Source organism: Cupressus sempervirens, chromosome 4, assembly GCF_028749045.1.
Source record: "Cupressus sempervirens isolate cs-2001-9-10 chromosome 4, ASM2874904v1, whole genome shotgun sequence".
In the NCBI taxonomy this organism is placed as follows: domain Eukaryota; kingdom Viridiplantae; phylum Streptophyta; class Pinopsida; order Cupressales; family Cupressaceae; genus Cupressus; species Cupressus sempervirens.
The window spans coordinates 515,114,975-515,187,063 of NC_143121.1; the positions used below are offsets into that span (position 1 = coordinate 515,114,975).

Sequence of the window (72,089 nt, forward strand, 5' to 3'; positions counted from 1 at the left end):
AAGAAAGTTGATGAAGTGCTTCCTTCTCCAATTTCCTAATTTCCTAAACTCCTAGTTGTCTCCAAAGTTGGGGAGTGGGTGAAGAACCTTCTAACATCCATAGATCCCTTTAAAAAGGCTCTACATGCTTCCCACAACTCCCTTAGGGAAGGAAATGGGTTCCCATTGGTTGGTCTTCCCAACATCTTACATTTTTAAAAAAATGTAACCTTAAAAAGTGGCTTAGAAAAGGGCATGTCTCTTACACTCTAATAGAGGGTTGTTTACCCAAAGCTTTGCTTCCAAAAGTTGATTTTTGTCCATCTTGTAAAATGAAATTTTGGAAGGCTTCCCAAATAGACTATGAGTTATCTTAGGATAAAAAATAGCCCTTAACTAAAAGGCATACCTAGTGGGCTTGGTACAAATGACCCAAACTCAACCCTAGATGCCCATTTAACACCTCAAAAACTCAACTTAAGTTCTCCTATGGGCCCAAATCACCTAAGGCTCTCTAACCAAGTGGTCTTCATGGGGATTCAAAATGGTACTATCATAGGATTAGGTTAAAATACATACTTCCCCACATTGACATGTCATTGCCACATATGCACAATACAAATGTCAAGTCACACCACATAAAACTCATGGCATGTCCACTTAGGAATAAACACTTTTACAAATAATATTTTATAATTTACCATTAAATCCACATGCAAGCATCCACAATTCCAAAGCATCCACATTTCCAAATAAAAAATACAACTACATACAAGGTTTTCTCTCTTTAATAGACACAACCTTGGTTTAATTGTATCACATAGGTTTGATCCTAGTTCTCCGAATAATTTCCATGGTCATTTTCCTGCACATCTCAATTTGACTATCAATAGTCCAAGAAATCATATACATATAAGCTATTTGAAAACAACATCATTTAGTCATGTACAAATCAATCAACATTTCCACATAATCAATTCATAACTTACTAAATTGAGCAATTCATTACTTTCCAATTGCATTTTCCATACAAGAACACAACCATATACAAGTGGCATTAAAACACCTAATATTCATTTGTAATGATCACATCTCCTCGTAATATGAACTCAATTGCAATTTAAAAAATCGAGCATACCCACATCATCAGAATATTCATACAAGTCAACTAACCATAATGCAACCCCAAATGCATCAAATCACCATCATGAATACAAAGAGTACAATAAAGCAAGGTGTATTATCATAAAATCATTTGAGCTAACCAATCCGAATGCATGCATAATTGTATTGACACAATTCCAGTAATCATTAATAAAATGGAATGCATCACATCCTATGCTATCAAATCCCTATCAATGAAATCTAAATCCATAAAACATCAACATAGTATATCAAATTATGAGTCTATCATGTAAATATATAAAATGCTATGACGAGCTTGGGGTAAGGCCTCACAAAGTATGTACTTTTAGCAATCAAGGAGTTGTTGAAACTGAATGATACTTTATCTTAGAATGTGCTGCTTACCAAGATATTCATGGTCCATATAAGACAACTTCAAGTAGGTTTGTCTACACCAACTTTTCAAAGAAGTGAGGGTTCACAAAATTATTGATTTCCTAATAAAAATTCATAATTAGAGAGTTGACATCGAGAAGAACATATAGATTCTCGCTCTCTTAGATGTTGCTCTCAGGGATGTAAATAAAACTCCTTCATTTCATTCAAATGAATCAATAAATGCATAATTCTAATGATGTTTACAAGACTGATCAGTCTAAGGGACCAAGGGTACACAATATGTTTATACTCCTTTTAATGTTTGTTCTCTTGCTATGGATCCTCATTAACAATTAAATTAGTCTTTATCCTTGTCAAATAAATTATGTATGTTGTCAACCTGATGATTTTGCACTAAGCACAAATATATTCCCACACTGCACATTCTTTAAGAAAATGCTATTTACACTTGGTGTAAAGAACATAAGAATTCTCTTTCTATATCTCTTTGAATTTCTTCCACTATCTCTTTTGTACCTCATAATTGTTCTCAATTGTACCACTAACAACCTAAGATCCTTGCTTTCTCTATGTTCTCAAATCCAATTGAACTCTAAATAAATTCAATTTGTGAAGAGAAGAGGGCATGGAGATGGGCTCTTGTAAAGCACTTGTGGAATCATACCCAAGGCGTGGAATGGAACCCTGAAAAACTCAACCGAGAAAATCGTTTGTTCCATTGGGGGGAATACGAAGCGATATTATAGGGTGAAGCAGCCGCTCATTGACAATATATAAATAGGCATTGCTAGAATCCGACGGCTCTCGTGCTCTATACGCTGCGAAATCTCCAACTTTTATAACCGGCGCATACTTACAAAGCGATTCCCGCAAACGTCACACAGCTCTGGAGTTTCTTTCGACAGAGAGAGTCAAACCACAGCCGAACACACAGGATTACCCAATTTTACCCAGCCGTTTAATACCCGCGCCACATAAAAGGGATGCTTTTTTAATCCATCTGCTCTTTGCGATCGGATCTGCAAGGAGGGTTTTCAAAATGGGGGAACGGAGCGGAAGCAGCGCGGACTCGTACATTGGCAGTCTCATAAGCTTGACTTCAAAAAGTGAAATACGCTACGAAGGCATTCTTTACACCATCGACACAGACAACTCCAACATTGCTTTGCAGGATGGTCAGTTTTTCTCATTTTAACTAATTATTTAACACCTACCTTTTGATGAAATCTAAATTAGGGTTTTTGATATTGTCCCGTAGTAGAGGGTAAATATGTAGGTTTCTCTTTTCAATTCTGAGCAGGAGTAGTTTTCTCTTTGCAATCCTTTGTGTTACCGGCTCAAAGCCTGGGTGGGGAGATGGGATCCGCTTTGTGCACAACCGGTGCAAAAATACCTCCCGACGGCTTGTGTTTCCGTCCTGGAGACACAATTTATTTCCTAGTTTGATTATCATTAAATAATCCGTCGCTTGGGCGTAGGAGTAACCCATCTTCTTTGACGGGATTTTTTATTCTACCAAATCTGCCTGAGCAATAGCCCTTGACAGGGTTTAAAGGCATAGACTAATTTACGTACAATCCTCTGGCCAAGTGCAGCTATGATCTTAGAAGTCTTTTTGAGTATGAGGTGCATAACGGACATGGAAGCGCGCGCTCTCTCCCTCTCTAGTATGCTTACACCGCTACTTGATCGGCTGTTGGCTGAAATGCACTTCTCACAACCAGTAGATTTCTATCCATAACATTATTACACAAAATATGCTGCTTAATACTAAACCCATTCATAATTTCTACAGACTACGGTATATATGTCTTTGTGATAGGAATGTATGTATACTGCTACCAGTACAATTGACGCTGTATATTTTCTGCAATAACAGTGAATATGGATTGATGCTTACAATCAACGTTTCACAGAATATTGATGACATGTTGGCACTTGAGCGGTGTCGGCACTTTCTCTTTATGGTGGAGAGGAGAGTTTAATATATTGAGTCTTGACAACAATTTTGAATTTCAGTTTTTAGCTATTGATGCCTACGGTTCAAATTAATAAAACCAAAATAAGGAGAAACGATTTAGTATACAATACCAATTCATTTTGCAATTAAACATGATATGTCAAAGAGCAGACCATGGATCTCAAAGGAGAGAAAATAGTGGTGGTTGGGCCTATAGTCAAGCATGTCTATTTGGATATGGGCATTTTACTTTCATCAACCAGCTTGGGCTTGCATGCACCTTTAATTGTAGGAGTTTATCTGTTTGATTTTGATGATGTGCTGTGCAGTAAAAAAATGTACATTTAATAAGCTTTTGTAATTTTTATTTATGTTTATTTATTTTCTCTCTTTGCTATTGCAGTGCGATCTTTTGGGACTGAAGGACGAAAGAAAGATGGTCCTCAAATTCCTCCTAGTGACAAAGTGTATGACTACATCATTTTTCGTGGCAGCGATATAAAGGTAAATTGATTTTTGATCCTTGAGTGCTCTAAGTGATTTGGAGAAATCCTTGCAGCCATTTTTATGGACTTAGTTTTTTTTTTTTTTGGCTAGAGTGAAAATTCAATAGGATTGGCTACATTATTGAAGAGCATTTATGCTCAATACTTTGTCAAATTCAAAGATTTTGAGCAATATGTGTTTTCCAAAGGCACATTTATCTGTCACTATTTTTCTCATTAATTAAGAAGATGAAGGATGGAAACAAGAGTATGATAGATAATTGCCTAGTAAATAGGAAGGCTAGAGATGCCTGATTTAATCAAGATTCAAAACCAATCTCCTAGTTAGACTAAGCCTTCCCTTTGTTGAAAATTGGAATGTGCCTGACAATTTTTTTTCAGTTGTATGAGCCGATTTGAAGCTCATATGAACACCCAAATATTTGAAGAGAACAACACCGCCATGTGCAAATTCAAGAATATGGGGAAAACTTCAATTTTGAAAGCAACACTTTATTCTTCCATCATTCAACTCAATAAATAGTTCACACCAACACAAGATCATGCCAACAGTGGACTAGATGTGATTTCATCTAGAACCTTGACTGCATTAATGGTTGAAGCTCCCCTTTCAGCTGATATGGACTGCCCAAGCCTTCTCTAAGATAATGGTTTAATAGGGGGATGAAGGCTACCCTTTGTGCAAGCCTTTCGTTGCTGAAATAATTCTTTTTGGGATCCATTGATGATTGAGGCTACCCAAGGGTAGAGGTTTCATCGAAAGATTTATTTCATGAAGAAAAGAGGAAACTTAAATGCCTACAAGATGTATGTCAAAAATCAACTTACTATGCCAAATGTATAGGCCATGTCAAGTTTTATGGCAAACCTTTTTAAGTCTCATTGCAATAGGTATGCATTGCCTTGTGAACAATCACAATATTGTCATATTTTGGTTTATAAGGAATTAATCTTCTGTGATCCCAAGAGACAATGAGACAAAGTGTTTATTTGCAAGTTTTCATTAAGATGGGGAACTTGGAAACTTGGGTACTTGGGGTACTATGTATTGCAATATAAGATATAAAAATGTAAAAGAGTAAATACTTGAACATTGCATTGAATTGGAACATCAAACATTAAACATATATAGTCAAATCTGCAAATAGTCAACACCGGGATGTCCCCCATCCTCGATGGAAGTGGTGGAATCTGGCGGCGTTGCTGGGGATTGGGGGATGGAGTTACCATGTCCCTGGTGTGTTGAAGTCTTTGAGAAGTGGTGCAAAAAGGAGGGGGACATGTCCCCGTGTTACTATGCAGTTTTATTCCAATATGTATTAATAATTTATAAAAATTCTAAAAAATAGTGGACTTTAAGTGTAACTATAATTTGATGATACTTGAGACCTAAGTCACAAGGTTTGAGTTTGAGTTCGACAACTATGAAGTTTGGATGAAGTTTGACAAGTCAAAAAATAGAAAAAAATTTGATATTAAATTCGCATAATGTAATTTTCAAAAAAATATAAATGTATGCTATTTATTATTATATATTTGAGTTTCATGTAAAGAACTTTTCAATTCAAAACTACGAAAAAAAAATCTCTTCATGTCCAACAATACATCCAATAGTGAATCAAAATAGTTTGACATTACAAATAGATTTGAAATCATTCCAAAAAAAATCACATTTATAAGATATAAGCTATAAGAAACATGTGAAATCATGATTACAAAGTTCTTTTGCTATCCAAAAGAGAGATCAGCATTTTAGAACTTCAAAATAGCTCAAAATTATCAAAAGTACCAAGATAGTTTCTGTCAAAATGTTATAGTCAAAAGTCAAAACTTCAAAAAAGCTCGAAGTCATCAAGAGCACTTGGCTGATCTGTTGTAGTATTATCATCAGTATCACTACTTAGCTCATCATCAAAGAAGTCAGGTTGCTCTGTAGCTCCAGTTTCCATGCCTTTTGCAATTCCTTGTTGTGAAGAAGATGTGGGGTCCTTTGCTGATTTGTTCATGAGCAATTTCAAATTGCTGCGGAACATAGACAAAATCTCCCAACTTTCCGGACAGCAGCTTGTTCCTCGTTTTAGAATGAATGTGGTCAAAGCAACTCTAGTTCCTCTCATAGACTGATGAATTTGCCCCCTAACTCAATACTCTAATGGCAAAGTGCTGTAGTTCAAGAGGTTGTGCCCCATAGCTCATCCACCATCTATACCTAGTTATCTCAGCTCGTGCCATGTTATATTGTGTTGCTTCCATTCCAAACACCCCGTCTGCTTTCTTGTATATCCAACATTGGGCTTTGATCAGAAATGCAATGTCTTGATCTCGCTCATACTTGCTAATGGCATCATAAAGCCCTGTCATAATTTCAGAATCATTTTGTCTATCAATACGAAATAAATTTGGCTCCAAATTACAAGCTGCTGCATGTAAAGATGTGTGTATCATTTTCCACCTAGAGTCAAGTGTCTCCCACATCTCCATGTACTTTGCTTCTACATTTTTAGTGCTCTCTGAATGGACTCTTTACAACAGTCCATGTTTTCATAGAGCATGCCAAGACAAGGAGTGTCACCATCCACCATACGAAGTACATCAACAATTGGCCCACATATATTCAAAACCTTTGCTCCATTTCCCCAAAAATTGCTGTTTAAAATGGTTTGCTATATGTTCCTCCCCTTTGCACTATTAGAAAGTGCTAAATTTTCCCACTGATTAGAACGAATCATAGATCTCAAAGCTGCTTTCTCTTCTACCACTCTCCTCAAAGTGACATAAAATAAAATAGACCTTGTGTCACAAGTCCTCAACAACTCCCTAGATGCATGTTGCCTGTAAATAATCAATGTGAGGTGATGATTTCTAATGAAATTTGCAACTGCTCTCCCTCTATGAATTGCTTCATGTATCCATGGGAACTTGGCCAAGTCATGTAGCAACAAATCCAAACAATGGGCTGCACATGGGCTCCAATAGATCTATGGGTACTTCTCTACAATCAGCTTCCCAGTTCCAGATAATTTGCTGCACTACTAGTAACCACCTGAACCACATTTTCCGCTCCTACCTCAATAATGGCTTCCTCTAATATCTGAAAAACATATACTGAAGTTTTCTTTTTATTCATTGTTTGAATCACTTTCAAGAACACAACAACTTTAGGGGAAGCCACTAAAACATTAATCAATGGCCTCTGACATATATCTGACCATCCATCACTCAATATAGTGCAACTTGTTGACTTCCAAGAGTCTTTGATATCAACTAATTTTCCTATCACTCTATCTTTGGACCTCCACTAAAAGAGATGTTTTGATAGCATATGAAGATAGAGGTGTGTAACCTTTGCCAAACTCTGCGGATTTGGAAATTGCATTATGGAAATGGGGATATCTTATTGAATTGAATGGAGTAGCATTTGTAAAAAAAAGTCGGCCCATGCATCATCTACCTGTTGTTTTTCTATGGGTTTCCAAAAGTTGTTTAATGTTCCACTTTGCTTTATTGCACCTATGGTTGTAGACTTGAGGAAATTGGAAGAAGAGGATATAGATGAGAACCTAGACACATCCTCTTGAATTCCTTGTTTTTTTTGCATCTTATTCAAGTCAGCTTCATTCAAAAGGGACAATTCTTTCTCTATATCAACTCTCATTTCATTGCTCACTTTTCGACATGCTCTAACACCTCCGCTTGTACCCCCACCAATACCAACTAAGTGGTCTCTTGCCCTTGTTAAACTTCCGGTAAAATCTTTTGTACATTTAGTGCAATAGAGTTTAGAACCATCTTTTGTCACATATTTCCATAATTCAGATTTTGATATTTTGGGAGCCATTCAATTACAACCTGCATGATATACAAGAAAATTAATATTTTTAGTTTAACAAAATATCAAAAATAACTATTTGAAATGATATAATGCATAATAAATAAATAGCAAATTCTATTTTAATTAGGGGGAATATAGAATGACCCTTTTATGCTTAATAAAATAATAACTATATTAAACTTTAAAAACAAAACAATACCACTAAATCAAAATGATATATAATAAATGATTTGGCAATAATAAATAGACCTATAAAATATACAATTTTGCACTTCACAAACTAAAAATAAATAAGAAATACGTAAGATAAGATAAATAATATTTATGAAGTCATGATAATATCCATAGTTTACAATTCTTTAATTATGTATAATATTTTAACATAAAAATTTAAAGTTTAATAATTATATATGTGAAAAGTTAACCATTTTAAAATTTACAAAATAAAAAAAATATAAAATTTGTATTATAATATTTTGAAGTTTACAAAATTTAAAATTTGTACCGTGTTAACATAAATTAATCAAAAACAATAAAATAAAATAAATTCTCTACCAAATCCCATAGATATATTTTATATCTAATAACATTAAACAATAATATAAATTAAAATACATTATACTCATACTAAAAACATAAAATAAATTCTTATTAAAAAAACCTAAACCTAAAAACAAAAAATTGAAATCTTAAAAACCCCTAAGTGGTGGTTGTCAGTGGAAGAACAAATGGCTTTTTGTAGATGAATGGTCGTTGTAGATAGGTGGTTGTCAAGTAGCAGATGAATAAAATCCATCGTTGGGTTGTAGAAGACTTGTTGTTGATGATTGATGACATTGGAATCAAATCCCGTGGACAGCTTTGAATTACATCCGGATTCCACTTTGAATCAGCAACCAGATCTGTGTTTTGAATCACAAATCACAATTGCCGTCGATGCTCATAATAACACACATGAAATCTCTTGTAGACGACTCGTAGATGACGAGTGATCCATTGGAATCAAATCCTGTAGACGACTTTGAATCACATTCGGATTCCACCATGAATCAGCAACTAGATCCACGTTTTGAATCACAAATCACAGTTAAAATCTATGCTTAGAATAACACACATGAAATCTCTAGCTGCCAATGGTCACAAAAACGTAGCAAAAGCCCTAGCCACTGATGCTCAAAACTTAGTGTTGTATTCTTAGTATGCGGACGACTGCATTTATAATAAAAAAGTGGCCGAAAACCCTAAAAAATAGCTTCATAAAATACTATTTTTGCTAAACGGCAAGTATTCAACTTTTTGTATGAACTTTTGACGAATTTCAACAATTTTTTTTTGGTTTTTTGAGTTTGCCAGAGTTTGAGTTTGAAGTTGAAAATTCAGCTAACGCTATGACACAGTAACATCAAAATTCCCTACCATTACTAAAATTGCCACTCATTTCGTCTGTTACAGATGCTCTTAAATTAAATAAATTATTAAATTGCAAAATGGTGTCCAAAACCATTAGATATTTCACCACTAAACTAGCAAAGTCTCCTCAGGAGTCTGTTACAGGAGAGTCAGAGATGCATCCCAGCCTTTGGTAAGCATCCTAGGGTGCAACTATGGATTATTGATTTATTGGTCAAGATTTTAGTTATGAACTGATCAGAACACAGTCCAGGAAGATGCAGAGGATGTTGGCACAAGCAAAAATGGGAAAATATCGAAATACATTTTTTCAATATTTTCTATGTTTTAGTATTTTGCATTTTTGGAGGTCTCTGGGGCATTTCTAGGCTTTGGCAGTGGCAAGATGTCGTAGCGCTACGCTTAAGACTTCGAACAATAAATGTAGAACTCTAAAAGATCTTTCCAGAAATTTTGACAGTTCGTGATTTCGAGCTACGAGTAGAAAGTTACGACTTCTACAAGTAGACGCAGATTTTAATATAGTTTTTTATAGTTTTATAGTTGTTAAGAGTTTATTTTGTAATTAATTAGCTTGTGGACTTTTCGTTTTCATAATCAAGGGGTAATAGTGCCCCTTGGGATCCATCGAACTTGTATAAGCTCTATTTTTCGAAATGAATGGATTACTTTTTGGCTTGTAGAACATCTACTGTTGCATTTTAACTGTTTTCAATTTAGTCACAATACCACGAGTTCTACACTAGGTATTGTAACTTGAATTTGTAATTCAGACCAATGGTATCAGAGCTTGTTCGCTCTTGTATGTCCCATCGTATGCGGTCAGCTAATTGAAGGTTGGGATTGGCCACAAGAGATCTCTCGGATTATCTTCCTTTGAGACGCACATGATTGCAGATGGCAAAACAATCATTGGAAGGGATGGATGAATCCTTCAAAACATTGGTAGAATAGGTGTTAAATAAACAATGTGAAGAAATGATGCATCAATTTTCATGGATGCATGAAAAACGAGAGTTACATGCCAGTCCAAGCATTTAAAAATTTGGCGGGCAAACCCCATCCAAGGTGTAGGTAAATTTTGACATTCCAACTTTTCAAGGAAAAATTGATGTTGATGCTATTAAATGACTGGTTGTCAAAATTGGAGAGGTATTTTTGTGTTAATAATTTCTCAGATATTGAAAAGATAACCTTCGCCCTCCTCAAAGTTGAGAATCATGTAAAGTTGGTATGGGAGGTACACTTAAATACTGAAGAAATCCAAGAATCTCAGGATGGACACAAATCCATCTATGTTATTTGATGGAAAACCCAAATGGGAAGAATTTGTAGAGCATATAAAACAAGAATATTACCTCGAGGATATCTATGAACAAAAATATATGCAATGGCAATTAGTCCGACAGAAGAAAGACCAATTAGTTCAAGAGTACACCAACATTTTTCATGCTCTCTCTGCAAAGCTTGACATCAAAGACTTAGAAAAACATCGAGTTCTGAAGTATAAGAGTGGTCTTCATAGACACATTCAGACTGAAATGGATTTCTTGAATATAGAAACATTACCTAGTGCAATATAGAAACATTACCTAGTGCTTTCAAATATGCATCAAAAATTGAGAAGTTAAAACAAAGAGGGAGGAGGGAAAATCCAATGAACAACAAATGGAAAGGTGAAGGTAATAAGCCAATGGGAAAACAAATAGCCAAGGAACCATCTTCAAATTAACTAGCAAAGAAGACATGGGGGGTAAAGAAAATAGGGCAAGAATCAGGTATGTGGTGTGAAGTCCATAAAAGTCCCTCTCATTGTTGTCCTGCATTTTGTCATCACAAAATATTGGTAACAAACGAAACTTTTCCAAGTTAGTTTCATGTTTCTCTAAGCTTGAATTTGATATTTAATTGTTTAATGTTGATCGATTGATTCATTTCAATTCAAATATCAAATTGTTTTGCTGAAGGCCTTAGTCAAGTCTTTTTCGTTTTGCTTTCTCTCGAGCCTTTATTTGATTTTTGAAGCCTTCATCGTCTGTTCTTTGCTTTTGAGTTTGCGTTTGCTTGTTTTTAGTGCTTTGTTTTTGCCCCTTTCGTTTTTCCCTTCGATTCGGTCTAACCAAGAGGTCAATTGGAATGGTCAATCAAGAGTTATGTCCGTTTTAGTGCCTCAAAAGTGGACATTTTAGGTGCAACAATATGAATTAAAAATATGATGTTATATTTTTAAATTGACATCCACTTCTTGAAAAATATAACATTATATTCACTTTTTGTTATGTTTTTAAGTTACTTTTATTTTAAATTTATAACTTAAAGTGACTATAGTGCACTTTATGTTATAATTTTAAGTTGAGTTACTTTTTAATTTTTCACTTAAAATAATTATATAACTATATATTTTCATTTTAATTTTTGATTTTAAAAATCAATGCTTATTTTAATGTTACTTTAAAATGATGTGTATGTATTATATTTCATAATATGATAAATAAATATTGTTGTTTATAACCCATTTTATAACATTTTTATAGTTTTAAGTGAATTAAATAACTTAAAGTCTTCATAAGTGGACATTTTATATGCAATAACATGTAAAATCCATCAAAAATGAACTTTTTACATGTCACTGCATATAAAGTCAGCTACCCTTTTGATGTCATTACATCAAAAGTTCATCATAAGTGGACCTTTTTGATGCTATGACATGAAAAGTGAAGTTTTTATGTCTAAACATCTAAAAAGTGAGATGTAACTTAATATATGCAAGTGATCCCAAAAGGTCTGATTTTGGTGGCTTGCATATTTTAAAACATGCAATGCATCCCAAAAGGTCTGATTTTGATCAAAAGCATGTTTTAAAATGTGTTGTGCCTTCCAAAAAGTTCGATTTTGAAGGAATGCATGCATTTGCTCCTCAAAAACCTGATTTTGCTCATTGTGAGAGATTTATTTGGTGGATTTGTATGAAATCTTCTCCATTCAAGGCATTTTTACTTGGCAGTGAGTTCCCTTGCCTCAAAAATGGATTTAATATGTTGAAAATCGTTTTTGGGAGCTCAATCCTAAGGCACATTTTTGAAGAAAACTCCAAATACCTCCATTTTTGATCAACGTTTTTGCATGAGGATGAATCGATCTGCTTTTATTTGGTGATAACATTGCATATGGGTTAACATTTTGGTGTTTAAACACCAAATCGATTTACCTAAGCTCCTTGGTGAAACACTTTTTTTGCCAAAAATGTCCCATGAATTTCCATTTGCAAAAATGTTGGATCTTGGAGTATTTTTAGGGCATGTTTTGACATCTTCTAACAAGAAATCCTTATTTGCTGCTCTCTCTTATTCAAGTTTGCAATGTTGGAAAAAGTCTTACCATTTTTAGAGAAATTTTCAACATTGGAGCATCTTTTTCCTTAATTTTTGGCACTAATCTTCATTTAAGTGGACTTCTTCTTCCTTGCTATTTAATTCATACTTATCTTGCTGATTTTATGAATAAAATTACTTGATGGTTGCCATTTGTGAAAATCTTTGCCATGCAAAGTGCATTTTTCTTTTAAATATGAAGTTTTTATTCATTTTCATGTTTTTGGTTCTTTCCCAATTCCCAATTTCGAATTTGAGTGTTGAAGTGCATTACATCTTGGCATGTTTGAGTTATTTTGGGAAGGTATGTTGTTTCTTTTGTTTTTTGTGCATTGTGCTTGCTTGTCGGTTTTCTCCACTTGGAAAAATTGCAAGTTCTTTCCCAAGAACTTGTTTTTGCTTCATTACATGCGAAAGCATCGTCATATTCCACATTCCGTTTCCATGTCACAACACTTCCTCTCTTACTCAGCAAAATGTGATTACATGTTTTTCATCCTTTTTGCCATCCGCATATTTATGTAATCCCTTTTTCCACTTCCGTTTTCATCCATCTCACTTTTTGCTTCCATTCGCACGACACGATCACACGAAATGTCTTGTGTGTAATTGCATCAAAAAGGTCCGATTTTGATTAAAAGTCAAAAAGATGTCATTTTCACTTCCCCTGTATTTTGACTTCTCCTTTTCACCAAAAGTGACCTTAAAACTCATTATCTCACTTCCATTTTCCATTTCCATGCTTTCCATCTTGACCTTCATTTGCACATCCATGTGAAGTGTATTCTTCACCCACATTTGTATCTCATTTCACCCTCCATCTCTCGTTACATATTGCATTTAAATGTACTCATTTTTCATGTAATAATGCCTTGAAAACGCTAAGTCACTTTTGAATCAGCAATTTTCATTTGCACACATTTCTATGCGTTTCACCATCACGCAGTCTCATTCCATTCCATTTTCCATTTTCTCACTTTCATTTCATTTCATTTCGCTTTCTGTTCCATTGCATATGCATATGCTTTCTCTTTGAAGTCATTTTGACGGATTTGTGAAGTCTCCAATCCATTTTCGAATCTTCACCGATGATCCGCAATTCACTTGTATAGAGATCTCTTCTGATGATGTATTTATGTTTTGAGATTTTTGTATTGCTGCGCAAGCACAAGACATGTCCTCGCCATCCAAATCCAAAGGCAAAATGAAATATCGATATGATAAAGAATTGACTCATGCAACTCGTTCTTCAGTCATATCTATTTTGGATAACGTGTTGGACACAAAGATTGGTCATGCTGATCTTCTACAAAGAGTTGAGGCTTTGGCTAGTCATGAAATGAAGTGCATTAGGAGAAGCAACATTCACTTGGTATCCACGTTTCTTATGGTGGCTATAGAACCTGACTTTGTTTATGGATGTGCATGGTGGTTTACTCCCAAGACGAAAACTATCAAAGATGCCGACGGCAATGTTATCATTAGCCTAGATCCTGAGATTATAGAACAAATTTTCAATGTTTCGCATAAATTAGAATGTGCTGATTTGACTAAAGGATCATCATTGGCCAGTTGGAATGAGCAAAAGAGTAATTATCAGAAGTATGTCAACTTTTATTGGTTAGACAATAAAAGAAACAATTTCTCCAGATGGCCAAAGATTGTTTATCGGTCAAATTTCAAACAAGAGTATAAGGATCTTATCATCTTTCTTAGTTCAATTTGTGGCCTTAAAGATTCCATTGATTTTGAGTCATGGATGTATAAGTTTATGTTTCAAATTATGGAGAATAAAGAACATATCTTTTGGGGAGAACTTATTAGTACGACACTTTGCCAACAAATATGCAATGTGGGAACATTAGTACCTTTCTACATTAATTCTTATCTAGTTTACATTGTTGCTGCCATGGGATCTTTCTCTAGTCTTTCTACCAAAGGAGATCATCTTCAACTTCTTATTTGGGATTAATGACCAAATCACTTTGGCAAAGAGTAAATTCCACTACAAAAGAGTTCAAGATGCCTTGTTCGGACATTTTCGGTGCTTGTTTGATAAGCAGTTGATTATCAAAAGAGTATCTGACGTAGCATGGGAGAAGGTGAACCAATATGGTTGTATTTTTCTTCAGTTTCCCACTTTCACATACTTGAGAGTTGGATATTTCAAGTGAGAGTTGTATACCTTACTTAGGTATACTATAGATCGAATCATCCTGATGGAGTTAGCTAGATAGCTCATGGACGTGCAGAGTGATTAATGTGCTTCTCATAGGCTTGGTTTTGGCTATTGGCAATTATTCAATTATTTCTGTGCCTAAAGCAAAGAATATGGAAGCAAAGTTGCAGTTGATTACCTTGAAGAAATTCAAGGTCAGATTTGATTTTGACTATCAAGAGATGAATTCTCAGATGAAAAGAGTCTACACTCATGTTCATCGCATCGAAGACATTTGGATAGACATGAGGACAAAACTTGACATCATGAAGATGGATTACTGCAGATTAACCTTGCAGCAGATAATTGATCTTAACATGTTGGAAATCCCTTCAGAATTCCAAGTTGAAGATGATGACGACATTTTTGATCTGGAGTTCCATCAAGCCGACTTTGATAAGAAATGCCCTTTTCCTATCCAATGACAACAAAAGGAAGGTACATCTATCATGGACAAATTTCAATCCATCCTAGTAAACACTAACAAATAGTTGAAAAGTAAAGGCCTTAAAAGAGTAAATCCTAAAATGCGCTTGGAAGTTTTGGTCCTTTTGGCAAGAAATCACAATTGGAAATTACAGGGAAAGATGGTGCCTCATCTTCTGATGCCAAGGGTTCCCTCAAATTCAAATTGAAGGGCGGAAAAGGAACAAAATCATCTCAAGTTCTTGAGCCAATTCAAGAATCAGTAGTAGAATCAGAAGAAGAATTGGAAACAAAACTGATAAAGGAGATTCAGATGAAGGAGGGGAAATCACGATCATATCTCTTCCAAAGCTTGTACAAGCCTATACGTCTTCTATACATGAAGAACCTTTTTTGCGTAAGGTTGATGATGATGTGGATTCATTTTCCACTATTTTCACTCCTTCCATTCTAGTCTCTGAGGTTAATATCATGGCTCTTCCTATTTCTTCTGCTGCTCCTTGCGTCCCTACACATGAACAATATGATTACTTAGCAAATGTGTTTGAAGATTTTTCGACTCTTACTAGTGGTCAAGTTTCCCAACTTGATACATCTTTGACAAGATTTGAACTTTTCATGACGGAGTCTTCTCAACATGTTCCTATGTACTTCAATAGTACAGACTGAATCTTGCTCGGTCACTACCGATATACAATCTGGATCAATGCCAATGGTCTCCACTGTGCCTGCTTCTGCAGATGAAAGTTTCGGCTTGCCTGCATGGTTGAGTAAAATAACAACAAAGAGAAGGAAAGTGGTTGTTCCTCCTGACAATCGTCCTGTTAAGAAAACTAAATCCAAATTTTTGAAAGATAAGATTGTTTCCAGAATTTTGGTTGATTTTGATAAAACCAAATTTGTTGAGGTTGCTGAGCCCTTGGTAGATAAACCTGTTAAGGAACTTACTCGTTTTGACTATAAGTTTACTAAGGTTGAAGTTGGAAAGCAATCACGTTTGGGTTGTTTGCAAGATGCTCAAGATGCATTGGCCAATGTATCAAAAAGCAATCATGAGCTTTGCGAAAAGAAGAGTCGGTTGAAACAAGAGATCTCTCGTTTGAATGAGGTTATTTAGAAACAATCTTCTTAGAGTGTTGTTATATCTCAAACATCTAAAGAGAGAAGATTGATTGAAGCTGCCGAGTCTTGGATACAAGAAATCATTTCTGAAGGAGTTCGAGCCATCATAGAGACATTTGCAGTTCTTAGACGTGTCAAAGAGATGACTGAAATGGAGCAAAACTTAATTTCTTCTTTGACTTTGGAAGTAGATAATTTGAAAGAAATCCTTGATGATTGGGATGAAATGGTGAAATTTGATTTGGATACCTTGGATTCATGTGACATTCTTCTGTCATGTGAAATGTTCTTCAGATTTCAAGGGCTCATTGCTTACAAGGAGGAGACATTAAGGAAGCTGATCACAAAGTTGCAGGTGGTATTTGGAGATTGTCAAACAATCGAAACAAGTGTTACATGTGATTTGGAACAGATGGGATGTCATGTTACTGATGAATTTGGTAATCTTAGTGCAACAGAGAGTAAATTTAGAATATACCCACATGATCAATGCTGATGTAGATTCTGAAGATTTTGGTTCACATACGATAAACAAGTTTGTTTTGTATAAATCTTTGACAAAACACTTGTTAGATACTACAACAACAAATTCCAAAGTTGTGCAATCGGCATATGCAAATGCAATGAGAGTTGAAGCCATATCGAAGACCATGGAAATTGCTGATCGTCCCATAGTGTGTGACATTATTGTCAAATTCAAGGCATTGAGAAACAATCTCTAAGATTGTTGTTTTGTTTTTATTTCATGTTAGTAGTTGTAAAGAACGCATTACATGAAAAAACATAATTACATGTAATGCGAGTGACATGTATGATAAAGGATGTAATGCGAGTTGCATGTAACCCTATATTTTCTCCTGTAGTTAGACGATGTCAAAGTTGGTTGAGCTGCTCCCATTTTTACGTCCATCTTTTTCTCAACTCTTGTGCCTATATAAAGGAGTGCTCCCTCATTGTAAAATTATCATCATCTTTATGCAAGAGAGCTCTGGAGAAATTGTGCCAATAGAACTTTGTTTGTGTAAACACTATTTTGAGAGAAAGTGAATACAAAAGAGCATTTGAGACTTAACTTTGATTAAGTGAGATTGTTATTTGTGTGAATTGTAAGCTTTGTCCATAATTTATCCAAGTTGTCTTTGATTCTTGTTATCTTTTGTTATTGGTAATTGTATCTTGTGAATTGAATAGAAAAGAGTTAAGAAGCAATTGAAGCCAGAGCTTTGACTAGGAGCAATTGTGGAAATATATAGCGAGAAGCTTTCTCTGTAGCTTATATTTTCTTCTTAATTTGTAAAATAGTTAAATATTCTTACTTTTAGGAATCTTTCTGCCCTAATTGTAAAGCTTTTCATATAGAAATACAACCAAACTTAGAGCCAAACCAATACATTTTCAGCTAGCCTTTGAGTTAGTGAAGGTTTATCGGTATCATTGTTTCCAGCGCTTGATAGAAGTGTAGTTAGAAATTCACCTTGCCCATTACTCGTTCCACGAGTAAGTGGATTCTTTCTTGAAAGTTAAGAAGAAAGGATATTGGTAACACCCATTTTATAAAATCTCTCGACTTCTTGCTTACCTTGAGTTGATCCAAGGAACAGTGAGAAGGAGGAGCCTTCCCTTTGAGGTAAGAGAGACTCTGTTTCACACGCTGTTTCTGGTCATCCTATATTTTGCGAGTGGATTTTTACCCAAAACTGTCGGTTGCAAAATATCCGCTCAACACTCATAACACTAAAGACTGTAGAACTATAAAGAATTTAATGATGGAAACCTATGAAGAAGCTATTGAACTTGAGATGATAGAAGTTGGAAAACAGGAGGATGAACAAATCATTGAGGTTGACCCATATGCCACTGTGGCCATTGCAAAGGTATTTGCTCGTGATGATGAAGAGAGATTATTTCATTCACAAATGTGGGTAGGAGGAAAAGCTTTACATTTTATTGTTGATAGTGTTAGTCAAAAGAATTTGATATCTTCCGAGATTGTAAATTGATTGAATCTAAAGACAACATCACACCCACAACCATATTCTCTGGGGTGGGTGAGCCAAGGGCGAGACATTCAAGTAGACAACCAATGTTGTCTTTCATATTCCATAAAACCATTCAAAGATGATGTGATCTGTGATGTAGCTCCTCTTGATGTGTGTGATATTTTGTTGGGGCAGCCACACATGTATCAACGTCATGGAGTGTACGAGTCAAGGCGACGAAGTGTGACAATTAAATTAGGTGGACAAAGTACTGGATTCTAGAGGTAAGTTGTGCACACTCTGCATCTTTGATTAGTGCAAAACAATGTAGAAGGTTAATAGCCCAAACTGGTACATTTGTGTTTTTAATGATTCGTCCAGAGGAACAAAAGAAAAATGTGTGTAATTCCCATTCCATGGTGTCCATCACAACAAAACAAGAAAGATCAATGGATCAGATTTTAACAAAATATCATAATGTGTTTGAGTTACCAATAGGGGTACCCTCACATTGCCAAGTTAGACACTATTGATTTGATACCAGGAACCCCATTGTCTAATGAGCCAATATATAGGAGATTAGTTCTAGAGAATGATGAGATAAAAATGCAAATAAAATAATTAATTCAGAAAGGACATATCTTTCCAAGTGCATCTCCCTGTGGTAGCCCAATTGTTCTTGCAAAGAAAAAGGATGGTACATGGAGGCTTTGTATTGATTACAGATCATCGAATAAGATCACTGTAAAAACTAGATACCCAATTCCTTGGATAGATGATCTCTTAGACCAGCTTAGAGGGGCAAAATCCTTCACAAAAATTGATTTGAAATTTGGGTACCATCAAGTACCAATTGATCCAACAGATGTATGGAAGACTGCCTTTAAATCTAAAGAGAGACTATTTGAATGGTTGGTGATGCCTTTTGGTCTCACAAATGCCCCAGCCACATTTATGAGGATGATGAATGATGTTCTTAGGCCATTCACTGACTTATTCGTAGCTGTATATTTGGATGATATTCTAATTTTTAGTAAAACTTGGGAAGAACATCTGCAACATGTGGAACAAATACTTTCTACATTACAAAACCATGGACTCTATGCAAATTAAAAAAAATGTTATTTTGTTATGCAAACTATTAAGTACTTGGGATATGTTATTGGTAGTGAGGGTGTTCATGTTGATCCTGAAAAGATCCAGGTAATTAAAGATTGGCCTGCTCCAAGGAATCTCACAGAATTGAATAGCTTCTTGGGGTTAGCTAACTTTTTATTGTAGATTTGTGTTTGGATTTTCACATTTGTCTTGGCCTTTGAATCATTCATTATGAGGAGGTATGAAAGCGAAATTCAAGTGGACGTGTGCTCAACAACAAGCATTTGAGGAGTTAAAACAAAGGTTATGTTTTGCACCAGTTTTATCTCTTCCTAATTTACAACAAGCTTTTGAAATACAAACGGATGCATCAGAATATGCATTGGGAGCAGTCCTCATGCAACATGGACATCCAATTGCCTACCATAGTGAGACTTTTTTTTGATACAGGGTGTAGATATCCTTCCTATGAAAAGAACTATATGCTTTTGTTCAAGCTTGCACACAATGGAAACATTATATATTGGGAAAGGAGACTATCATCCACATAGATCACAAACCCCTTCAATTTTTGCAAACACAAGGTAAATTATAGAATGATAGGCATAAAAAATGGTCAGCTTATCTTCAACAATTTCATCTCAACATTCGTCATAAGAAAGGAAGTGCCAATAATGTAGCAGATTGTCTGAGTAGGCCTCCAATTGCAGGAGTAAGTATGGTATTAGAATCGTGTGGTCACCAAACAAAAAATTGGGCCCACTTGTATGGATATGATAATGAATTTTCTGATGTTTATACTCTGTCAATTATTTTTACTTGCAAGATGGAATGCTTTGTCACTTTGGCCAAATCTGTGTTCGTGAGGAAGAACGTAAGAAGTTAATATGGGAAGCTCACTACAGTAAGGTTGCTGGTCATTTTGGAAAAGGTAAGAGTACTGCTATACTACAAAGATATTTTTACTGGCCAAAAATGAAAAATGATGTGATGAAATACATTCAAGCATGTACATCATGTGCCATTGCAAAGCTTGCGAATCATAAGCTGGGTTTATATTTACCACTTCCTATTCCAGATAAACTTTGGCATTCAATTTTAATGGATTTTATGTTTGGTTTTCCTACCACAAAACACGGGCATGATTGTGTATATGTTGTAGTTGACAGATTTTCAAAAATGGCAATCTTGGTGGCTTGTAGAAAGGCAATCTCTGCCAAAGAAACTACAAAACTCTTTTTTGAGCATGTTTGGGTTCATTTTGGGCTACCAAAAAAGTATTATTTCAGATAAGGATAGTCGCTTTCTTAGTAAATTTTGGTCTTCATTATGGGCAATGATGGACATAAAACTAACAAAGTCCACCGATTTCCACCCTCAAACAGATGGTCAAACAGAGGTTGTTAATCGAATGATTATTCAAATCCTGCGTATGTATCACTCCAAACATCCTCGTACATGGGATGAGAGTCTTCCCTATGTACATCATAACTACAATGGGGCAATTCATAGTTCAACTGGCCATAGCCCATTTGAAGTTTGTCTCGGATATTAACCCTTAGTACCAATAAATGTTTCTGTTCTTGTTATGCAACCTGACTTGGTACCATGCTTGGATAAGGAGAACAACAAAGCAATGAAGTTCATTGATAGAATTCATCATTTGCAGCAACAAGTTCGTGAAATTTTGGAGCAGACTACTAAGAAGTATAAATAGAGGCATGATGAGCATCGAACTCCTCATAATTTTCAGGTTGGGGATAAGGTATGGTTGCATTCCAGAAGGAACGCTTACAAGGCCCTCATAGGAAGCTTTGTCCTCTTTGCTATGTTCCATATAAGATTATAAAGAAAGTTGGTGAAAATGCATTTGAACTCAAGTTGCCTCCATTTTTGGGTATTCACCCAGTCTTCAATTGTTGAAGCCATATTTCCCTCCTTTACTAGATATTGCAGATGTTGCTGAAGAAATCAGCCATACAGTGTTGAATCCAGAAGCTGTCAAGCCCACTTCAAAGTGATCAAATTGTGGAAGTTGTCATGAAGAATTTGAGCAACTAGAAAATCTATTTGTTCTGTGAGGTAAAAGCAGGACAATTTGTTCAACAAGGAAAATGGTTTACACGTGAAGAAATCTAGATTCACTTTCCACATCTGATGCAAGGTGTGGATGAAATGGGGCCCATTTCCTAGCAAGGAGGAAAGAATGATTAGATCACAGTCCAGGAAGATGCAGGGGATCTTGGCACAAGGAAAAATGGGAAAATATTGAAATCCATTTTTTTGGTATTTTCTATGTTCTAGCATTTTGCATTTTTGGAGGTCTCCGGGGCATTTCTAGGCTTCAGCAGGGGCAAGAAGTCATTGCGCTACGCTTAAGACTTCGGACAATAAATGTAGAACTCTAGAAGATCTTTCCAGAAATTATGACAGTTCGAGATTTCGAGCTATGAGTGGAAAGTTACAACTTCTACAAGTAGACGTAGATTTTAATATAGTTTTTATAGTTGTTAAAGAGTTTATTTTGTAATTAATTAGCTTGTGGACTTTTCGTTTTCATATCCAAGGGATAATGGTGACTTTTGGGATCCATCAAACTTGTATAAACTCTATTTTTCGAAATGAATGGATTACTTTTTGGCTTGCAGAACATCTACTATTGCATTTTAACTGTTTTCAATTTAGTCACAATACCACAGATTCTACACAAGGTATTGTAACCTGAATTCGTAATTCAGATCATGAACCTACAAGAAGAGTTGTAGAGAAAAACAAGTCTGATTTTGTTGAAAGAGGCATCTTTTTTATATATTAATGAACAGAGCTGAAAAGGTAAAGTTAATGGCACTAGTAACCTCACCTTTTCTGCAAGCATATTCAACCAATTGGAAAAGATCAGCCTTGACGGGTTTGAAAAACTAGAGGTAGAGGGAATTTGAAACTCGGAAGGACATATTCCTTGTCTTTTACTTGTGCTGAAAACATCTTTGAGCTCCTCCATGGTGACCATTCGACAAAGAAGATTTTTAATGTCCTTAGTGATGACACAAGTCATGTTGTTGAGAAGCAAAGCTTAAGCTGGAGGGTCTCCTGCTGACTTCTGATAAATAGCTTCACAGTGATCATAAGTTGCCTCTTTAATCTTTCTAGTATTAGAAATTGTGCTGTCCCTGATCATTATATTTTATCTGACTGGTTTTCTTAGGTATTGTTGATGAGTTTGTAAGTGAAAACATTTGGTATTTGCATCTCCTGCATGAAGCAAAGTCTTGTGGTACTTGAGTTTCTAGGATCACTCTTAGTGCCTACTTTTTTTCGTGCAAAGCGAGAGATTACAATCTCTCTCAAATGTAAGAGCTTTGGAGAGTTGTTCTGTTTGGAAACCTTATAATTTTGTCAAGCTTGAGCTAGACGGAGTGCTTAGGATTGTTAGAGGCAAAATTAGGTTTTATATGCTTTCGTAGGGTGGAATTTAATTTGGAAATGTAATGTTGATATTTTGGACCTCCAAACTGAGGAAAAGTTGAACAGTCAACAATTGCATCGTTGTCTTGGAATTGACCTTGGGAGTCAAGGCATTTGAGATTAGTGGAGTAGACTTTTTCAATCCTAATGCATGATTGCAAGATGCCTTCAGTGACAGAGTGCAGGTCTTCCATGTTTTAGCAGACAGGCAGTGAAAGTGAGGAAATCCGACATAAAGATATTGGAAGGAGGGTGGTGAGAGGGTTTGCAGAAACATTACCCATGATGGCAGTGTCTTGAGCACAAGTGATGAACAAGCATGTAGTCAAGTGGGCTAGGGCTGCAAATTGTATTACAGACCGTAAGTAGTTAATATTATCTGTGAGGGGTTCTTACTAAAAAATTCAGCACGCTCACTTTTAAAGCAAATTTTCTTTCACTTGTCTGAGAAGAAATCAATTTCATGATTCAACATACTTGTTGCTCTTGAAAACCAAGAATCATGGGTCATTTCTTCTGTCTAACAATTTCCTTCCTTCAGACAATGTCTGAGATTTCCATGTCCTTTATATCTTGTTTCCTGGTTCTGATCTACCCACAGATTCTTTTATTTCTTTTAAAGACTCACTTTATAAGTTTATCCTTGGATCTGAAGCCTAGGCCCTAATATGACCACAGTATTCAAAGTTTTTGTGTGGAGGTTCTTTGAGTGAATTGAGGGAGAGCTATGGGTCTGATGCACGGTGATGCTGTGTCAACACCTAGACCACAAGTCTGACAATCTGCATAAATGCTATCTTAACAATACACCTCTTTGTTTTTATTTTTACATTTTCAAAATTGATATTTGACTCATATTTAGTGATTTTTTGTTATTATGTATGAATCATTATATAATGTTGTAATTATTGACCTTTTGGATTCAGTGTCACATTTTATCTTTGTTTTTTCTAACAATAGGGCATTTTCATTGAACTCCTTCCAAAAGTTTGATTTCAATTAGAATCTACTGACATTGTCTTCAGAACCGGTGAGTCAGATACACAATTTGTCATGGTTCTGCTCTCATAACTGATTTATGGTTTCTTTATTATCTATAACATACCATGATTCTCAAGAATTTGAAACTGGGTTGGTTCATTTCAAAGCATGTAAATTTGACAGCTCTGGCATTTGACAAATTAGTTTGCTCAACACTGATTGTTGAGGGTCAATATTTGTTCTCTTTGCTTGCTTATCACTGCTAGTGGACAGCTACTAGTTTGGATAATCTATATATTGAAGGAAAGAGAGCAGAGCAGTTAAAAAATGGTTTTCCTGCAGATAATAGTGAAAATCATAGGTTTGTTGATAGTCTTGTTTCAAGTGCTTTCGAAAGTAAGTGATTCTTTCGAATACATATACTTTTTTTCGTATTTCGTATTTGTTTTGCAAACATCGTTTGCCAGAATATTTTTTCAGCTGTTGGAAAAAAATGAGAACTCTCTTCCTACTCAGTTGGAGTATCTCAAACTGTCTGAGCAACTCATCTTCTGAGGACTCGTTTCTTGAATTAAAGTCTTAATTTAATGCTGCCTTAATAATGATCAAGAAATGTCCACACTCTATAGTTTGTGTGCTCTTATTCATTTTTTGAACTTGTACTGCTTGCATACGTAACTTTGATTATATATTTTTGTTTATTTCTCTCCTCAGGATTTGCAAGTGAAGTCTTCACCTCCAACCCAGACAGCTTCTCAGGTACACAGTGACCCGGCTATCATCTCTCTTCAGGTATGTTTGTCATCCCCAAAGCATCATCACTAAGAGTTAATTGTTAAACCCGAAGTCTATTTTGGATCCTAACGACTTACCTCTTCTGCTTTTCATTTAGTCACAACATCCTCGGCCAGCTTCAGTATCTGCACAGTTTGGACCATCTGGAGGTGGGCCTTTACCAGATATGAGTACTCAGGATCCGTATTCAGGCGTGGTTCCATCACCATTTCCAGGTGGTATGCCTTCAATGTATCCAGCTGGTGCAAATTTAGGATCGTGGGGTCATCCACCTTCATCACCAGGAAACGGAATGGGCTTGGGAATGCCAATGTACTGGCAAGGATATTATAGGCCTCCTGCTGGACTTCCTCATTTACCACAACAACCTTTGCCTTTCCACCCTCACCCTGGTGTGCCATCTCCATTAACACAACAGGAACAAGTTCAACAGTCTACTGTAAATTTGTCTTCATCCATGCCTGCCTCATTGACATTCAATAGTCCTTTGCAGCAGCCTGCCAATATATTGTCTGATTCGTCTGCCTCATCGGTTTTCTCAACCTCCATGCCTGTGGATATAACTACATCAAGTACAATAACAGTTGATTCTGGATCAAAACTATCTTCACTGCCTCTCAGTGCAGCATCATCAACAAGTATTACAGCATCCTCTTCGAAACAAGAAGTTAGTGTTGTTTTGACCCCAGCCTCGAGCAAACCTCGCATAATTTCTGGATCCATCCCATCCTCCCAATCCATGTCTCAGTCTGCTTTGTTGCATGGTGTTCAAACTTCTTTCAGTCTTTCGACTTCAGAAGCTCCTACTTTGATCACACCGGGCCAACTGTTACAGCCAGTGCCCATTGCATCATCATCATCATCATCATCATCCATGAGTCAGTCATCCACCGAGTCACTGAAAGTATCTCAACCATTGATCCCAAAACCACAGATGCCATCTGAGTCATTGAAAGTATCTCAACCGTTGATATCAAAACCACCTATGTCACAGACTCAGGCAGCACAAAGTCAACCATTGTTGCCTTTACCAACATCTTCAAGTCAACAGAGAGTGTCTCAACAGGTTTGTGCACTTTGTTCATATCTTTAGTTTATTTTTATATCAGTGATGGTTACATGTTTGTTTTGTAAATTGATTGCAACAATTGCATAATATAGATATATTGTGGTTGTGTGTATAACAGTTAATTTGAAGATCAATATAAGATTTATAAATGAGTGGTCAGTGTGTTGTATGTATATGCACCTCTATGACTTCTGTAAGTCTTCTAACCAGTGTACAAGTGATTGGGTTGTGGATAATGCACTCAACCTGCTCCGATGTGATGTGGATGCAGTAAGACTGTACTTGATCTGTTCTTGGTTTTTTGGAAACATCGGTAAAATCTCCTGTACAGTGTTACAGTACCTGGCAAGTCCCGAGGTGAGGCAGCCTTCCAGTGGCTGGTGGCCTCTTGCCTTGGACGCGGGCCAAGTCCCGGGCAAGTTTTGACAGATTCGCCAGACTCAGCAAGTCCTGCTGGTCTGACTCTGCTGTGAGCCAGCTAAAAAAATATTTTTTCAACTTGGGGGCTGGAGATTTGTACAAATATAACCATTTAATTAAATAATAAATGTAATTACTTTAAGCTATATTTGTATAAATATTGTCAGAATGTTTGAGATAGGTTTCAGCTTCTTAGGAGCTAAAATGCAGATTCTAGATTTTGGGTGTTTTCAAAAAATTCCAGGCTTAGCCAAATTTCAGGATTCAGCATTGCCTTAAGCAGTGCTATCTCCCACAACTTGTCCTGGCTATTTGAGGTCAAATTGAAGCTAGAACTAAGATTTTCTATTGATTCTAACTCATTTGCTCACAAATCACTTGGTTTCAATTGTATATTCTCTAGTCCTAACAGACTTAGCTCAACCACTTGTTGACACCCAAGACAAGCATTACTTTCCAGCAGGCCAAAATTGCTCAAACTCACTCTGGGACTATTAGCTATGATACTAAGATGTATTTACTTCTAGTTAGCTGATAGGCTAAGTTATGTGGAAAATGCTGACAGAAAGGCATGATGTCTCACCCAGTAAGTTTTATCGGCGGCCAGAAAATTAGATGGAAACATAAATGCATCATGGGGAATTGTCGTACGGTAAAGGAAAAATGCAAACCAAAGAAAAACAACTAGTGAATGGTGAACAATACGCCTAAACTTCTCGTTCCCTCTGCCAAATCCAAATGGTGGTGGTATTAACCAGCCTACCAGCAGATGATCAATATAATAAATGCTGTAGCAAATGCAGGAACTAAATGGCACTCAACCGAGATGCTTGCATTGCAACAAAGATAAGGACAAAATGAAATCACCAACCTGGTCTCAAATTTTCACTGACTACAGTCAGCTGCCTAAAGAGAACAAATGGTCCCCCTTAGTTTTCAACAGAACAGACTGTAAAGTGGAGCTCTCTTGGAAGTCTATGTCCAGCAACGAGATTGAGTTTCTACTGCAGGGTATGTATAATCTTTAGACTTCAGAGATTTCGCTATGCAATGAATATGATGAAATAGATAGTGCTTGTTTTACATAAACAGCTCATACGGATCTGCTCATTCTGTATGTATATTTCTTGATCATGGTCCATAGATTATCGAGTACAACTTAAAATCCAGAGCTGCGGCTGTGTATATGAACAAAAATAGTTTTGATTTTTAAGATTCCACATGCAATTTAAACTCTTTTACTCTCCCTGTATTTTATAACTTACTGGGCGCTCGAGGACTTTTTATCTCTTCCTGTGCACCAGCAAAACACATCACAGTTGAGAGCTTTGATTGACACAATTCCAGATGATCATATGAAATGAAATGTGTGTGCGTGTAGAAAGAAAGTAGAAAGACATTGTGTACGAAATGGATGATTGTGGAGAACTTAGCACTCAAATCCCACCTAACTTTATAAATCAAAACCTCACAAACTAGAAGTAAAGAAAACTATAAACAGGGTCAGCGGGTATAATACTAAATGAATATATGAATGCCATGGGAATGGCGTGTAGCTTGTTGTGTTTGCAGGCAATTCGGCTCAGTCTGAGTAAGCGGAGAGTGAAGCCGGCAAAGTCCATATTAGATTTTGTCAAATGTAGGCTGCATATGTTTCTAAAATTTTACGTCTTCGCCTAAGTACATTGGTTTAATTAGCCCACAATACTTTGGATCTGTGGGAGCCGAAGCCACAAATCCCTTCATACCAATCTCTGCACATATAAGGCCTGGTTGAAAACAAAACAAAAAAAATTTAGAACTTTTATGAGGACGCAAAACCACACGATCTTTAGTTCTTTCCATATAGCCACATGATCACTGATCATGTCTTCTTATCACCAGTCCATTGCAGTACGCCATTATTGTTTCACAAATCTCTCTTTATAGAGCAACAAAATTGTTAGTCTAAACTTTTGAATGGGGAGTATCTGGTTTGGCAAAAATATTAGGTGAGATTTTTGTAAGTTTTAAAAAAATTCGTTTTAGATGTTTCATTTTTGTAGTGATATCAGTAAAATAATAAATTACTATATTAATAGTTATAACATTTTTATAATAGTACATGTTTAGTTTTTTAATTTTTTTATATTAGTATATGTTTAGTTTCAAAATATTTTAATGTTTATTATATAATATGTATGTTTAAAAAAAATAAATTTTGGGTAGAATTTTAAAATTTAATTTACAAATTAAAACTGGAATGATAATTAGTGCATAACTAATTATTTAAATTCACAAAATAAAAAACGTTGTTATTGTGATTATATTTACTTTTACATATTAATTATAATCTTTTTTATTAAAAAAAAATGCTTTAGCTTGTATTCAGGCTAAAGTGGAAATAGAGCAACAAGGAATAAATATAATGTAATAAAATGTTATTTATTAAAAAATGTAATTGCATATTAAATTAGATAGATAGATCTGGTAGAAGTTTTTTAGGTACATTTAGGAAAATGCAGACTTTTGATGAGATTCCATAATAATAATGGAAAATGGTGGTTGTAGGTTATATCAAAAATATCGTGAGCAGTCCAGGCTCGAGACGTGGCGAGTAGAGGCGTGTCAAGGGAAAGCATATAAATTTTGAGTGTTGCAAGAGAGACATAAATGCCCCCTTGTACAACAGATGAGGAGACACCATTAACTGGTCTTCTTCAGTGCGGTGGCCAAGTACATGTTAGAACATTCGAGAAGGTCTTGCCAGCCAAATCACTTAAAAAAAATCTTGAACTAATTGAAGAAATTAGGTCAACGATAAAAACTTTGCAAAAATGATCAAGACCATGAGATAGAAATGGTGGAAGAAGTGTTGCAATACGAGAATATGATGGATGTGTTGATATACACCTATTGCAATTTACATCAAGAAGTAAAATGTGACGAGTATTATGAAATGGGGAGTTCAACAACACTGAAACATATGTTTGTTACCTTCTTGGAAGATGTTTGGAAAAGGATAGCTAAATCCATCGTGTAGAGAAATAATCCCTTTTTTGTAGCTAAGAACTAGCATGTTAGGCAACTAACAGTATTTGGTGGCCTAGAATAATTATTGTGGTCCACCGTGGAATGATGTTGACCCCAAGACCATATTAACAATTCCTAAGTCACTTGGCAGTCGAAGGCAAATACCGCTTACCATGGCATGGGCTACAACAATCCACAAATCCAAAGGACTAATGCTACAGAAAGCAACAATCAAGCTACTTCAAGAGTCAAGGTTTGACATTCATAGCTATGTCAAGAGTCAACTCATTAAACAACCTTCACATTCAACCGATGTTCTCCTCAGAGAAATTCTCAAAATACAAAATAGTACATGAACGGAAAAAAGGAGAAGACCGATCGAGAAATCTTTCTTTTGCAGTAAAGCAAAAAGGAAAAATTGAAAGCACATGGTTCACTAATGGATTGTATTCACCCATTGATTAGCATGATGTTTTGCTAAAATTACACTATATTTTGCTATTGGGGACCACATTGCACTCCGTTTGGGTGCAACTGCTAGTTTTATAGAAACTAATTGCAATGATGTATTTACTTCTAGTTTTATAGCAACTATTTACTATTGTACTTCTTGCCATTAGTGACCACATGAGAATGCAATTTCGTACCCACTTTGCATTTATATGTATCTAAACTTTGCTTGTTTCTTTTGCGTTCTCATTGATTAACTCATTGTAGGCATCTTCTTATTGAATTTTGTAAATAAAATATATATTTTAAAATTAAATTTAAGTTGTTTTCTAGGTTCCCTTGTTTTTCCCCAAGTTTTTATTTAAAAAATGGCTGAATTATTTGCAAGTTTTTGCCGAATGAGAGTTTTCCATCTATGCTTGCAATTTACACAAACAAGAGAGAAAAAAGGCTTGAGAGAAGAGTATTGGATTTTAGGAAATAAATTAGCAAATTGTTTGACCCTCATATATCAATTGCTGATTGTTTGTGCCACTTTGTTCACTACAACCTTCGCCTTTGTCACAAACATATCTTGTGCACCAACACATCATTTTTAGTGCACTCATTGACAAATGCTTAATTCTCCTTGGATGTGTTTCAGTGCACTCACATGTATTATTATTGATAGGGAGTCTCATATTATAGTTGCAATTGGACTTGAGGATCATGGTCTCTATAGACCAAAGTTCTTAGACTTGGACTCGACTCTGACTTGGCAAGGGTGAATTGACTCATGAACCGACTCAAACTTGACCGTGAATCGACAAAGTGACAACACCCTTGAAATTTAGAGATTTAATAGGATTTAAAGAACATTCCATGCAGCCATTATTGAATAAAGCTTAAGGAAACAATAACATTATGAAATAGAATTTAATTTGATCACATAAACATACATCGATTACATAAGCACAAAATGACATTGTAGCTAAAGGAAATAGCAAACATAGATATATAAAGTACAAAATTCTACATATTGTCAAATCAAAATGTATATCAAATCCATGAAATTAATCACATAAATAGTGATCATCTAATGTTCCAAACATATGTAAACAAAAACAAGTCTATAGCTATGGCTTCTCTTCCTTTTCCTCTTCCTCATCCTTAGCCTTAGAGTAATCTATATTATGCCTCCTCGTAAGGCATCTAAGATAGGTCCTCGATGACAGACTAGCCATAGTCTCTGTCTGTGAGGTGACATTAGGATCAACTATAGCTCTCTGCTCCTCTGCTGCCATAGCCACAACCTTGGCCTCTTTGTCTACTTGATCAATCTACTCTAGGTCGTCATCGTCGAAGACAGGATCAGTAGCCTTAGTAACCCACTCAGATTCTGGATCAACCTCCTTTAGAGTAATCAGAGAGGTGTCACTATCCAAAATCTCTTTGGTACTAAGGTGTAGGTTGTAATGCACAAAGACTAGATTATTCTTCCTCTCCACAGACGACTTGCTATTGCCTCTTTGAGTGGATGTACTTGAACATGCTCTAATTGTGCTCACATCTAGAAGCAGTACATGGCTGGCTCAATATGCAGATGGCAATTTTTTGGAGGTTTTGGTTGAAGGCCCAAACATTTGCCACCATCTATTTGAAAAAAAGGAAAAGAAAAAAAAGATTAGTCTCCTTTCCACCTTTGAAGCTAGAGCCTAGATAATAAAATTAAAATACATAAGCTGCAATTTTTCACGAGCTTCTTTGCATATTTGGCTTCTAAAAATGGGCCCTAATGAATTATTATAGGCATCTATCTTGAGCAATGTATTTGTGGCATTAGTGCCCACCATCTTCCCTCCTCATCCGTCTTGAAATCATCACAAAAACGATATGTGGGATTGAGGTAATATGTTGTTGCATGGTTGGGTCTGTGAAGCTGATTTTGCCATTTCCTTTCAATTGTGACTCAAATGGTGCCATAGTTGTCCCCAACTCTTGCATATTTGGCTCTAATGGCCTCCTTGGCTGTATCCATGCCCTCATTTATATAGCCCATAGCGGCCTTTTCTGCTTCAGTAACTTGTAGGACAAAATAGTTAAAACAAAATACAATTGAGTTGTTGATTATTAAAATACGAAACTTTGCAAAGTTGCACAATGAAAATTAAACAAAAATATGCATATAATTTATAAATTTTAAGTTTTTAAGTTACCTCCATAATCTCTCGACAAGGGTCCCAAATATCTTATTCATCAAAAATAATTTTTGCCACATCTATCCCTATAGGGGTGGTAGCATAAGATGAGGAAGTCTACTTTAGACTAACAAACATGCACCTCAAAATTAACCTTGAATTCAGCAAGGACTTTGGTGTAATTAAAATTCGAGGCAAATCTTGTGACAACAGGACATACCAACTCCTTTTGCCCCATGTAATCCCTCAGAATGCTGAGGTCCAATGCATGATTATAGATGAATTTGCAAATATTCTTGGCCTTGTCAACATATGATTTGACCCATTCAAGCTTTCCAATATCTTCTAACATGAGGTCAAAGTAATGGGCCACACATGGAGTCCAAAAGATTCTTGGGTGTCTCTCTATTAGTAGTTTTCTTGCAGCAATTTTAAATTAATTAGTAAAATTAGATGAATAAAATTTTAAAAACTAAAATAAAAAATTTAGAAATGTCAAAATTTACTTGCAACAACATAATTAGCCACATTATCAGTCACTACGTGCACAACATTCTCTTCTCCTACCTCCTTTATGACCTCCTCATTAGCCTCATAAGAATGCTGCATTTTTAACATGTGCGAAAGCATATATAGACTTAAAAAACATGGTGGATCCTAAAAGTGAAAACAAAATGAAATAATTATCATTGGCCAATTAAGCAATCAAAATTTTAAATTTAAACAAATGAAGATGATCAATCACCATCGCAAGAAACAAGAAAATTTGGCAGAGTCCTATTCCTCGTATCTATCCATCCATCTACCATAATGGTGCAACCCTTTTGGCTCCAAGTCTTTATATGTTCCTCCAACTCAAGTTTCATTTCCTCAACCATTTCTAGTAAGAGGGGGCCGCTCAACTTAGCATTAGTGGGGCCTTTAAACCCCACACTAAAGATGACAATCGCATTTATCATGCCCTACCAATAAGGAGTCCTGTCACATATATATAAATATTTAAATTATCAAATATCAACATCAAGTTATAATCATAAAATTTTATTTTAAAAGTAAAACAATCAAATATAATCAACAACATGGCTGCAATAATGGAATGTTGCAGAAATACTAGAACTCGCAAATTGATCCTCGTCTAGCACCATGGATCTCCTCGATCCAACCCATGCTCTCAAGTGAGGGCGGTACACCAGGAGTGTTATTTGGTACAAAATGATTGTCCTACCTAGAAGTAGATTTTCCGACTCTAGGACGAAAGGTAATGCCAGTACTACTATCAGGGATAGAGGCACTAGCTGGAACAAATGTAGAAGCACTAACAAAAGCAAAAGCACTAGGACGAAAGGGAGGAATGGAAGAACCCTCTCCAACACAACCTAGAGGTGTAAAACTAGATACGAATGCAGATGAGGGTGCACAGGAACCAATCTGAGCTAACTCTTATAATTGTTTTTGTCTTAATTCCTTTGTTTCTTTATATTTTCCTGAGGCAACATAATAAAAATGTTTAGCCTCAGTAGTTGCCTCTTTACAAGGCTCAATATCATTGCCACTTATGTCAGCAATATGGCATTTCAATCTATTTATTTTCCCATTATTAATGATCTTACAAAATAAGCATTCTCTTTGATTTCTACCTGTACTTGGGAAGTCTATGGTGTACTTCCAACACTCATCTCTTTGATTGCCTTTGGGCTTTTTAGGTGGAGGAGGAGCCATTATGATTAGGGAAAAAAATGTTTTCGAAATGTCAAAGTTGCCGCAATAAGACAATTTTAACCAAAAATTACTATTTAAGCATTGTATATTATGAAGATTTAACCCTACCTTTTTCCATAAAAACCTTGCAAATGTTTGAGATTATAAAATGCAATGTAGATTTTAAAGTCAAGCATAAAAAAATGACAATAAAGTTTTAAACAAAAAAACAACATAAACATATAGAAAAAATTCGTCTAAATCCAAAAAATCTACTCTTACCTTTTTCAAATGAGTTGATAAGTGTTGATAAGAGCTCCTCTAAACTCCTTGATGATCTTAATGCAAGAATATAGCTGCTCCAATGTGCTTTGTGCAAAGCTTTTCTCCTCTTCCTTAAGGCTGGTTGGAAAACAATGACTTCCTATTTCTCTCTCTCTCTCTCTCTCTCTCTCTCTCTCTCTCTCTCTCTCTTCCTTTCTAATTCTCACATAAGAATGTTATGGAAGCCCTTTTAGGGTTATACCAAAAAGAAACATAAAAAAAAATCATAACATTTTTGTTGTTTTGGGTAGCTGAATTTTTGCCAGCCATGGCCGGGTCACATTGCACGTACTTGCCTGGTCATGTGGTGACTCGCGGGTCAAGCGAGTCAGGCAAGTCAAGCAACTTGACTTGGTGGGTCAGGGTTATGGGTCATTTTGACCTGTCATAGGTGAATTGACTTGCTGTCTCACGCGACTTGTCTGATTTGCAGCGAGTCATGATTCAGTTTTATAGACTCATTGATATAGGGGATTCTCTTGAGCAGGCCATGACAGCTAAAAGTGGCATTAACAATATGGGCATCTGAATATCCACTTCCTCTCTTAGTTGGCATGAGATAGTCTTGTTGTTGGCTTACCCTCGATATAGTCAAAAAAGTCATGGCGTGTGTGGAACATGTCATGTTGGGAAGTAACATTTGACATCAAACACTGCAGACATCCTCACCAAGTCTCTCAATTCGGACAATTATCAATTTTGGGGGCAACTTGGGGTAGTTGATAGAATAACCTTTAAGGGAGGGCATTAGACAATTTTAAATGTTTTTAGATTTGCCATATTTAGCTAGTTATTGTTAATGGCCATTTAGGCTTTCTAATTTAGTTTGATCAAACAATTCTCTTTTTAGATGGTGTCTTAATTAAGACAACTTTGCTTTTTTGTTTACGTTATCCAATATGAAACATTGTTTTTCGCAGATTATTGCTTCTATTAGATTCTAGACAATTAATCTTATTATTGTGAACCCTATTAATGGAATGTAGATGTGCGTAATTTTGTTGATGCTTGACATTTTAAATAAAAATTGAATCCAATTAGTTTGGGAGGCACAAAATACTAATTTTTTTTCAATGATCAAACTTGTAGTCGTAGTCTTACTTATTGCCTTTTTATATGAAGTGTATGAGAGGAAGATTTTTTATTAGCATATGTAATGTATATATGGCATTGATGTATTATGTAGATGAGAGCGAAATGGTTATGCTAAGTCCTCAGTATTTAAACTCTTAGTTTAGAAAACTGCATGAAAATACAGTCATGTTTATTCACTTCAATTTTTATGATTAAAACATATTTAAATAGTGAAATTTGTCCTGTATATGAGACATGGTAGAATTGAAAATTGAGCCAATTTTACATGCAGTAATCAGATAAATAAGATTAAGTATAAGAGGCTGGTAAAAATGCAGAAGTTCAGTTTATGCGTTATGCTAACCTGAAGGAGGGATTCTATGAAATTTTCTACTTCTCTTGATTCTTTTTAAGATGGCTTGTTCTGCTCTACAGATGGGTGTCGCAGGCGGGAATTCAGGAGTTAACCGGAGAGGTCGTGGAAGAGCAAGGGGTGGTGGGGTAAAGTTCTTAAACTTTCTTATAAAATGTTCAGCACTTGTGTTAGTAACTATGGTTGTCTTTGAAGTTAGAACTAGTACTTTCCTGATGAATAACCAGCATGATGTTAGAATCAAACACAAAGGACAATTTAGCATGGTAAAAAGACTTGTTATTTAAACAATTAATGAGAATGGATTACAAAGATCACAACATAAGACCCAAATGATACCATGGGGCATAGATGGTCATAACACATACTTTTGTATATTTGATGGGTATTGGCATACTTAACAATGCATTAGTACTTGGGTTAGTGGGATGTTGGATCCTTGACTTATGGTTGTATCAGAACTTTTATAGACAAGAGAATTGCATTGGCAATATTCTCATTGTAGCTTATGTGTTGTTCTCTCGTACCACACATTTTATGATGATTAATCAAAGCTGAATAATAAGGTGGGTTGCTGCCACCGCCTTTTACTGAAAGCTATCTGCTTTGTGATTTTTGACATGAGATGAATAATGAAAGTGAACCTTGTGAATGTGCATACACAGGGATAATAAAGAGAATAGATATATAAATAATGGGTAAGATGAAGAAAATGATATCCATAAATGAAGAATAATCCTTTGACACCATGTGTATAGATTTTCAGGTTGAGCATACTATTTGACAATAAACAAAAATTGTAAGTAAATCACTAATATATCTATGCTACCACCCATAAATTACCACAAACTTGGAAGACATCCTATTGGAAAATCGATAGTAAGAAGACTAATCACACAAATAATAATCCTCAGGTCAAGTGAGTTCAGATGCTTCTGATGCTCGTAAATGATATCATCTGAGGATTGAATTTTCTTTTATTGCAGAATGCTGAAGTAATGTTCGCAAATTCAAACGTCTGGCCCAGCAACTCCAGGTGCAACTCAAAACAGACTGCAAGGAATCACAATTTTTGTGGGGAAAATACCAAACCCTGAAACTGAAGTTTACTAGACATTATTTTTTTTTTGGAAAAACAAGGTAAAAACTTTGAGATCTGCAACACCTGTCATGTTTTTTTTGGACAAAATCAGGAAACTCTTATCAATTTTGAGGATAAAATGGAAAAAAGCCAAACATGATATCTGAGGAGAATACTTAATCAAAACCTGACACAATTTTTTAGTAGAAAAATGGATGAAAACCAAACACAAAATTTGAGATGCAGTTTAGAAAACAACCATTTTTGAGGAAAAATGGTAAAAACCCCTTTACAAATGATTTTTGAAAGTAAAAAATTGTACAAAGCCCGCAACAATTATTTATGGACAGAAATCCCAAAGCAGCCTATGGGGCACACCCCCATAAAGGAAGAAGAGAACCTAAGCAAGTTGGTATCCTCTTGACTAACTTGTGTCTTCGCCTGTGGATTTTGATAATCTGGTTTATGGTTTTGCGTAACCGTTTTCCCTCAAATATGTAGCTCAAGCTGCCGTTCTCCAAAATCTCTGCATACCTGGATTTGACGCTAAGTACTCCAAGACAAAATGGTGCTCCGTCTCAACAGCCCTCATGCCACAGAATAAGCACGACTGTTTTCCCATTCCTCTTTTGGCAGCCGCCATCTACCCGTTTCACATCTCAACTGATGAGATGTGGTTCTAAGTTTCGCTATGAGCATTATTGCTCTCCATTTAATATTTGCTCTTATATACGCTTTTTCCTCATGATTTGCTGTGGGACCAAATTCCTAGATAATAAGATTTTTTTAAGGACAAAAATTTGAAAACCCACAGTTTTATTTTAAGGGACAAAATAACAAACCCAAAAATCTTTCATTGCATAAGGTACAAATACCCACTAACAACCATGAAACCCTAGGGTAAGAGGAATAAAAGGTCACAATTTTTCTGAATCCCCTCACAGAGAACTCTAGATCGATTAAATCTGGATTGAAAAGCGTTGGATCACAAACAAGTTTAAAATCAAGAACACCATTTCATATGCTATTATGATAAGTGAAGTGGGAGCTGCACCGATTGAGGCAATTGCTATGGTTCGCCTCATTAGCTATCTAAAAAGAACTGAAAAAATGTGTGAAGATAGATGGCCGAAAATGGTCTTTAATGATACATTGTGCAAACGTAAAAAGACATGGATGCAACAAAACATCAAGTGGATGAGCAAATGGAATATCCATTTCAATATGTGTCCCACAAATTATAAATAAATAAATTTCTTTGTTATGGAGATTTTCTATAAGAAAATATGGGGTAATGGACTTGGATGGAAAAAAGCTTATTATATTAGCGAGTTCAACCCCGTATGTGATCAACTCCAAAAGGCATACATAGGGGCCACCATTTCTTGGAGAGCTAAAGTCTCATTGCACAGCTCAAAACCAACTCTCATCAACTTCGATGTGAGACCAGTCGATGGAAGAGGCCAAAAGAGTCTTGGGAAGAGAGAATTTGCATGTTTTGCAACTTTGGGAAGGTGGAAACTGAACAACACTTTATATTAGAATGTGATACGTACAAGGATATTAGGTTCAAATTTGTGGATATTATATCTGGCAGCTCTTGGCACAACTTATTCAGCGAGGAGAATAGTGAGAAGTTAGGTGGGCTCATCATCAGCTTGCACAAAAAAAGAACCGAATTACTAAACCTGGTTTAGTTGAAAGGCTGTCCCATAGGCTATTCTTAGCCTCATGGACGTTAAAAATCATCTATCTATCTATCTACTGTAGAGAAGTTCCAAAAATTACAAACCCTAGCTTCAGGGATGTCAACTGCATATTGCTGGTTGTTTGAGCCAAACAGATTTTCATCAGTATAAACCGCAAATAGAGGGAGGTTGCTTCAAAATTAAAAATAACAACACTGAAACTTCCCCAAGCCATTGTGAGGGCATCCTGTGTGGCTACTGAAAACCAGATCCGATGCGCAGGGCTGTTGCCTATTGGAAAACATGTTAACTTTGCATACATCAGATTTGTGCGCATGTAATGTATATCCTCCCGTGGGCACAGAGGTCGTGCAGATAGAGAAACAGAGATGTTTTTTGGAAAACCATAAAAATGGTGCAAAACCCTTCGAGTTGCAGACAAAAAACCTTTGGGAGCAAATAAACACAAATGTAATGGTCCTTCGCTGATGCAAAGTACAATCCAGTAATATGTAAAATGTTGGCAGAAACAAGAAACAACACTAGAAAAGAAACAAATGGAAACCCTCGAGCCAGGAAAAACTTTATGAAAATTCTACAAAAAACCATAAACAAATTGTGGAATTTTTTTTGCAGGTATGGATGCTCAAATTTTTCTGAACACATCTGCCAAATTCTAAAGAACACCATCGATTGGCTCTGATACCACATTATAGTAGTTGATAACTCGATAGTTTGATACAATGGAGATGACGTCTCCTCAAATAGAAAAGTACAAGACGATTTTCTAAATGAAACAATCAATAACTGAATACAATAAAGAAAATTAACTAATAAAACTAAATCTACTACAGATTAAAAATTAGAAACATCACATTAATATTCTTATAGAGGATTCATGAACCTTGACATGAGATTAACTGCATATCAAAGATCCTGACTATTATCTATCAATTACATAATGCCACTCAAAAATAATTGATATGAAACAAAACTTCATGAACACTTTTAAAAATAATCTGAAGATTTCCAACACAAGCGTGCTTAACCATGGACTTTCCTCCAAGGTTAAGACCACTTAGTTTGCTACCCTGTTTGCAAAACCTTCAGTAAGTGTTAGAAAACTCTTTTAGAATTTGTGTCACAATAAACAAATGTAACTTTTTTTTGGGGTTTGGTTATCACTATGCCATTTGTGCAAAAAGTCTATTAGTCCTACTATATTAGAGTTAATTGTCAACTTTTGTGGATAGGTGGTCAAGGGATGAAATATTGTGAAACTATAACTCTAGCTGAGAAGGTTGAGGCAAATACATTGCGTGCAGAGAGGGAGGCAAGGAAAAAAGAATTCCATTTAAGAGTATGTAGCCTAACTTGTAATTGTCCATAGGATCTGTCGATGTTAGAACAAATGGGGGAGAGAGGTCTATTTCTACCAAGTGAAAGTAAAAAACTACTAATGTTACACATATTTTTAACATACAATCATGAGATATAGTCTTCTATTGCTAATTGGCGATGCCATACTATTTCATGTGACACTTTCATCCTATTTTAAACCAATGATCACAGGTTTGATATTTTTTGGTCTCTAGGTTGTCTCACCTAGAGCACATAAACTATGAACCAACATATTGATAGACAATATTACAAGGAGGACAGAACCTTCCAATGTCAAATTTTGAAAGATGCCACATGTATGCCCCCTTCTCCGTGCTAGGCCTTCTGGCGTCTTGTTGGTCTATCTTTCCATCCAGATAGGCTAACGACATTTATTTTGAGGATGCAGCCAGTCACATGATTCTATTTGGTTTCGTTGGGGAGATATTTAAGTTGTGTAGCTTCCTATGGTTAAGTCACTTCATTGTATAAAGTTGATTTATATAGTTACTTTATGACTTGAAGTCATTTTATAACAAAAGTAACTTAAGTGACTAAAAGACAAAATTGGTTTTTATCTCACATTGCCTAGTTGTTTGTATTTCCCCTCATATCAAGGTTAGAAAAGCAATGAGCTACATTGGTATTCACACCATGACATATATCACTATTTTTAAGACAATCCTGGTTACTTAAATGTGACTGGTTGTTTCTTAAGTATGAAACTCCTTAAGGAGAATCTAGAGGTTGGACGTAGCCCCAGCGTCTCCCTTTATGTACTCAGATGGGAAGGAGAAGTGGCACGCTGGAGACAGTATGAAAGTTTGAGTTTGCAGCAGATAGAAGAACACTTTCAGTTGAAAGAAAAGTTTGCTTGGGCCAAACCATTGGTGTATGGTTAGCAGCAACACTGATAGAAACTGAAGTCGGCAACAAGGGTGGACTGTCATCCCACACCCACGTGACAGTGGTAAGAATCACGTCTTCACTTTGGCACGGCATGAGATGGAGTGAGCAGAGTGGAGGTCACCTCCCAGGCTCGGGATTTATGGCAGAGCTACCACATTCCTGTGACTCCTGCTCATCACACCCTGAGGCTCTCATACCACATTAAGGGGCATCTGCAGGACAGTATCCAGATGGGTGGTGGCTCGGGTGAAGTTAGGCGTGCAACCTTTGGACAGTGGCAGACATTTTAAGGGTGACTGGACAGTGGACTTCATGCAACCGCAGCCAGTGCAGCTGGACCTCCACAACGGTTCCCTCCTGTGGTGAAATTGGGTCTGTATTCTGTCTGTCATTTATGATAAATCATGTCTGTGCTCTGTGAAGTTGTCCTTGTGAGTGAGAAGTTAATACCATCGTTTTCCCTGCAAACTTGGATTAATACCGTCTGCTATTGTTGAAATCTGTATTGCTTATATCAATGCAAAACTAACGTCTCGAATCACCCATGATGCAATTTATTTGGAGATATTAAGTCGATGTGTTGGGTATACATTTCTTAAATTTTTTGGATATTAATCTTAGAAAGAATACTTCAGTAGTATTAGCATGTTCAGCACCCAGATCGTACACCAACTGTTTGTTAAAATTCCACTTTAGACATTCAGGATGCACCAACACATCAGGACCGAAGAGAAACACATACATAATTGTGATATCCCTGTCAAAATAAATGTAATTAAAATATAGAGAAATAATAAATCAATAAAACAATAATACAAATAATGATATAGTTATGATTTATTATAATCATACTGAGATATTATATTGCTATGAGAAAATATATATATGGAATATTATCATTAAGAAATGATCGTTCAGAAATGGAGAAATGAGAAATACAGAGATATATGGAGATATGGAGAAATACACAAAAGAAAATATTTATATCAGTCTGTAATGGAATAAAATATAATAAATTACTGAAGGTCTCAACTGGGGACATTACTATTGGTATCAGAGCCGTGCATCCTGCCAGCCTGTGAAGTTATTAAAATTGTTTGCAGAGATAGAAATATTTACAAATTTTTCGTGAAGAATATTTGACAAAATGATTATAGTCATATGATCGAAGGATAAGTTTTTTTTTTTGCTTTGAAGATATATTCCACAACTATAAGTGAAATTCAAATATAGAAGAATAAAAGGAAAAAAAAACAGATGTGTGGCAAATTTCAATTTAATCATTATAATAGGGCAACCTATATAAATCGACATGAAAACTCAGATGAATTGAAAGGACTGTGAATCAAATATCAATCTATGATTGTAGAAATAAGGGTATAGTAATTTTGGCCTCCACTGGTGAAATAAAAGCTTTTTAACAAATACTGGGCAATTGATTTATCAAGGCAAAATGACAGAGGTACCAACATGGAAATTGTCACATGTATATTTTGTGGAACTGATTGAAGGTTGAGCTAGTAGATTTTAGAAGCTGAAGACAGCTCTTCAACATCCGAACAAATGCTCTGGATATCAAAAGTCAAATTGAAAGACAGGCTCTGTACAATTTTGTAACTACTGGCATAGGCATGTGATTTTTTTCTAATATGTTCAAGAGATTCCTGAAGCAGACCAGTTAACACAAAAGACAAGTTAATACTGAATCAACGAGCTTTAAATTTCAATAAACAAAGCCAGCGGAGTGATTAAATCCAATCAATGTGATGGCAATTGCTTTGGAAAGGATCAAATCAGCATGTCTTTGTAATAGGGAACATGACAATATTGGAAGTTCTAATGTTTTTAGCAGGGGATTGTAGATGATTGTATAAGATGATCTGGAATGTACGATAGTTTGCGGTGGATAAAGGCCAAAATTCAGGCTCTGACAGATGCAGGATATTGGTTTTCTCCAAAATAACAATGGTCAATTGATTAGTGATTAACCGGATAATCTAAGAAGGGGACATCATGAGTTAAGGTTTGCCTAATCAATCAAAGGGGTGACCACCGAATAGGAGTCTGGGAAAGAGAGCAATAAAGAAACAGCGACTGAAAATATAGAAGAGAAAATGATATTTAAATGAGAGATTTTCCGGTCAGCACGGAAAAAAGGAATATGGAAACCATTAAAAGGGTTTATTGAAGGAGATAAGATGTGAATTAATAGAAAGAGAATCTAAAATATACACTAGCAAATGGACAGCCAGTGATGGGTTGAATCTGCATGATATCCCCAGCAGATAGTCAGTGGGAGGTTGGGGGTAACAAAAGCAAGACTCCTATGAGCAATCACAACAGATACTTGATCAGAAGTGATCGAACCCGACAATAGTGGCAATATATATTTTTACAAGTATTAAGCACTTCATATTGTAGTAGTTTAATCAGCCTACCAGAGAAGATAACTGGTGAACAACACATAACTAACCAGAAGAATGCAGAGAATGTAAGTATACATAGTATATACTCCAATTTGACCAATTTGACTCAGAAATATTGAGGAAATCATATTTATTTTACACATTAATCAATCAGGAGAAAAATCATCTGCAGTACTGCCCAAACCTGAATTTTCCGATATAATTGGTCGGTCCAAAGAAAACTTCACTGTGGTCCTCCGTGTTCAGGATTGCCATGCAATTCTCAGATTTTATAGGAATGAAACACGGTTGTGGAAGGTTGGGAATATTATCAAGCAATCATAAAATACAACATTGCTCCTCTATTGCCAAAATAATATTCGTAACTAAGGCAGAGAATAGGAGCTGGCATCCAGAGTCATTCAACCAGATAATTACACTTCTCTCAGCCATGGGAATACTCAGAACTCAAACATCAAATCACCAACAATCATCGAACATCATACTTCCCATTATCACCAGCAACACTAAAAGGAACATACATTCAAAAACATCGATAAATTCACGTCAGTGAAATTCACATCACCAACAAATAAGAATGGACAAGTATAAAAGAGGGATTATTATGTGCATGAGCAACAATATAACTATTTGTTGACTGGGACAGTTGTTATAATATTTGGTTTCTTGGTTTCTGCTATTTGATTACAAATTTATAAGGGATTCATCCATGCCAATCTGATTTGCTGCAAGTCTTAAACAAGTTTGCAATTTGAACGTATTGATGGTGACAACTGGAAGAAGTTTCTGCTATTCACTTTCCTTTTATCTCAATAAACAGTAGTACATTTGATTTGGCAGCTGATAAATCAATTCCAAATCAGATATGGTATGGAAAGTTTAGGTGTCAACTCATATCTTCAGGTTACTGTGAAAATTCCCGAAAGAAGGTGATATAAAGAGTCGAATATCATACCATTAGCTACTGCCTCTGAAATTGCTGAAAAAGGTACAAAATAAATTTGAGCTAGGTTGTTGGAAGTTGAAATCCTAATGTATCTATTGTTAGAACTGTATATCAAGGTGTGGTCCTCATTTGAGAAGTTAATACCATTATGAGATTTTGGCAACTTGGTAAGTATGTAATAAAAAATAATTCTGAAATCTACATTTGACACAATCAGACATAAATTACACCAACGAGTACAGAAGGAAGAATTCTGTTAAGACTTATGCACTTTGAGGTAAGGATGTTATTTATGAATCAATCCATATAAATAATTTCCATGCCAATGGATTATTCCGAGATGGGTAAGGATTAGTGTCCCTGTAGGATGCCTTGAGGACTAACCAAGATGAGATCATTCCTTTTAAGCCGGAGTTATAATTGGAATAACATGACCTTTTTAATTCACATATAGTTTATTACTTACCTATAAAGATAGCCTTACGATACAGAATAAAGGTGTATTCAGGCTAGTCAAACCAATCGATTAGTTTGAGATGGGTAGGATTAGCATCCCTATTGTTGCCTTGAGGTTTGAGGTTTGACCAAGATGGGCAAGTTGCCTTGAGGTCATTCCAAGATGGGATCATGGGCTTGGATCCACAAAAACATTGAGGAAGACCAGTGAGTTTGGTGCCTAAGCAATCTGTTTACATCCTAAGTATTCTTCTCAACTAAAGAATGATAAAAAGTACAAAACAAAACAAGCATCCCCTAAGTAAACCACCTCGTGTGGAAGTATGGGATTGTCTTGGAATCAATTATCATGACTCACATTTTATTGAAACCTATATATACACGTGCACTAATGACCACTTGTGGTTGCAGGATTCTATCGAAGAAGTAAATTTTGTAAATCATCTTCATGACTAGTGAACTGTAAGGCATTAACCAAGAATACATGTATTATATGTCTACATTGTGTCTGCTTCGTGTTTTCATGCATTCATGCGTTTGCTTCATGTTTTCATGTGTCTACTTTGTAGCAAAATCTAAAATGGGAGGATTGTGATATCCCCGTCAAAATAAATATAATTAAAATATAGAGAAATAATAAATCAATAAAATAATAATATAAATAATGATATGATTTATTATAATCGTACTATAATAGTATATTGCTATTAAAATATGAGAATAAAATATTATTATTAAGAATATATATCAAGTAACTATATTATGCAATAGTATCAAACTAATAATATTAATAATATTAACAATAATAAGAAATATAACTTATAGTATTATTAATATAATATAATTACTATTTATGAAAGGACACGACTCTTAGTATGAGAAATTATATATATAGAATATTATCATTACAAAATGATCATTCAGAAATGGAGAAATCAGAAATATAGAGATAAATGGAGATACGTAGAAATGCACAAAAGAAAATATTTATATTCAGTCTAATTGAAAAAAATATAATAAATTACTGAAGGTCCCAATTGGGGACATTACCGATTCAAAGCTTTGCATAAGATCCTCATATAAGAACTAGTATTTAAATACCGGCAGTAATCATCCATTAACATTATGATTAACCACTTACGACTAAGATATACCAGCTATGCTAACTAGCATTTAATATCAACTATACTTTCCTCATGCTTCATCTGAGCCAAGGCCCAGAACTGTATCACCTTCTCACTGAGATAGGGTTGGAGTGCCATTACAGCAAGCCACAAGTATATTAGCTTCTTACTGAGACAGGGTTGGAGTGACACTACAACAAGTCACATGAAATGGTACGTCATTAGGATAAAAAACTTAACAATAGAAGACTCAAATACATCACATGATCTTGTGTTGAACATATCTGCAAAACTAATAGCTGTCTTCTTCGAATCTGCCCTAGTCATTTTGGGGACGGACAGTTCTTCTAATGTCCTCTCACCAGTAGGTACATTCTGAAAATTTTCACACTATTTTTCCCAAAGGGGATTAAGATAAGGAGGGTGGAATATTTCCTAGGCATCCCGCAGATCTCCCCTATAGTACTTAGGAACAAAAAGTGTAGGGAATGTGTCGTCACGGAGCACTAGTTTGTCAATTCTCATGTGAAATCTCAATGAAGTGTAGTCTTATGTATTAAACCTCTATAATATCTATGTGGAATGCCTTTTCAATATCATGGTGTATGAATATTTGTTTAATAGCAGTCTTATAAAAAATGCCAAGAAAAATATTTCCATCCTGAAAGATGCCTCTCCATTCCCTGGTGTTCTCCCAGAAACTTGGGGGAGTAAATGCTGTGCTTACAAACATCTAGTCACTGAGTGGTATAATACTTGTGAGCCCTTCGAATTGCTACAAGTTGGTTTGTATTGCCTTATTATGCCTTAAGTTTATTTACAGCTCTTGGTCAAGCCTCTTGAAAGTTTGAAACGCTATTTTTACACTTTACAACTATTTTCAAATCTCTTTTCAGCAGATTTATTTAGCATTATGTTGTTTTGCTACTCCGAGCAAATCATTAATGCCTTCTACTTGGTTTTTTTGTTTTTTCAGATATCACATGGTGCAGTTCAATTCACTGAAGATTTTGATTTTATAGCAATGAATGAAAAGTTTAATAAGGATGAAGTGTGGGGTCAGCTTGGTAAAGGAGAAACAAAGGATAAATTGGAGAATGGAGATGAGGAAGAACCTGCAAATGAAAATGCTGAGGAGGATGGAGCTTTGGGGCAATCTTCCAGGAGCATTCCAGACAGCTCAAGAAAGGTATGATTTTTTTTTTTGGTAAATTTATTTGTTCATTTCATTTTCTTGATTTTACTATAATATGATTTCATCAGATTCTCACTGAATTCGTCCTTGAATAGATTTTAAATGGTTCTCGTAGTTAGTTGATTCTATTTTTTAAATGTGCATCTGCAGCCAATGTATTCCAAGGATGACTTTTTTGATTCACTTTCCTGTGATGCACTTGACCGTGGAGGAAGATCAAGGTTCTCTGAGCAACGCAAAATTGACACACAGGTTGGTTAGTTTCTATCTCACTTTGTTTTTGTTTGCTGATATACAGTAGCACTTGGAAGAATTTTCTGTATAAATGTAATGTTTGTTCTGCTGCATTAGTTATTTTTCTTTTTAATAATAGTATTTTTCTGTATTGTTTAGACGTTTGGCAGTTCCTCTCTAAGGTCTCATATGGGACGTGGAGGCCGTAATAGTGGTTATCGGGGAGGTTTCAGAGGATCTTACTATGGTGGAAGGGGAAATGGATTTGGTGGAAGGGGAAATGGATATACTGGAAGGGGCAATGGTGTTGGGTAAAGGATGAGTACAACTTAATTATTCAGTTGTGGACTGATGATCATATTGGTGGGACTGTTTTACTCAATGAATTTACTGGTTTATTTGAATCTTGGTAAGAAATGAAATCCTCAATGATAATGAGTATCCTGTTGGAATTGGAGTAATTGCTGGAGATTAAAATGAAGATTCAGATTAAAAGCTTAAAGTTGTAAATAGTCTTGTTTGTAGCCTGCATTGTTATTTCACAAGCATCAGATAACAGAGGTTCAATCCTCGGCTTGTTTTTGGATGGTCATTGTCCAAATTTTCCAATGACTGAGTGTGGTAGATATAATATTTTGGTTTCTGGAAGTAAGGCATCTGGAACTAAACTGCTGTTTTAAACATTGTTGTATCAGTATTTGGATATCTACTCACTTTGACCATAACCTACACAGCTTCTGATGGAAGGGTAATTTGATTAGAGTTCATCCATCCTTTTGCGTTGGGAACAAAAGTAGATACGAAAAACTGGAGGATATTCCCAAGTTTATTCCATATTGATACAAAGGTAGTCAAGTGTATCAAGCAGTTCAAATGTATTCAAACTTGTGTTCTATTTCTTTAATACACTACGAACATTTATTTTGAATTTTTTTTTGGCTGAATTTTCTGTACTTGTTATCAGCAGATTTGTCAGGGAAAGGAAACAAGTCCTAAGAAAATGATACATTGGTCTGTGTTTCAGGGACATCTGACAATCTATTTATACTGATGGCTTCTTTCTAGTTTTGGTTTTCTTCTTGGTATGGGTATTAGCAGTTCCATAATTTTGAGTTTCAAATAATTGAATTGGATTGCAAATGTGCTTATGTTGTGACATAGGGCAAAACACTGCGTCTTTTTAAGTTTATTCTTTTGCCAATCAGGGATATATCAAACTATAGTTTATTCCTACCTACCTAGAGAGACGTCCTAGCAAATACAATGGAGGTAGCTCCTGTCAAGTTAGAACCTTGAATTTGAATGATGGGTGTTAACATTTGTGCATGGGGCACAACAATTTTGTCAAACTTTGATTCAGTTGTAAAAGTTCATTGACATTCAAACGTGTGCACACAATCGATCTTTTATAAAAGTAAACAAACTAAAGCTACCATGCTAATGTTCACAGTTGACAAACCTAAAAGGTTAAGTTATTGTACAAAATGCTAATGCTGATGGAAAGTTTTGGATTTATTGAGATGCAGTCAAGTTCATAATTTATTGGGGAGTTCACAATTTTGTATAACCCAAAAGAAGAAAGACGTATGTCATAAAGATCGATTACATGTATTCGAGCATATCTGGTCTTGAACGTTTTTTAAGAAAAAGTGTTTGAAATGCATTCCCATATTAAGCGCCTTCACTTTCCGAAAATTGTCTACTCCAGTCATCCCATAAATAAAGGTTTCCGCACAAGTGGTGCATCATTTTTGGACTTTTAGCCCCTATGCTTACAATTTGGAGTATGTTTTTGCTTGTTTCTTAGATATAAGCTGGATCCTCGTGACGTAATCCTTGCTGATTACGTGGAGTGTTTTGCTTGTTCCTTAGAATTCCTCGGATATAAGCCGTATCCTCGTGATGATTCCTTGTTGATTGTGTGGAGCATGTTTTTGCTTGTTCTTTGGAAATAAGTTGGATCTTCGTGATGTAATCTTTGCTCATTATGTTCTAAGTGACATAGCGTTGCACCTTGTCATTTGTTTGGTCTATTTCTATTTCCCTGAATGATTTTTAGAGTTTATTAATAAGAAGATTGAAGTTTTGCATCTCACTTATGCAATGGTTTAGTACAATTAAAATAAATTATCATATTTTTGCTGACCAAGAGAGTATTTTTGAATGTGTCAAAACATGTTAAGTAGGTTTGACATTTCTACATTTTTTAAAATTCTACTATTTGGAACAAGGGAAAAATATAAGTTTTTTTAGATTAAAAAATTACTTAATTTTTATAATTTCAATTATTGACTCAATTTGTTAAATAATAGTCAATTGCATTAATTGACATGACACATATCCTTGTCTATTATGTTTTATGAAATAATTTCAATGATTGACTCAATTTGTTAAATAATAGTTAATTGCATTAATTGACAGGACACATATCCTTGCCTATTGTGTTTTATTAATTCCATAACCTTTTCTCAATTGTTAAATGATAGTTAATTGCATTAATTGACATGACACATATCCCTATTGTGGTTTATTAATTCCATAACCTTTTTTATTAGAAAAATATAAATCAATTCATTAAATGAGTAGCCAAATTTGTACTAAGTGATACGACACTCATGATTACATGAGTCCATTTCCTATTAAATTTAAAATATTCATGCATATTGTGTTTTGCTAATTTTCAGTTTAATTTTAAAAAAAATAAAATTATTCTTCAATGATGTAATTACCAATTTTAATTATTTAATCCTATTTTCTTCATTGTTGCCTTCAAATCTGACATTAATTGTGATGACAATGATATCAAATGTCTCACTTTGATTTAAAAAAAAAAAAATAGTAGTGTAGAAAAAGTAATATATCTATATAATCGTATATTATATTACATAATTTTTTATAATTTTTTAAAACTTGAATTTAAAACATATGTTATTATTGTTGTCTACAATCTTACCATTCGATCAAAATGTATTTGAGATTTTACCGAAATTTATTTGAATCTTTTATGTTATTAAATAGAAATATTGTTCATTCTATTTATAAATTTTTGTTTTAAACCAATAATATAATTCTATAAGTTTTTACAAGTTGTTTTACATATTGCAAGACTTACATTTACTTAATGTTGAAACATTCAAACATGACTCAAATTATCTTCCTAAACTCAAAGATAAATATATTTGCATTTTTTTGAGTTATGTAATAAAATTTATTCACTCACAATATTTCTAGGAATAATCTATATAATATAAAATTAACCATAACATCAATGTTATATATATTCTATCTATTTCTCTACCCTTTCATATCCTCTTCTTTTACTTCTTATAGATGAAACATATTAGTGGTAAGATTTATGATGCATACTTATTTTGTTTTTCATTGAAAACTTTTAAAAAATTGTCGCTTACTATCAAAGGAGAACATTTAAGAACATTTAAGTTATAATAAGAAAGCATTTAAGTATGAATAATTTAGGGGGGAGAAATAAGTCATTTAGTGTACAATTAATAAGAAAATGATTGAATTTCAAATGATAGGAATAATCAAATCATTGAGATCATTGGTGAAAAAGCAAGATGTGTGCATCTTACATACTAATTTTCTTTGTGCAAGTGTTTGTATGATTTTTAAGGACCTATTACCTTAATTTTTTTTGATTGGTAATAGGATTTTTGTATTAATTTAAACAACATTACATCAAGTTCATATCCAAATAACATCTACCCCTACCTCTCTACCTCCCCACAATCTCATCTCCCCCATACTTTCTTATCCTTCTTATAAGCTAATCCTCTATGCTACCCATTTACTATTAAAGCTGTAAAAGTCTATACATTATACAATGATGCATAATTGAAAAAACTTATGAGCTTTTATGTTTTCACAAAATTAAACTTAGTTGCTTTGCTATTTGTGGCTTCTTTTCTTCACGCTATCGTTGGACAACATAAAAAAACCAAAATCTTCCACCTTGCATCTCCTCCATTCCAAAGCCTCCAAAAAATTGATTTCATCGGTCACTTAGCCATCATGCTCAATCACTACCCGAGCCAGACTAGGACCCAACACTGCTTCTTCGATGATGAGAGATATTTCTCCAAGGTCCCAAGTCAGATGCATTTTCTGCCTGTTTCACTCTCCCTAATTCTCTTACAACCCTCAACCACGCCTCCTCGGCTTTATGAAATAATAATGGTTTATCAGCTTGTGCTTTCCAATGCAGAAAGGGCACATATCCATAACGACGAGCATCATCTTCATCCTCAAAGCACATGCTTATGTCTTGCCATATTCCAAGGCTCCATAATTGATCCCAACCCATTAGCATATTGTCTGCAAACATGGCACATGTCACAGATTCCACCTCATAGGTGTTTTTATTCAGCTCCAGACCCCACACGATGAATATTGAAACCACATTTAATTTTTCCTCTTAATGGCTCTTTCTTGGAATTGATCTTCAATCACCCATAACATTGTTCAAATCATCTCATTAGTCTTTATTTTTAACAACCCTTTCTCCCTTTCCCATTTGTCTAGTCCTTTAAATGCCTCATTTGTCTCTTTGAGTCTACAGAGAAAGTGGCTTCCATCTTTTACTATTTCTTTACTTCAATTGTTTGCGTATTCCTCCCTACAACTTAGCCAATTTATAAAAGCATTTGAAGTGACTTGCACTTCACTCTACCCTTCACATGCTTCAACCATCACTCTTGATTAATTCCTCTTCATGTTATTCTACTGCAAAAAACCTCTTTGCGTACTTTTCATCTTGCGCATTTAATGAATCATATCATTGCATTTTGTTGGCACATCTCCCACCTTCTTATGAGTACCATTAACATTCAATCATCCTCATTGGGTTGGTCATTGAATATATCCATCATTATATCACCAATATTAGGTAGCGAGATTGCATAGTTTGCTAATATTTCAGCTTCTAGGTTCGCCTCTATATAAGTGTGACTTATTTTGAAGTTGGTAAACCTGTCCATCAATATAATTATTTCTTCTATTTTTCTCTGTAAAAACCAACTATATGATTCTTTTTTTCAACATATTCACTATTATTTCTGAGTCTCCTTCCAAATGAATATTATTCACCTTCAACTTTGCTCCTAATAGCACAGCTAGAAGAGTTGCTTGTGGTTTTGCTATATTGTTGGTTCCATTCGACAGTCTTATTGTTGATATAGCTGCAATTTCTCCATTAGCCATTCAAGCAATTGCCTCTGCACTAGACAATCTTGGGTTCCCTTTCGAAGCACCATCAAAATTAATTTTCATCCAATCTTTGTTCGACGGTTTCCATAAGGCGCTCTCCCTTCTTAAATTTTTGTCCACTCTCCTAATTCCATTTGTACAACAGTTGATCCTAATCTCTAGCCAATATCTGTAAATCAAGCAATCCCAAGAAGAAAAAATCCTATTCATTTGCTCCCTAGAAGTGATAACTTGTAGAGTTTCACCTATTGATCTATGAATTCGATTCCAAACTCTCTCCATTGATTCCATTTTCTCTTAAAAAATGCGCCTGTTTCTCTCCTTCCACACTTCCCATATAACTATTGATGGGCTTATAATCCAAACCTTTGAAAAGGTAGATCTTTTGAAGTCTTTTGGCCATCCTTGGAACAAAGGCCATAACTTATTTGGTAGTGGGCTAGACCAATTTAGATATCTTAATTTTTGCCAGCACTCCTCTGCAAATTCACATTGGACTAATAAATGATATGTATCTTCCTCCTCCTTCTGACATAAGATACATTGAGTTGGTCCAATGAGCCCATATTTCTTTCTTCTTTCACAAGTTAAAATCCTTCATTGAATTGCTAACCAAGTGAAGGTCCCTACCTTTTGCAGACAGTCTTTATCCCAGAATAATTTTGATGGCCATTCTTCTATGCATTCCGCTCTACGTAGCACTTGAAATCCCACTTTTCTTGAGTAAGCCCCACTTTTTGTTGCACACCAAATGATCCCAGCATCTTTCTCTCTATGAATCACACATCTATCACTGAAGATCCTTTGCATCACTCTATTCTAACCTGCTATTAGTCCCAAGGGAGTCTAGTCTTTCCAACCCCAGTAAGAGCCTACAAGAGATTCCTTTCTTTCCATATAGTCCACAACTTTACCTCCCAAGCTTTAACTAAAATATATTTCACCCCTAAAACCTCATCTGACTTTGCGAGAATCAGTGCTCCAATCTAGGAGTCATCCCAAAAGGAGGCCATTTTACCATCCCCTATCTGCCTGGATAAGTGATATGTAATAACCTGTCTGCAATCTAGAATGAAATTCTAGACATTAGATGGTTTTGGTGGATTTCTAACCATCAAAATTCTTGATGCCTCCCTAGAATAAAGATACTTAGCCTGTAAAATTTGCACCCACAATTGAGAAGGGTTAGTATACATCTTCCACACCAATTTAGCTCCAAGTGCTTTGTTTACCAAGTGCCATTTTCTGAGGCCTGCTCCTCCTTGCTTCTTTGGGTTACAAATCCAATCCCAAGCTATAAGTGGAATCTTCTCCTCCTCCTAAGCCCCATTCCAAACAAATTTCCTCATCCTTTTTTCGATATACCTCAACACTTTAAGGGAGATCTTTAAGCAACTCATTGCAAAGACTGGGATTGCCGAGATAAATTATTGTAATAGTAAGATTCTTACAAACATATGTTAACCATTTTCCTTTCTAGCTATCCAATCTTTTAACATGGGGTATCTATATGATCTTTCCATAGATTAGCTTTGTTAGCGCCATTGAAAAGATGAATCCCAAGATACTTATTACCTTGCTTTATGTTCAAAATTCTACTAATATGTTCTTGGGTGGGGTTAGGGGTATTAAAGAAAAATATTTCAGATTTAGTCCAATTAATGAACTGTCCTGACACTTTACTATAATTCTCCAAAATTGATTTAATACACCTTGCTTCCAGAATATAAGCTTCCCCCATAGAAAAAGTATCATTAACAAACTGCAAATGTGTAATCGGGTCAAGTCCCTTGGCTATCTTTAAGCCTTTCCACACTCTATTTAGATTAGTAGTTTTGATAGACCGCCCCAAAACCTTTGCTAGAATAATAAAAGAAAAGGGGAGAGAGGGTCCCCTTGTCTAATACTAGTATGTTGCCCCACTTTTGTTTTCCAACCTATCGGTAGAAGTGAGTTTTGTGTAGTGAGTCTGGTCCTCATTTTCTTTGTTTGAGTCTAGGTCTAGATCCCCAAAGGCTAAGTGATCTCTATCAGATTTCCCTCTTTGCCTTCTCTTTCGTTATAGCCAAGTGGGTGTTTGTTTTACCTTGTGATGGGCAGGTAAGTTAGCACCTAATTCAATATAGATCAAATTTACTCATCGTAGATCAAATACGTTATGCAATTCCCTTCTACTTGGCGGGTTTCCAACCCATGAAGGCCATTTCCCACAAAAAACCACTTGGAGAAATTAATAGCTTAAAAGCATGCAAAGGGCGTGAAATTCTACAAAAAATTGATGTTTGAATCCAAGACAAATCTCCTAAACATGATTTGGATTCGTCATCACTCAAACATTGAGCCTTGGCATAAAACCTAAAAATATCTTCTCGACGACAAGTTTTCAACCCATGAAGATGGTTTTTCGCAAAGCAGCTAAAGGCAAAAAACAAAAAATTGATACCCAAGCAGATCCATACACCTTAACTAAACATTCTTAATTGCCATAAATGCAGTGGTCAATGATTCAACCAATAAAGGATCATTGGCAAAAAAATAGAAATTGCCTTCTCCTCAGTAGGTTTTCAACCCATGAAGACAATTTTCTGATTGTACAAGAAAAATCAAGTAAATAAGTAGATTTGGTCCCTGCACTGGATTTAGAGTATGTTAGAATGATATTAGAATAGATCGAACCATTATGGAAAGAAGATGTAGTCAGAATCTCACGTGGTGGATTTTCATCAACGAAGTACCCCAATGGCAACTTTATGAAACTTAAAGAAAAATAGAAAAGTAATTAATGGTCTTATAGAAAGTTATCGTTGCGCTCAATGGAATAGTGAAAAGACCCCTAAATGTCTGTTGAGCTTTTGTATTTACTATCCAATGAGTATTTCCTTAAATTTCATCCATGTGGCGCAAATTCTAAAGAATAATAGATGAATCGAGACTCTCATATAAAAGCACACAAGCAGTTGAAAGAGTTACCTCATTTCTTTGATTCCTCATTCTATTGATACACATAGCTTTTTGAAATCCTGTGACTATGGCATTTGTAGTTTTATTCATCTTTTTGATTCAAAATCTTATTCATAAGCTTATGCCAACCAAGTTCGTGGGTTTTGATGGTTTGATTGTGATCAAGTTCCAACTACATAATTTCATAGACACCTCTCTCCGCTTCTATGACATGGCAGATTTTGAAAGGAGGGTCAAATTTGAATGGATTCATCCTATTACAGAGAAGCTTCGAGGATGTGGTTTAGTCGAGGCTACTAGTTTTTTGGTTGTAGTCCAAGCCCCAAGGCTTATTTACAAATGCATTCATCAGTGCAATCTAGAAACCAGGGAAATCATTCTACTTGATGATACAATATTAATTTCAATTGATAGGTAGATAGTGGTAAATTGTCTTCGTATGCCAGAGTGAGGAGTTTTCTAACTTGATTGTTGGTGGGGTCTCCTCAGAATTCTCAACAAAGAAGATGATTTGGAGGAAGGAGATCATGAGAACTTGGTTCCAAAAGCCATAGAGCGATAAGAGAAAAGTTCCTAAAACTTTGTTCAGAATCAATCTTAAGCCAGAAATAATTGACATTTTAGTTTTTCTACATAGATTGAGAAGTGAAGGAGAAGCCCTAAATTTTGTTGAGCAACATTTCTTTTTAGTTCAAGTTATATGCAAGGACACCCAGTACATTGGTTGGGCACAAGAGGTAAGTGAGATTCTATCCAATGCTCTCTAGGCGACCAAATTTTATAATACATTCTACATGTCTTCCTTCTTGATTTACATGTTGAATTCATTGCAATTATGGCCAAGCCTTCCAAGATTAGAGAATTTCCATGATGATGTTAAGTCTTATGAGTTTTACCCGTCTCCAGTTGCAACATAGTTATATAGATTATGTTAAGGTGAATGATGCGTTTACCATGAGGATTTGTAGGGAACTACAAGGATGCCTGGAGAGAAGATTCAACCCCAAAGCCATGGCCACCATCAGTTAGTTTGAATGTTACTTTATTTAGTTCTCATCATTTTCTTATTTGCATCTTGTAGCATATGATGGGTTCCCCTTGAAGCTACCAAGATATCCAAGTGACATGATTGAGATTATACAAAAAGCTCTGCAAGTGAACATCCTGAGCAGAAACCTAAAGAAGGGATAAAAATTCCCTCTGAAGGTTGGAGCCTTTAGTTGTGACACCTGGCATGATGCCAAGAACATGATGAAGGTGTTCGAGAAGAAATATAAGATAGACATGTATGGCTTATGTTCGACCCGAAGAAATATGCTAGAGATGTTTTGCAAATCGAGAGCGTGATAAAACATATCATCACGATCGAAGATTATTGGGCCGGTTGCAAAGATGAGTTCAAGAGCCATGACCATGATTTTTCCAAATTGACAGTTGATCAAGTGAAAATGTATAAGTTGAATATAGATGTAGATGGAATTGAAGATGAAGAATAAAATATGTATAACACTACTTATTTGACCAAGCTGAGGAACACTCCCATAAGTTCAAAACCTTTTGAAGATATCGTGGAGGATCTAGATATGATGATGGCCAAAATCTACAAGAGAACTGGAAAGTGGGTCGAGTGGACCATGAAACAACGAAGCAGGAGCAAAGGCACACTTGCCCAATCCTCCCCAAATGTAGCAACAACTTCATCTTCTCAAAGTGGTGCTTTAGTCACAATCCTACATCTCACCCAAATACAAGTGGTTGATCTTGGAGATGATGGAAGTAGTGAAAGTGAATCTACAGAGTCAAATGGAGCAACAAAGAAAACATTTAAAGTGGAGAAAGTCTTCGAAGCTCCAAAGCTCATTTCCTTGGCTTCAAAGAATCCTTTTTCTTCAGTTTCAAAGACATTGACTCCTGTTAAGAGGAAGATGTTCAGTGTAGATACATTAGGGACTACATCTAAGGTAATTGACACTAAGTCATGGCTCGAGAACACCTTTAAAAAAAAGAGAAAAAGGAAAGAAGAGGGATCCCCAAACAAAGAGACTTTATCTTTAGCTATCCATTTTGGGTCGGCATTGAGTAAAGTTAAGAAGCAGAAGACTCTATCAATTCTCGACCAAGACCCTGATACAAGACACTTAACTATGGAGATTGCTAAGCCCACCAAGGAGGGGAGAATTGAAGACCTAACTACAGATGATTTCATATTGTAGTCTCTAGACCTCAAAGAAGTTAGGCACGACACCAAAGTGGGTTTGTGGAAATCAAAAAATGAAGTGATAGAGGGACATCTTGAAGGTCTCAAGCTATCCAAAGTCAGGATGAAGGTGGAGATCCACAAACTTAACTGCTTCATCAGGAAACTAATTGCTTTGCTAGTACATATCTTGGGAGTGCCAGCTACCAGTGATCCTACAACCACAAATATTCAGGTTATCACATCGTAGTTGCAAGAAGACAAGTATTTCAGGAAAATTGATAGAGATCGGATTGGAAAACTCAAGCTTGAAGGTATCTTAGTAATAGAGCGGGTAGGCAATGCAGTATTAAGGCTTGAGATAGAAAATGACAATATCATAGCAAACAGGAAAACTTTGTCCCCAGAAAAGGCCAAATGTGAAGAATGCAACTCTCTCTTACAAATGATCATCCAAATGAAGGCTAAGGTAGCAGTTGAAGTCAAAAATTTTCCAAAGGGAGACGAGCCTTTATTTGAATGGCAACAAAGCTTGCAATTCAAAGCAAATATGATTTCTTTTGTAGAAGAGGGACTAAAGGAGACAAAGAGCAAGGTTAAAGAGGAACAAGACAAGAACTATGAGTTGCTAAAGGGCCTAAACACTAACTCCCAAATGAGTGGACAAAGAAAAGGAGCAGTGGGAGTTGCTATTATGCAAAAGGCTTTCTCTGACTACTTGGATAAGTTAATAGATAAATCCTCCAGTCATCAAAACAAAGTTTCTAATCTTAAACAACTTAATGGATGCATACATGTGGCAAAATAAGAGATACAAGAATAGTTGGATGCAATCAAATAATTGGCAAGAGAACACTCCAAGTGGCCAATTAGATAGACTAATGTCCATGTTGTTAGACATGAAGAGCTCATTTTGATTATCATTGCTGCAAAAGCCTATAAAGTGAAATTGGAGAAGAAAAAGAAGGGGAAATGATATTGTTCCTGCTCTCTTGTATTTTGGCTATGTATTTGTAACTGATAATTGGCTTCTTGCCATTTCTCAATTTTGAGAATGAAGATGAATCGACTCGTCCTTCTGTAATGGTTCATCTCAAAATCCTATATGTACTCATTTGAAAATTAATGAAATGGTTGGCTAATTTTTGGTGTGAAATACTTCATGTTGTAGAAACAAGTTGAATGTGTTTTATATCAATTATTTACTGTTCCATTGTTAATGATAGTTTAAGTTATCTCTTTTAGTTGAATTGAGTTATGGAATAAATAGAGTTTTGTTCCCTTGTTCAATGCAGTAAAATGAAGATAATAATAGTGTCGTTGAAGGTTAAAAGAGATTCTGTTCCACATTATTCCTTAAGTTAGTCCCTTGCATGTTAGGATTAGAAACATTCTGTTAAGTAGCTAATTCATGGATAGATTTCATTATTGTATCATCAAAATTTGTGGGTTCATAAGATGTATGAGTTCATGAATTTGATTAGTATTAAGACCTAAATCCTTGCTTGAGTTAGTTCCTATTTAGGTCAAACTTGGTTTACCTCTCCTGTTCTCTAGGCAAGAAAAACCCCCTATTAGAATTAGGAACAAAAAAATTCGTTGCAAATCATAACCACAAGGGAGCTGTACCTATAAAATTCAGAGGGAAATTAGTCTTTTAACTATGATTTCCCAACGGTTGTAATCAATTATTGTTCAAAAATATTGGGCATTCGAAGAGTTAATTAAAGTGAACAATCTATTTACCAACACAATAGTAGTCTCAAAAATACCTTGTGGACTACCATTGATCAATATAGATAGCCTTGGTGTAGAAATACTACATATCCAATTACACTAAATAGGAGCAAACCCAAACCGATTAAGAACTTGAAGAAGGAAGACTTTGTCAACATTTTCGCACGCTTTCTTGATGTCCACTTTGATCATAATTCCCATCTCTCTAGCCAATTTTAGAGAGTGAATTTATTCATGCACCACAATAATCCCTTCATAGATAGATATACCTAGAGCAAACCCACTTTGCTCCCACAAAATAATAGTTGGCAGAACTTTTTTCAATCTATTTGCAATCACCTTGGCTATGACTTTATATGTTGTATTTTAGAGGGAAATTGGTTTGAAATCCTCAAACGAATCCTTGGCACCTTTTTTTGGAATCAAAGTTAAGAAGGTGTTATTAAAGTATTTGAAAATAAAGCCTCCTCTTCAAGATTCTTCCATTACCTCCAAAAGGTGCTTTCCAATCACATTTGAGGTTTTTTGGAAAAAAAGTATCGAGAACCCATTTGGCCCTAGGGATTTATCACTTCCCATATTAAAAACAATATTTTTAACTTCCTCCTCCCAAATAGGTTTCATCAACATAGAATTTTGTTCCTCACTTATTTTCTTGGGGATTCCATCCAACAAATCCACCGTTTCATTATGCTCCTGAGTTTTTTTAGCAAATATCTCTAAGAAGAAACTTATAGCTTCCTTATTAATATCATATTTGTCCTCTAGAAATCTACCTTGTCTTTCCTTGATAGTAAAAATCTTATTGATTGTTCTTCTGCCTTTAACTAATCTATGAAAAAACTTCCTATTTTTGTCACCTTCTCTAAGCCAGAGCTCTCAAGATTTTTGTCGCCAAAATGATTCCTCTCTATGTAGAACCTCATTGTACTTATTTATCAAGATCACCTCTTGATTATAAAGAGATTCATCTATTCCCCCCTTCATCACTATGTCATTAACCTCTGCCAACTCATTTTCCAATTTCACCTTTTCATCAAAAATATATTTGAAAACTTTCTATTCCAAATTTTTAATTAATCCTTCAAAAATTGAAGTTTCTTGAAGAAAATGAAGGCTAAGTCCCCTAATATTTTTGGAGCCTTATTCCACTAGTTTTTAATTAAATCTACAAATCCCTCTTCTCTTAGCCACAGTTTTTCAAACCTGAAGGAAGCCCTCTTCGGAGAAGAGTCATTCCAACCTCGAAGACATATAAGAAAATGATATAAACCACTTAAAGGAATTACCCCTTCTTTGCATAACCATATCTCTCCTTTCTACTATATTTGTAAAACCTTTACGGTGGTTTGTCCATGTGAATTTCCCATTATTTAAATCCACATCCTATAGACCATTTGCAGATACAAATTTTGCAAATTCCAAGTGACCTTGGCTGAGGCATCCTTTACCTCCTAATTTTTTAGCCAGTGATAAGATAGCATTGAAGTCACCACCTAAAATAAACAAACTTTTCTTCACATTATTATATTTATCAGTTAGAGTTTCCCATACCTAAGATTTTAAAGTTTGATTGTAAGGTCCATACACATTGAAAGAAGAGAATTCTAGCTTGAGCTGAAAGGAAAGTACTTTAATCAGTCGTCAATTTGTGTTTGAATCTATCAACTACACTCACATAGGCTTTCTTCCACAAGATACACAGGTGTCAAGAGGCACCCTCTACCTCAACAAATAAACTTCCCCACATCCTAAAATTTTTAGCAAAGAATTGAATGTTGTCCCCACTTAACTTTGTTTCTTGAAGAAAGATCAAGTCTGGTTGGGTTTGATCAAGACCTCATTTGATCAAACACCTTTTGTTAGAGGTATTTTAGCCTCTGACATTCCACAAAAGGGTCTTCATTTCTTTCAGGAAGAGCTATATCCTCTTCCTGATCTCAACAATTTTGACTAGTCTGCTGCATTACTAGCTAAGGCTAATTTAACTGTAGCCAATTTAGGGCCTCTCTTCTTCTTCTTCTCCTTACAATTTGGTTTCTAAATTTGGGAGAGTGTTTGAGAAATAGTTCTATTTTTCTCTATATCTACTTGATCCTCCATTCCATATCCATCTTGATCATGCTCCTCCTCATTAGAATAATAGTCTAACTCTAAAACTAAGCTATCTCTTCCACTATCTCAAGCTCCCCGTAAGGCCATTTCCAAAATTCTAATAGGTGAGATTTGTTTGTCTTTGAATCCATTTGCATATTCCTCCCTATTTCCTTTTGGGGTAGACACATTGTATGTTACTATATTTAGACCTAATTTGAAATTTGGTTTCTATCCTCTATCCTCTTGAATACCTTCTAGGCTGGGGAGGACTTGTTCCACTTCCTCCAAAGTATCTAGTACAATACAAGATGATTGGTTAAAATTTAAATTTGTAGCTGAAGAAAAGTCTTTCAATCCTCTAGTCATCCCAAGACTATAGGGAGTTTCCTTGACCACTTGAGTTGATCCCTGGGGATAAGCTATAGCCATTATCCAATCCTAATGTAGACTATTACTAGTTCTAATCACTTCATCCACTATTTTCTCATAATTGCATCGATTTGAAATCATTTCATCTTCAAAGGAGTTTCTCTTTGTTCCTCAATGCTTTTGACAATATCCACACAAAAGTTTCCCTCAATACCTTTACCTTTCTGAGTATGGTTACCTTTTGTAATTTCCACATCAACACAATCCACTTCTAATTTAAGCTTGAATTCCCCTTGAGATGTGCTCATTATTAAAAAATTTGGAACCATATAACAATCCTACATTCTTATTAGAATTCTTATATACTGAGAAAAATGATTCAAATCCACCATCTCCTAATACAAGTGATATGATCCAAAGAAGTCCCCTAGTTTCTTTAGGGTTTCCTCATACTTAAATTTCCATGGTAATTTTTTTAGGTTTATCCATACCATCACATCCTTAACCTCCTCTAAATCTGGGTTGAAATTAGGGCGCTAGTCATAGATGTACATACCTCTACCATCTATCATGTAAGGCCCTACCTTCAATATGTCTTCCTTTTCTAATTTTGAGGGGCATATGATTATAAAGAACTCATTTGTGAGCAATTTCAATGTCATATTCTATCCCCAATTTTGATCAATCCATGCCTAAATTTTTGTTATAGCCGACTATGCCCCCAACCATTTCATAAAGAAAGCTTGATTTCTTAATCTACTCATTGAATCCTCCCATTTATGGTTATTAATAAATAAAGTAGCACCCCTTTGAATCTCTTTAAAAGTTGACTCATTACCTACTTTCTCATCAGTGCGTTCCTCTCCTCTCTAGATGTGATCTTTACTTGCTCCTTTCTCCAAAAGTTTTGTTCAATATATTTGAATTTAAAGTTGTTAGATACTGGGTAGATGTAACGACTATGTGTCCCACCATTTTGGCCATGATTTTCTTCCCTTCCATACCCACCAAATCTTGTCTAACTTGGAGCTCTATCTTTAGGAGAATTTTTGCTCATCCATCCTGGTAATCTGTAGCTAGTATCAAAGGATCCCCATTTGGGCCTTTGAAAGAACCATGCAACTATTCCATTAGGTTTGTTCTAGGCCTCATTTTGATTGAAAGATTTATTAAGAAACCTTCTTTGAGATTCAAGAAAGGGGTTCCCCATAGCACTTGCAGATTGCTTGGGTTTATTCTTCTAGTTGTCTCACTGATCATTGTAGCCAAATCTACTTCCAAAACCCTGATCACTAGGGTCTCCATTTTTTGCTTTCCATCGTGTGTTCCTATTACCATAATTTTTAGCTTGTAGGCTCAACATGTATTTTACCTTTTATCTTTCAAAAAAATGTTAGTAAAATATTGTATTTTTGAGGAATTGAAGAACTTGCTTGCTTGTAAGTGAAAGTCACATTAGGTCAGCTAGTGGATTGCATCACATTTTCTATTTACTTATATTGATGATTGAATAGTTGGAAATTGGTTTCACTTTGAAAATATTTTAGATTTTAGAAGACACATCATTAATAATTTTTTCACTTTCATTTTGGTGATGTGATTGTTGTTACTTTTGGTTGTGCATCATGTATGAAAGGTCCACTCGTCAGATATGTAGGTTCATTTCATACTTAGAAATATGAAAAGAAACAATATAGAAAATGAAAATTTGAGCATGATATGAAATGATATAAAATGCCTATTTTTGTATATTCACATTTGTTTTTGTCAAAATAAATGAAACGATGACTCCTCTCTCACTTCTTTTCCCAACCCAATGAATAAATATGTGAGCATGTAATTTGCATTAGAGCTTGTCCCATAACCTATGCCTTATGTACATATTTTTCTTAAATTTTACTACAAGGAAGTTCTATGAAAATTTTTAATTGGGAAAAAGGGATTTGATAAAATCTTCTATTATTTTTGTGAAATGATAGGGGCTTAAAAATTCAAAATAAGCTTTGAAAAATAATATATAACTTTACTATTTTTCCTTTAAAAAGAGTTATTATAATTTTGTCTCTAATTTGTTCTAAAGAAATATAATAATATATTGTATGATAAAAATAAATAATATTATAAATGATATAATGATTAATGTTTAAGTAAAAATAGTTTTATACACTGGAGAAATACAAGATTTCCAAACTTATATCATTAATTAGGTGGGATCATGCTTTATAATGTCACAATGTGCAATTTGTTTTCCCTCTTGATGCCCCAAATTAATAGAGAATGTTTTAATTGTAGTAATTTGCAAGTGGCATTATTATATACATTTTTTTCCTTCTTAATGACACAAGTAATAATTGGTCTAGATATTGGCTAGATTGTTCTTGATTTTAAGACTCTTTATAGTATATTTACATTTACTTATTTTCTTACTTGCCATCATTTAATGATAGCTTTCTTTGTAACCTTTGAGAAAAATGGGTTAAATTTAAAATTAAAATTATTAGCAATATCACTATGGGGTATTAGTATTTTTTCCAAAAGAAAATGGAACATTGAGGTTGTGTGCCATCTTTAGTGCCCTACACAAGTTGACCATCAATAACAAATATCTGATGCCTTAAATTATAAATTATTTTGATCACTTGTCAGAGATAAGAGTATAAAACAAACTTGATTTGAAGTAGGGATGCTATCACGCGAGGATCACAGTTGGGGATGAAGAGAAGGTTGTTGGAATTAATTTTTTGTCAATGATGTCAAAATGTCTAAGGAGAAGTTACTATCAGAGTTTAGAAGGAAAAGGGAACACTATCAGAATGAAGAAGACACTATCAGAGATGAATAAGTAAGATTATCAGAGAAGCTTAAGGAATTTTGGAGTTGATCTAACCCTAAGATATATGGTCAATATTAAGTTTAGGGTTATCAAACAAACAATGATATAAGGGAGTAAGGAAGGAACACAAAAGAGAGAGAGGGGCAATAGTCAAAGAAAGGATAGTGAAAAATGACAACAAGCATTACAGAGAGAGAACAAAGGAACAAGATGATCTAACAAGCTTAACGAGAAGCACTAGATAGGTCAAGTTATCTTGTATAATACCTAATCAATTTTTACAATATTTGAAGAGTCTTTTGTAGGATTGTTAAGTTCATCAATGAAATTTTGTTAAAAAATCTCACGAGGTGAATGCCTAAAGAGGTAGGATTAAATATCCTAGTGGAGTAGTCCTAATAGGATAAGGATAAAATTAACACTATATCAGTCACTCCTAATAGAGTGAGTTTCTTACAAGGAAACAATAATGTATGCCTAATCGATAAACCTTTTTGATTGGAATGAAAATGTTGTGGGTTCTATCCCCACCGGAGTTTTTCCCTCTGACCAAGGGTTTTTTGTGATACAAGAAACAATCAACACAAGAAACTCACATGCTATAATTGTGGTAAATCAAAACATACAACTAATGTGTGTAGAAGCAGATTGTCAAATGTCTCACTGAAAGTATCCTTCAACAATTTTTGCTATAACTACCACAATCTTGGACACAGAGCAAGAAATTACATAATGAAAACATCAAGTACATCGATAAGAAGAAACTTTATGGGTCACTGCTATAACTGTAATGTATTTGGCCATAACGTCAAACAAGTATGGGTCAAGAAGGAAAAGAAAAGATTAACCAATAACAAATCATCAAATTCTAGTCACGAAAAAGTCTTCAAACTAAGATAGTAGAAGTACTGCTTAGGGACAACAAATAATGGTAAAACTCTATTACATCCCCAACAAGGTAATGAAGTGTAACAAATAAGAAGTACCACACTATTGGTAAAGAAAAGTTAAACTCTATTAACTTGAAACTTATGGAGAATACATACTGTTATGAATGCATTAATTGCATAATTAACCATTTGATTACTTTTTAGATTACAAGTACGTGCAAAGGATAATTCATTTGACACCTTACTTTCTAAAATTTACTATGTAAAAGTAAAATTATGAAGTGATTTACTGTGTGCATTATTGAGAAAAAGTGAATAGAGTTCTTCGTGCCCTAAAAGTTATAGTAGGAAAAATACTTTTTTTTTGCATATATTTTGTAAAGATTTTTTCTTGAAAAAAATGAAAACTATGGACAAGAATCATCTTCTTGTAAGAATTAACAAAATACTAGAGCTGCAAGTTGAAGTCTATCTAGTAGGATTGAGCTTACCTGATAATAACGAAGCCCTATCATCACTACCACCAAGGGTAATACTAATCGATGACATTATTGCCTTCATTCATAACAAGATTGTGGTATTGGGAAATCCTAGAATTCAAGATATGTACATGAAGGAACTATGTGTAGATGGAGAATTGAAGAAAAAATATAAGCACCTCGAAGTCCAAGGCATCACACATATGGTGCATATGTTGAAATTTTTTTGTGATGAATGGATTAGATTCATGCTGAGTAGAGTACATGATGGAGCACTATGGTTAGATATGGAGGAATTTGTAAAGATCACAAGATAAATTATTTAAAAAGTTATGGGTTTATCAAAAAAAGGAACGAAATGCCCATTGTGAGATAAAATATGAATGAGTTGAGATAAATAACCAAGAGCACTTCAGACAAGAGAGCCATGGTGATAGATAAGGTGAAACATGTAGGAACAAGGTTCAGTACAATGATAATTGGGTACAAGATATACTAATAAAGTCACCCTAACAATATGCTGGGAATAATGATATAGACAACACACAAGATCACCACACAAGATAAATCATATGATCTCTTAGGTATGGTTGTTAATAAATTAAGTGTAAATATGGAAAGGTTGAAGAAGGACTGACAACAAGATATAAAATTTGGTACTCTACTTGTATGTATATATTTCTACGTTAAGAATTTTTTTTCCCAATATAAGAAATGTAAAATGGAATGAAAATAGACTTATATTATATGTCAAATTAATGTGTATGTTGAGAATTTAGGTGATTGATTTAAAAAATAAGGTGGAGCTACTTCAAAGAATTCTAGCTGAAAATGCAAGCACATTATTGGATCCCAGACGAAGTTATCAACATGTATAAAGAAACTATGTTACTTTACTAATAATTTTTGGATTCAACTAGTGGAGAGAACTTCTTGGGTTCCTTATCTATATTATGAAGTTTCATGAAAAGAGTTGGTCAATTATGCTGACCATAAACTAAGTCTACTGAAGAACACCTCCACAACATGATTGGGACTTTTGAGGAAGTTTTCAAAAGAAAAGCTTTGAAGGCCCCATCAGCCAAGAAAGTGAAAAAGATAAAGAGGAAATCAAAATTCATATAGGAAGCATCGAGCAGTTTATCGGTGCATGAGGTCACATAAGCTACATTGACACTTCATCTATCTACACAAATAAGAAAAGGAAAATACACAATTATGCAGTCTATAGGAGAATATGTTGTTACTATTTTAGAACAAGAGGAGAAAGGTACTAGAGAAGAACTCAAAGTTAGCTCTAAAGGAATTTACTAAAGAAAGAGTGATAAAGACCAATAAAGAAAAAGTATTCAAGAGAAGAAAAACACAACATATTGCTATAGAGAATAATAATGACTTAGAGTCAAGCTTAGCCTTAACCACCAATGAAGAAATCACAAGATGAATTGGAGAAATAAGTAAGTTCATGGGGAAGGAAATCAAGACGGTGAATGTATAAGATTCTTGCTAATCCCATAGAACTCGCAAAGTACATTACTAAAACATGACTAGTTGGGAAGATGGATCGCCACTTAGTTACAAAGTTAATTGAGGACAAGAAATTGATTGGAGATTCAATCAATTTTTTTTTTCAAAAAGGCATGAAAATATTCTAAAGACTCGAAGGGAAAAGTGCCACATGAGTTGTTTACTACTCTACTAGAAAGATGACACTCTACAAGTCAAAGGGCAGAAGAGTCGAGGAAACAAATGCTTTAGGAATTGTGACCTGACCTATCGGTTAATGATGTAGAATTTTGGATGGACAAGTATCACAAAGCCTTTAGAAAAAAGGTATTGACAACTATGGTATTGGTAAATGAAGAACCAATTTTAATTCAAAATATCATAGAAGTATGAATTGAGGAATTTCAAAAAGAGAAAAATCAAGCTTATGAAGAATCAAGAACTTCAAATATCAATGATGTATTTATTGCAAGTGAACTACTTGGGACTATAAGAAAAAAATGGAGAATAACTTTACAGATGAGTAAGTAATGATTGAAGATATTACATACATGAGAGAAGAATTAGATTTAGAAGGAGACAATCAAGTAAAGATAACATGAGTTCAAACTGATACAACAATCATTATCAGTAGTGAACACAGAGAAGAAGACACATCTGACAAGGCTACACTTAGCCAATATAGAATTATAAAAAATAAGTATTGTAGTTCAAACACTACTTGATCTAACTACTCAATCACTAGCATCAACAAAAGACATATTAAAGGCTATGAGAAGATAGGAGGATCAAACACTGATACTAATACCAAGATCATCAATAGTTACTGATGGTAACACAAGTGAAAAAAAAGATAGTGGTGAAATAGGGAGTCAATCTAAGGACTCAAACACTCAAGCAGAACAAGGAAAGAAAGAGAGCACAAAACTCAAGGACCAAGTTCATCCCAACTGATAACTATTAGAGTAGAGAGGTCAATTGATAAAGGTAAAGATAGAGATGATGATGAAGATAAGGATTAAGATAAGAAGAAGAATCATGATAAGAGCATACAATCAACAAAATTCAAAGGTAAAAGGAAATGAGAAGAGGAAGAAGAGGATGAGATAGATGATGATCGACCAAGAAACGATCCCTAGTTTGACATGTTAAAGAAACCAACACTAAGTTTAAACAAGAAAGATAGATTACTATTCAAGAAAGCATTTTACCTAAAAATTGAGATTGATAAAAGAAGATCCAAAATAATCAAAAGGAAAGTATTGAGGAAAACTCCACAAATGTTTGAAAATATTTTTCCAGAAGTCAAAATAGATAAAGAGAAACCAATTTAAAGAAAGTTAAAAGTTTATTTGGATAAGAAGGAAGAAATGGAAGCAATCTGAAAGGAGAGCTAGTAAAGGATGTCACAAGCAAATTGGAAGAGGAGAAAAGAAAAAAGCTTAAAAATTTGAAAGGGGAGTTATAGGAGAATATGCATTACAGGAGATTGTTAATAGTGCATTAAGAAAAGATACCACTTTGTGTATTTTTTGATGCATTCACTTTTGATATTGACACTTGACTTATCAAAGTTCAAAGCAAAATGCTATGTCATATCAAGAGACTGGACTCATTCGTCAATGTAGTGCAATATTCATCAAAACTGAAATACTTAATTGCTAGAGAAGGATAAATCTTAGCAGAAAGAGATAAACTAATTTCGAAAATATTGGAGATACAAGGAATGATTAGTTTACATATTGATGTGCTGAAGAAAAAATTATTGGAAGTGCAACACACTATACAAGTGCTTGAGGAAACTACAGTAAGAAGAATGGAGAACATGATAACAAAATTTGAGAAGCACATTTTGACTATTCAAGCACTAAAGAAAATATAGGAAACATTATCGTAACTTACACATTCCAAATATATAGATATTGTAAGTAAATTTTAAAATGGTTATGAATGTTTCACTGCATATTTTTCTATTTGGTCATGTTTATTGGCATTGACTTCCATAAACAAAAAAGGGGGCGAAAATTTAGAATAATACATATATAAATATATTGAGTCAATGATGAGGAGATAGAGAGATGAAGTAATAGGTAGATAACATGATAAATGATATAGAGGATATCGATACATAATAAGATTACATGAAAGGGGGAGTATAGAGAATAGAGTACATGTATGGATATGGACATGAAGTAATATATTTTGTGTTTTTGTTTTTGTCATCAATTCCAAAGGGAGAAGTTAAGTTTTTATCATTGATGTAAAAATGTCTAAGGAAAAGTTACTATTAGAGTGTAGAAGGAAAATGGAACACTATCAAATTGAAGAAGACACTATTGGAGAAAGCTTAAGAAGGAAATTTAAAATTGATCTAACCCTAAGATCTATGGTCAAGATTAAGTTTAGAGTTATCAAATAGAAAATGATGTGTGTCTGCGAGAGAGAGAGAGAGAGAGAGAGAGAGAGAGAGAGAGAGAGAGAGAGAGAGAGAGAGAGAGAGAGAGAGAGAGAGAGAGAGAGAGAGAGAGAGAGAGAGAGAGAGAGAGAGAGAGAGAGAGAGAGAGAGGGGGGGGGGGGAAGGAACAAGTCAATTTGACAAGATTAATAAGCACTATACAAGTCAAGTTATCTTATATAATGCCTAATCAATTTTTACAAGATTTGAGGAGTCTTTTGTAGGGCTGTTAAGTTTGTCAATGAAATTTTCTTTAAAACCTCTAACAAGGTGAATGCCTAAAGAGGCAGGATTAAGTATCTTAGTGGAGTAGTCCTAATAGGCTAAGGATACAATTAACACTGTATTAGTCACTCTTGATAGAGTGAGTTTCTTGGAAGGAAACACCAATGTATGCCTTGTCGACAAACCTTTTTGATTGTAGTGGAAACGTGGTGGGCTCCATCCCCACCACAACTTTTCCATTTAACCAAGGGTTTTCTATGATACCAAAATATGTGTTATGTGTGTGAATTTTATTTCATGATTTTTTACTTACTTTCATGCATATAGATTGTTAATTGTTAAGTGGTTACACTATCGATTAGATTTGGATTATCGAAACAATGTTGTTATAGATTGTTGGTTATATAATGAAAAATGCAATTATTTCTTAATTATCGATTCACCTCCTCTCATTACTTAACCTTTCCTACCTATAATTAAAAAATGTTTCATGTGTGACCAAGGATTAACTTTTGCAATTATATTCAAAGAGAATTAGTTAATCAAGGGAAAAGATATTGTTTCTAAAATCTAGCCTCTCCTACACATTATCCAACTTTCCTTTCATGGACATTTTGTTTCAATTTCATGGTTGATTTAAAAATAAGGGTTTGACTTAGGCTAACCAATTTCCACAACACTTTTCTCTTTTTTGTATGTGTAGGGATAGTTGGCGATTGTGAGGATTAAGCTATAAAAAGATATTAGGAGCTATAAATCATAGTTAATTTCATTGAAAAGTGTTGTGTTAAAGGAAAATTGATTCACACCTAACCATCTTGTTAGCCATTGACTTCTTGTTTCAGGCTAAAATTTAGTTTATATGTTAGTCATTATTTCTACTTCTTAGATCTAGTCCGAAAATTGGCATTTTGGTTTGTAGGCTATTTGTACATGTAGAAAATTCTCCTTTCTCCATTTTCAATTAGATATCACGCTTTCCATTTCTCTTCCATAGTCATCTTCCATGAAAATGAAGGTTCACTACATTCACTAAACATTTGAGCCTCAATATAAATGGAGACAGGCTTGCGCTTCCTAGTTTTTTCTTGCATCCAAGTGAATCCTTTTTTCTACTTTAAAGCCACACCATTGGAAAAGGTATGGTTCATCTAGATCTTAAGAACTTAGAAGTAACTAAAGCTAGGGAACCTTCACAGAATGCTCATAAAGTGGGCTAGATTTTGGGCTTGGAAAACTATTACCAAAAGTCTGTGGAGAGGCATTCCAAGCTTACAAATCCCTGAAGGACCAAAAGTGGAAATGGTCAAGGAGAAAATCACATTTTCACCTTAACTGACGTTACCTGATTCCATGAAGCCATTTGATGTCCAAAGTGATGCTCCAAACTATGCAATAGCAAGAGTATTGATGCATTATGGACATCTAATAACTTATGAGTCAAGGAATTTATATGACATGGAGAAGAATTATCCTATTCATGATAAGGAAAGGAAAAGGGCCCTCTATTTCCTCAGGAGTTGAGGAATTATTCCTTGGGGACATAATTTTTTGTGAATATCAACAATGTCTCGTCCAATTTTTCAAGACTCAAGTGAAGTTTGCACTGAAGCAGGCTAAGTGACAAGTCCCTAATAGAATTCAAATTTTTGATACTCTAAAATCTAGGGAAAAATATTGTAGTTTCAAATTCCTCAAGAAAATAGAGAAGACTACTATAGTGGAAGAGAAACACAAGATTCAACTTGGGGCAAGCTAAGTGATTTATCCATTGAAGTTTTGGAGTCCATCAAGGAAGGATACAAGATGGACTATCAATCAATGAAATTTTTTAAGCAAGTTAAGGAGGGAATGACTCATGATTTTAGTATTAAGGATTGATTTTTTCTATTCCCTCAAAATTGAGTCTACCTCCAAAAATGGAAGAAAATGAGGAGGGAAGTTCTCAATCAATGTCATGACAGTTAATAGTCAAGGAAAGAAGGACACAAGAGAACCCTCCAATGGGTCAAAAGAGATTTCTAGAAAGAAAATATGAGGAAAGATATGGATGTGTATGTGAAAATTTGTCTCATTTGTTGGAAGGAGAAGGTAAAGAAAAATCCTCAAACAAGACTATTTCAAAAATTACCCATGCTAGTGAAACCATGGACAAGTGTGAGTATGGATTTTATTGTTGGTTTTCTAGAAGTGGATGGAAATAGTGGTATCATCATGGTAGCTGACAAAATCTCAAGATATGACATATTTGTTTCGTGCAAGGCTAGTGAAATATTGGGGTGTTCCATTGAGCATCAATCAATAATTGTGGATGCCCACTTTACTCGTAATTTATGGAATGACTTGTTCGAGATGATTGTGATACAATTTTTCATGTCTTTAATTCATAATCCAAAGACAAATGGATAGATC

The 72,089-nt window shown here is 34.9% G+C and overlaps 1 protein-coding gene across 1 annotated transcript; it reads left to right on the top strand.

Annotated features, from left to right (window-relative positions):
• The first annotated feature begins 2,309 nt into the window (after positions 1–2,309).
• On the top strand, positions 2,310–47,630 carry DCP5 (decapping 5). The gene is made up of 8 exons (XM_089825734.1): positions 2,310–2,678; positions 3,867–3,967; positions 24,586–24,663; positions 24,764–25,732; positions 35,326–35,391; positions 46,250–46,462; positions 46,619–46,720; positions 46,862–47,630. The coding sequence occupies exons 1-8, from the start codon at positions 2,543–2,545 to the stop codon at positions 47,015–47,017; spliced, it is 1,821 nt and encodes a 606-aa protein (XP_089681860.1). The 5' UTR covers positions 2,310–2,542; the 3' UTR covers positions 47,018–47,630.
• Positions 47,631–72,089: the final 24,459 nt, after the last annotated feature.

Coding starts and splice junctions, on each gene's coding strand:
- DCP5 (XM_089825734.1), top strand. CDS start 2,543: ATGGGGGAACGGAGCGGAAGCAGCGCGGACTCGTACATTGGCAGTCTC. Junction 2,679..3,866: donor CAACATTGCTTTGCAGGATG/GTCAGTTTTTCT, acceptor TTGCTATTGCAG/TGCGATCTTTTGGGACTGAA. Junction 3,968..24,585: donor TTCGTGGCAGCGATATAAAG/GTAAATTGATTT, acceptor TTCTCTCCTCAG/GATTTGCAAGTGAAGTCTTC.